The following is a 62,814-nucleotide window of genomic DNA, read 5'->3' as shown; positions in this document are numbered from 1 at the left end:
TATGAACACTGGCGTGCAAATATCTTTTTGGATATGGGTTTTCAAGTCTTTGGGGTAAATACCCAGTAGAGGGATTGCTGGATTGTATGGTAGATCAGTTCTTAGTTTTTTGAGGAACCTCCATACTGTTTTCCATAGTGACTGTATCAATTTGCAGTCCCACCAGCAGTGTATGAGGGTTCTTTTTTCTCCACATCTTCTCCAACATTTGTTATTACTTGTCCTGTTGATTATATCTATTCTAACAGATGTGAGATGATATCTCATTGTGGTTTTGATTTGCATTTCCCTAATAGCTAGTGATGTTGAGCATCTTTTCATACATTTGTTGGCCATTTCTTTGTCCTCTAGGGAGAAGTGTCTGTTCAGGTACTCTGCCCATTTTTTCATTGGATCATTTTTTGTTGTTGTTGTTGTTATTGAGTCATATGAATTCTTTGTATATTTTAGATATTAGTCTCTTATCGGAGGCGTTGCTTGCAAATATATTTTCCCATTCAGATGGCTGTCTCTTTACCTTGTTGACAATTTCTTTTGCGGAGCAGAAGTTTTTCAGTTTGATGTAGTCCCATTCATTTATTTTAGCTTTTACTTCCCTTGCTTTTGAGGTCAAATTCATAAAATTCTCTTTAAGTCCAAGATCCTTGAGTTTAGTTCCTATGTTTTCTTCTACGCATTTTATTGTTTCAGATCTTATGTTCAGGTCCTTAATCCATTTTGAGTTAATTTGGTGTATGGTGATAGACAACAGTCTAGTTTCTTTCTCTTGCAGGTGGCTTTCCACTTTCCCCAGCACCATTTATTGAAGAGGCTTTCCTTTCTCCACTGTATGTTTTTTGCTTTTTTGTCGAAAATTATTTGCCCATATAAATATGGGTTTACTTCTGGACTCTTGATTCTGTTCCACTGGTCCGTGTGTCTGTTTTTCTGCCAATACCATGCCATTTTGATCACTGTATCTTTGTAGTATAATTTGAAGTCGAGCAGAGTGATGCCTCCAGCCTCATTCTTTATTCTCAGGATGGCTTTAGCTTTTCGAGGTCTTTTGTGTTTCCAAACAAATCTCATGGTTTTTTGTTCTATTTCTTTAAAAAATGCCGATGGGATTTTGATGGGGATTGCATTAAATCTGTATAAGTAATATGGTCATTTTAACTATGTTGATTCTTCCAACCCTAGAAAACAGAATATCTTTCCATTTCTTTACATCTTCTTTGATTTCTTTTAATAGGGTCTTAGTTTTCACTATATAGGTTTTTCACATGTTTTGTTAGATTTATTCCTAGGTATTTTTGTTGTTGTTGTTGTTGCAATTACAAAAGGAATATTTTTTACACTTCTTTTTCTGACACTTCATTATTAGAGTTTAGGAATGCTATGGATTTTTGAATGTTGATTTTGTATCCAAAAACTTTACTGTATTTGCTTATTGTTTCTTGTAGTGTTCTTGTGGAGTCTTTAGGGTTTTTATATAGAGAATCATGTCATCCACAAATAGTGACAGTCTGATTTCTTCGTTTCCTATTTGGATGCCTTTTATATCTTTCTCTTGCCTGATTGCACTGGCTAGGACCTCCAGTGTTATATTGAATAACAGTGGCTATAGTGGACAGGCTTGCTTTGTTTCTGATCTTAGAGGGAAGGTTTTTAGTTTGTCACCATTAAGTATAATGTTGTCTGAGGGTTTGTCATTTATGGCCTTTACTACGTTAAGGTACTTTCCTTCTATCAAATCACTTTTGTTAAGTGATTTGATCATAAATGGGTGCTGTATCTTGTTGAAGGCTTTTTCTGCATCTATTGATATGATCATATGATTCTTACGTTTTAATTTGTTTATGTGGTGTATCATATTAATCGATTTGCATATGATGAACTATCCCTATGCTTCTGGGATGAAGCCCACTTGATCGTAGTGTATAACCTTTTTAATATGTTGCTGTATTCGGCTCGCCAGTATCTTATTTAGGATTTTTGCATCTGTGTTCATGAGAGATATTAGTCTGTAGTTTTCTTTTTTTGTGATATCCTTACCAGGTTTTGGTATCAGAATAATATTGGCCTCATAAAATGAGTTGGGAAGTATTGCCTCCTCTTCAATTTTTTGGAAGAGTTTGAGGAGAATAGATATTAAATCTTCTTTGAATGTTTGGTAGAATTTACTGGTGAAGCTGTCTGGTCCTGGACTTTTACTTTTTGGAAGGTTTTTGATGATTGTTTCAATTTCCATACTGCCAATTGGTCTAGTTAGATTTTCCAGTTCTTGATTCAGGTGAGGAAGGTTGTATTTTTCTAAGTACTGGTCCATTTCTTCTAGGTTATTAAATTTGGCATTTTATAATTTTTCATAGTATTCTCATATAACCCTTTGTATTTCTGTGGTGTCTGTCGCAATTTCCCTTCTTTCATCGATTTTATTTTTTTGTGTCTTTTCTCTTTTTTCTTTAGTGAGTCTAGCCGGGGTTCGTCAATTTTATTAACCTCAAAGAACCAACTCTTGTTGCATTTATTTTTTTCTATCATTCTTTTGTTTTCAATTTCATTTATTTCAATTTCATTTATTTCTGCTCTAATTTTGATGATTTCTTTCCTTCTGCTGACTTCAGGCTTCATTCGTTCTTCCTTTTCTAGTTTTTTTTTAAGATGAAGCGTTAGGTTGTTTATTTGGGCTCGTTCTTGTTTTGGGAGGTAGGTGTGTAATGATATAAACTTTCCTCTCATGACCCCTTTTTCCATATCCCAAAAGTTCTGATAAGTTGAACTATCATTATCATTCATTTCTATGTATCTCTTGATCTCTCTTTTTATTTCTTCCCTGACCCAGTTATTCTTCTGTAATATGTTGTTTAATCTCCATGTATTTGTGATTCTTCCTGCTTTCTTTTTTGCAGTTGATCTCTAGTTTGAAAGCATTATGATCAGAGAATATGGTTGGTATGATTTCAACCCTCTTATATTCGTTGAAGTTATCTCTGTGTCCCAGTATGTGGTCAATCCTTGAATATTTCATTCCACTCCTTTCTGGCTTGTAAAGTTTGTGCTGTGAAGTCCGGTGATAATCTTACAGGTTTTCCTTTATAAGTTACTATTTTCTTCTCCCTGCCTGCCCCTAGAATTCTGTCTTTGTGGTTGATTTTTGATAATTTTAATACAATGTGTCTTGGTGAAGGCCTTTTTGGCTTGAGATAATTGGGTGTTCTGTTGACTTCTTGAATTCCAAGGTCTAGCTCATTCTTTAGATTTGGGAAATTCTCACCTACTATTTGTCTGAAAATGCTTTCTACTCCCTGCTCTTTTTCCTTGCCTTCAGTAATGCCCATTATTCTTATGTTCCTCTCCTGACTATATTAGCTAGTTCTTGTATTTCTCTTTCATTATTTTTCACTCTTTAGTTTCTCTCTTCCTCCTTCTGATTTATTTCTAGATTTCTATCTTCGACCTCACTGATCCTTTCCTCCATTTGGTCAACTCTTTTTCCCAAGCTTGCTATTTCATTTTTCAAGTCTCTCAGTGTTTTTATTTGTTTGTTTGTTTGTTTGTTTGTTTGTTTAATGTCTAGAAGGCCTATTCAGTTATTTTTGAGAGTTTCAATCTCCTTGCTCTGCTCATCTAGTTGTTTTTTCAGTTCCTGAAATTCTTGATATGACTAATTTCGGAACTCACTGAGTTTTTTCAGAAGTACCATCTTAGATTCTCTGTCATTTAAGTCGCATATTTCCATGTCTGTAAGCTTATTTTCTGGAGATTTTCCTCTTTCTTTTGGATGCCTTGTCACCTTGGTTGTTCATGGTGTTTAGTGGACTATTTCTGTGCCTGGGCATTAATGGAAGTATATTCTGCTGTTTTTCCAGAAAGAAGTTTTATTATATAAAAGTCTCTCTTTAGCCTGCTGCAAAGAAGATACTTTTCTTTTGATTTCCAGTAGGTGGCGTCTAAGCCTCTTGGAATCTTTATAGAAAGCCTTAATAATGCCTTTTTAATTTCCTTGTAGATTTTAATTATGCTCACCACCCTCAGTTTCAATCCCTTTCAGTGTCTTCGATGGTGTCTGCAGTGTTTGCTCAGATTCCCCTGGGGCTCCCTGGTAATTGGTCTCAGAAGGTATGGGGGGAGTTGCCCTCTATTTGGGAGTTGGGGGCTGCAGCTCAGTTTCAGTTTTGCAACCCCAGCTGGTAAAAATCAACTGTTGTTTCTTTATGGTCCCCTTCCACTTCTCTGCTTTCTGCCCTGATGACTGGGCCCTGCCGCCGACACATAGAGCTCACAGCACTCCCAGTCAAGATTGTTCAGGGAACTTGCCGCACCTTCTCCCCTCCTTCTCCTCCCACAGGGAGCTCTAGAGGCTGTGAGAGGCAGCTTCTTTATTTCTCCCAGTCTACCACCTGACACCCAGGCTCTGACCCATGGTAACTGTTATGTGCAGATCTCACGCTCAGATGTGCTGTTGTGTAGTTTGGGTGTTTCTTGTTGAGTTTTAGATGTTTAGCTTATTGTTGATTCAAGGGGAGAGATCTGGGGACATCTCTCACTCCACCATGTTTCTCCAAACTAACATTAGTATTTTTAAAAAGCTACTCTAGTAACTCTAATATTTATTTAGTCTTGGGAATTTTGGCAGGTGTGGGCTATGCGTAAGCGACCTGGTGGCCACTTTCAAAATGTGATTTTTGATAGCTCTACTTCTTGGTATATAGAGGTATACTTAGTTTACACAGAGATCACTAGGGGGCCAGTATATTTCTACGTCAGTGGTTCTCAATCAGTGGGAAAATTTTTCCCACGAGGGAACATTTGGTAGTCTTGGGAGTCTATTTTGACTGTCATGATCAGAGTAAGGGTTTATGCTACTGGCATCTAGTTTTCAGAGGCCAGGAATTCTGCTGATCATCATACAGTGCATGGGACAGCCCCCATGACAAACAATTATCTGAACCAAAATATCAATGGTATGCAGTTGAGAAACCCTGTTCTAGGTTTGCTTCAGAAGAGAAATGTGGAGAAGTTCAGGGAAAGTGATTACTCTGGCAGTGACAAAAATTAAGCAATCCTTTAAACACAATTCTCTTCTCTCTGTGGAAGGTGGCTCCTGAGTTTGGTGAAGAGGACAGAGAACTAACCCTTGCCCATGCCCCGGGAAAGGGAAACTCACAGTTTATCAAATCAAATCAGCCACTTTCAGTGTTTCATAATTATAGCCATAGAAACACAAGGCCAGAAAAGTGTCTTGCCATACTGCTATGTTATGAATCCTCTAAGTAACACAAGACAGGAGTGCAATTTTCTTGATAGATTATCTGTATTTTATTCATTTTCAGGAGGTAGAAACAAAACCTTCAGGAAGAGAAGTAACTTACTGTAAATCAGTAGTTTCTCAGCCTGCATATGCATGCTTTACCAATCACACCCTGGTTGTGTGACTAGAGTAAATGTCCTCCAAAAGAGGCTTGATACTATGCCCAGTTGTGCTGTAGAACACCAGTCCCTGAAGACTGAAGATGGGTCTGTTCCTCTTGAGTTCTCCAGAATTCAGATATGCTAATTCAAAAGAAAAAGTTGGGGAGGGGGGGCGGGGAAACACGGAGAAACCAGACTCTGAAGTATTAGTTTTACTTTTTTAAGCCTGAAGAAAAGGAACATTTAGCTCACTTACAGTGCCTTTGAACAAAACTAGAGAGTGGGAAGAATATTACATGAGGGGTTCCCTGCTTTCCCACTTGAACCTGGGTCTGGTGGTACACGACGTAAATCAGATGTCATTTGAAGGATGGCACGAAAGTCTCTAAGACATAGCCATCCTATCTAGTGAGGTCTTGAGCTGAGGAGAAGGAATTTTGGGGGATAACCCCTTCTTTCCTCTTTGTTTTTGCCCTTCCATCAGGTAGAATTTAGCCTCAGGAAAAACCCAAGTGTTGGGAACTGAGTTGCTGGAACAATCTGAGTTGTAGTAAAGGAGAGAGTGCTCCTAAGAGACAGCTAATGAGCCTAAAGTTAGACAAGGATGTAGTGGGCATTTTTGTTTTGTTCTGTTTTGTTTTTGTTTTTGCCTGCCCAGGATCGAATTTTACTGCTTATATTTAGGGAATTTTCTAACTCATAGGAAGCAGAACCCACCAACCATTATGAAAGTCAAAAATATCAGATATCCAATTTTCAGCCTCCCTTGGAGTAGAACATGAACTTGTGATCTACGATTGGCCACTCAGTTCCAGACTCTGAATTAGAAACTAAAGATGAAGAGATGAAAAATAGACCCTGGAGAAATCACTTTGGTGCAGATGGTGCAACAGCAATATTGAGTTCTCAAGTCCAGTGAGGTAGGGAGAGAGTGACGGAGTCCAGATCTAGTGCTGGGAGGACAATGGCAGAGCAATTAGTGCTCAGCATCATTATTCTTGGGCTGATTTTGTGACTTGGACTCTGGTCCTAGCCATGACCTATATTTCCTCCTTTCTTGCTCATTTTCAAAGTATTGGTTCATAGTAAATAACCTTTTAGCAGTTATTTATACCAACCAATATATGTTTTCAGTAGATTGCTTTTACGCATAAAAAATCCAGACCAGTTTTTGTTGATTGCAACTAAGCACACTATATCAAAATTGGTACCAAGAAATAGGATACATCAAGCAACAGAACTAAAATGTGAATTGGCTGAACATAGGAGATACAAGGCAATAAGAACCTCAGGGTTTGGAGCTGGAAAGTTGGTGATCCTTGTTATATGGCTGTAATTACATAGTTGGTGATTTCTTAAAGTGTTCACTAATCTTATACAAGAATCCACCAGAAAGAAGGGCTTAAACTGAAGAGGGCCTGTCTAAAAGAAGAAAATAGGAAAAAAATAGGACTTTATGAAAAAAGGCTCTTTCTGTCTGCAGCCTGCAATTTTAAGTTATTAAACATTCAATTACTTGAAGCCGACAGGCTAAAATATGTTAATTTTCTAATGGGGATAAATTTAGTGTGAGGAGTGGTATGAAGGGATTAGGAAGTAGGTAATAGAAACTCCAATGATGTAAGGCTATAAGGCTATAAGAATATAAAATAGATTCAGAATCGGGTTGAAGAGTCTTAGCCGAGGCTCTAGGTTTGCTGTTCAATGGAGTAAACAGAGAATTAAGATTTAAAAATCATTTGGAGAAGTGAAAAATCACCCTGGAACAAATTCCGATGATCTCAAATTCCTTTGTAATGGCGTCACCAAACATTTGCCACTCTTCTTTAAATTACAAATGCCATTTGCACAGAACAATACTTTTAATTTAATTTAAATACTTCATTCTATTATTCAAAGCTCAGAGACCTCAAAGTCATGTTTTCGTTTTATTAACTCTTTAGCTTTTATAGAATAATCTCAAAGTGTTATACATATAATAAGGAATTCATCCCTCATTTCCTAGATCTGTATGGTGATTGGGTTCAGCTCCCAGAATGAAGTACAGACAGCCAAAATGCAAACTGTTCCAGACTTTGTGGCTGGTGGTCAGCTGTCTGAGATAGGTGCTAGATGTCCCGGCTTTCTGACTTTAGCTTTTATTATCCAATCCCCACAAAGAGCAAGACACCTGGAAGTCTGAACTCACTGGACCCACATTATCCATTTCATCTGCTACACCAGAGTTGGAAAACTCTGTTCTGGGCCTGTGCTCTGCACAGCAGTTGAAGTGCTTGGGAGCCTCAGTTCCTTGTCCATTTCACTGGTGTATGTGGAAGCAACATCACCAGAGAGTTGATTCAAGAACAGTACAGATGTGTAGAGTGTCCTGGGGAACTTGAGACCTGGGCCAAGTTCAGTGTTTATTTTGGCTCCTCCATGTTCCTTCAGAAAGTCCCTTAACTGGGCCCGTGGTGTCAGCTCTCCGGAAGTGTCACACTAGCATAGACTGTGACGGAGCTTGGTTCCTAGGGGCAAAGCAGAAGATGTCTGTGAGTGGACTGGCACTAGCTTCAAAGGAACAAATGAAAACAGCACTGCTTAGGAAAAGGAAAATGTCTCAGAAATCATGGATAATAGAGACTTGTTCAGGGTCTGTCACAGTTGGGCATTGCTGGAGGCAGCATCCAGAAGCCTTGCAATTGAGGCCATAGATGCTCCTTGCTACCTGCTTGCTAGGACCTGCCTTTTCCTTTTCAAGACTCTGTTTCATTTTAGTGCTACACAGGTCCTACCCTTTCCCCTCCTCCACCTATTCTCTCTCTACAGATGCCTCACCTGAATAGGCTCTGGGACAGGTTCTGTGGCAGCAACATAAATGGTGGTGCAGGAGTCCTGAGCTGGCAGGGAATCAGGTTTCTTCTGAACAGACTACAAAAGGAGCAAAGAAAGGAGAGTTATTTCCCATCCAACTCTCTTCATGGAGAAGCACAGAAGCAAGAATTTTTGAGTTAGAAATGTCCTTAGTCATTTCGTTCAGCCTTCTCCTGGGTGGAAATTCTCCTTCAAATTTTCTGGAACTCAATTATCTGGGCTTTGCTTGGACTCTCCAAGTGACTTCTTGGAGTTCACAAACTCATGAGTCAGCCTAATTTATTATTGGCGTTTTGTAGATGATTTAAAAGTCTTCCTCACAGTGAGTGGAAATTGGTATGGCTCTTCCTGGGGGCACCTGAAGAGAAGGCAATCTTCACAGTACTTGAGTCTCGCTTATATATCACCTATTACATACAGAGTTCATTCCATCCCTATACTCTAATGTGGTTTCTCATTACTTCTCTTTCCTGCCCAAATATTAAACTTAATAATAACCACACATACGTAAGTGTATTAAAGTTTACAGTCCTAACATGTCTTCTCATTTTTTTCTCACAAGCACTGTATATGTTAAATACTGTCATCACTCACATTTTACAGATGAACAAACTAAAGCCCAGAAAGATTTATTACTTTCCTAATGTATACAATGTAAGAAGTATTAAAGCCAGGAGTCCCACTAGAGTCTTTTAACTTAATGTGCACATGAATTAACTGGGGATTTTGTTAAGAGGTTTGATCTATTTCAGAAGATCTGAGGTGGGGCCTAAGATTCTGCATTTTTAATAAGGTCCCAGGTGATGCTGCCGCTGCTTGGTCACAGACTATATTTTAGTAAAATAGATCTAGTCAACTTTGGAAATAATGTTGTAGAAGATAATTTAAGCAGTAATTGCCTGATTCGAATAGATGACTTTCAAGATCCCAGACAACTTGTAGATACTATAATTTGGAGAAATTTTGAATTTAAGGAAGAATTACTTGCAATAATGATATGAATTAGGAGAATGTGAAACTAATTTAGAGACCTTTATCAACAGAAGCAACCCCTGCCTGTCTTCCTGTCTAGGAAGATTTTAGTATGACTTGACTTAGAGGCTGGAGGAGAAAGTGAATAACTTATGCTTTTAACATTTAAATTAAAAGTTTTAGAAAGAAGAATAAAGTATAAAGGAAATCACCTATAGCCTTATCACTTCAACATAACATGGTTTTCATGTTGTTAGATTTCCCTTCAGCATTTTTGTCTATGCCTAGGGAATTATTTTAAGCATAGTTGTTATAATTTAGTACATTTTTTTTTTATCTTGGTGTCTTCATTTAGGGCAAAACTCCAGGAAGCATACTTTGCAAGAAATTCCAAGGGCATTATTCTCACATATTCTTTATTAATGTTATCCCCTGGAATTGTGCAAGGTAATAGCCCTGATAAGACCTATAAGAGTCCCTAGAAGACAGCAAACATTTAGTAAATAATTTTCTATGTTATTATAGTCCTTCTAATGGTATTGTATAGTCATTAAAACAAGAACAAAGGAAATATTAATTTTGAATAATTGTCCATGTTATCAGTCTTCATATGATATCATACAGGTATTGTGAATAGGAACGAAGATAATTGTAAGGATGTGGGTCGGTCTAAATGCATATTGAAAACAATAATAATTATGTATTGTATGTTTAAAATATATGTGAAATTTAAATAATGACCAAAACTGCACATAAATTAGGAGGTGAAGTTAAAGATGGAGTTAAAGTACTGTCCAGGAAGGGAATAAATATTAGACTTTGATAAGTTAAGGATGCATTAAATAATTTCAGAGTAGCCAATAAAAGAATAGAAAAAAAATTTGTTTAATTACTAATCTAATAGAAAGGAAAATGAGATAATAAAAGTATAATTTAAATCAAAGAAACTCCTAGCTCAGAGAGCTTCACCTGTGAATTCTGCCAAATATTTAAAGGGAAAAATAACATAGATTCTACTCAAACACTTCCATAGAATAACAAAAAGGAAATACACCCTGTAGTGGGTTGAACTGTTGCCCCTCGCCCCAAATAGGTCCTCCCAGAATCTGAAAACGTGACCTTTTTTTTGGAATAGGGTCTTTGTAGATGTAATTACGGTAATAATTTCAAAATGAAGTCATGTGGATTAGAGTGTGTCTTAAAATCAGTGACAAGTGTCCTTATAAGAGACAGAAAAGGAGAAGACCAAGAAACATAGAGAGATGAAAGTTATGTGAAAATGGAGGCAGAAATTGGAGTTCTGTAGCTACAAGCCAACAAATGCCAGAGTTCCTGGAGCCGTAGAAGCTGGAAGAAGCAAAGAAAATTATCCCCTAGAGCCTCAGAGAGAGCATGGCCCTAGTGGCACCTTCGTTTTGGACTTCAGGCTTACAGAACTATTAGAGAATAAGTTTTTGTTGTTTTAAGTCACCAAGTTTGTAGTAATTTGTTACACTAGTAGTAGGAAACTAACATACAACCCAATCTATTTTGTGAGGTTAGCATAATCTTGCTATCAAAATTTTACAAGGTCATTACAAGAAATAAAAATTGCAGACCAGTTTCACTCAGAAACATAAATGGAAAAAAAATTCTTAACAAATAAGATCCAACATTATTTAAAAAGGACCAGAAAAAATTGCTTCTATTCCAGAAATGCAAAGTTGGTTTAATCTTTGCAAATCAATGTAGTTCAGCAGATAAATAAAACAGATAATTTTTGTTAATTATGAGATTATATTAATAGATGCAGAGTGTTGATAAAATTCAATGTCAATTCATGATAAAATGTCTTAGAAAACCTGGATTGGAAGAGAATATTTTTAATCACATAAAAAGGCAGCATCAAAAATCCATCAGCAAAAATCATATTTAATGGTAAGATATTAAAATCCTTTCTTTTGAGGTTGGAACCATACAAGGATGCCATTACTACCACTTTCAAATAATGTTGTTTGAGATATCTCAGGTAGTAAAATAGGGAAAGAAAAAGGAAAAGAAGTTATGCAAATTGAAAATGAAGTAAAACTGTAATATTTTACAGATGATACAATTGTGTACAAAGAAAATTTAAAATCATCTATAGATAAATGACTGAAACTTATATGTTTAGAAATATCACAAATATAAGGTTAATATATAAAAATTAATTTTATTTCTATATATCAATAATAAATAGTAACTAAAAAAGTTTAAGATAATATTGCTGATAGTATCCCAAAATATCAATACTCAAATGCCAAATAATAATTTACAAAGTATGTACAAGTCTTCTTATGGAGAAAACTATAAAATATCACTTAGAGAAATTTTAAAAATATCTAAATAAAGGAAAGCATACATCATTTTGTGAATTGAAAGGCTCAACAATATAAATATGTATGGTCTTCTCAAATTGATCAATGCACTTCTAAATAGAATTCCAGCAGGATTCTTAGGTGGAACTTGACAAACCAAATTGAAAATATATATGAAAATACAAAAGACCAAAAATGGTCAAGAACTCTTGAAGAAGAATAAGAACAAGTGAGAAGATTCATTTTACCAGATAACAAACTTATAATAAATCTGTAATCACAGATTTGTAAAGACAGTATAGTACTGTGCAAATATAAACATATAGACTAATGGAGCAGAATAGAGAATCTCAAAATAGATCCACGCATATTTGAATCCTTGATTTATGATGAAGGTGACACTGTAGTAGGCAAGGAAAATCTTTTCTTTTTTTTTTTAGGACTTAAAACAATGATTTATTATTTCTCATGATTCTGTGGGTTGGTTGAATTCTGCTGGTTTTTCCAGGACTTGCTTGTGCAGCTGCGTTCAGTATTTTGGAGGAATGGCTGAGGGCTGGGTTCAGCTGGGACAGTGGGGATGGCTAAGCCTCCCTTTCCGTATGTTCTTTCAAGGAATAGTCTTTTCAATAAATGAACCATAGGATATCCATGTAGAGAAAAATGAAATGACCTATCTCACACCATTCTCCAAAAGTCATTTTCAGGTACATAACAGACATAAATGAGAAAGATAAACCAAACATCTTTAAGGAGGTAACAAAATATCTTCATTATACTAATCTATTAAAAAAAAAAGGCTGAAACTCAAAAAGAGGGAGACAAGAGATTTATCAGTTTCTTTAAGAAAGAGAATATTTGTATGGTCAATAAACATGGAAAATTGTTCAACTTCCTTAATAATTAGGGGAGTTCAAAATGAAACTATAAAAGCCACATTCAACAAAATGACTAAAATTTAAAAGACTAATAATTAACAGGTTTTGATTAGAATGTGTAGCTACTGAAACTCTTATATGTAGCTGGTAGAAAAGTAAATTGGTAAACATGCTTTGAAAGACAGTTTGGCTTTACCTAGTCGATTTGAGGACATGCATACTCTATGATTTGGCAAATCTACTTCTAGGTATATACCCAACAAAAATATGTGCATGTATCTATCAAGAGAAATACATATGGATGTTCATAGTGCAATTTTCATAATAGCCTCAAACTAGAAATAACCCAAATGTTCATCAATAGTCAACTGGATAAATAAACTCTAGCATATTTATACATTGACATTCTATAAGCAATGAAAATGAATGTATTATATCTAAGCTCAAAGACATGCATGCATCTCATAAAGATAATATTGAGCAACAGAAATCAGACACAAGAGGAAAAATACTCTAGAATTACATTTTCATAAATCAAGAAAAAAAGAGAGAGGAGCTTCTGGTCAAGATGGCAGAGTAGATAAAGGCTATGCTTGCCTCCTCTCACAACCACATCAAAATTACAACTGAATTACAGAACAGCCATAATGGGAGTCGCCTGAAGTCTAGTTGAACAGAAGTCCTCTACAACTGGGGGCACACAAAAGAGGCCATCTTGAGGTTGGTAGGAGGGCAGAGACACAGGATGGGGTGGTCCCACATCCACATGTAATGGTTGAGCATTGGGAGGGATATCTTGGCTGAGATTCCCTCAAAAGAGTGAAGGGTCCCAGCTCCACACTGGGGTCCCCAACCCAGGGTTCCAATGCTGAGAAGAGAGGTCCCTACAACTATTGGCTGTGAAAACCAGCAGAGATTGTGGCTGAGTGAGACAGAGGGCCACTGGAGTTGCATACATTCCTCTTAAGGGATCCGCACACAGACTTACTCATTGACAGACTCACTCATTCTGAGCTCCAGCACTAGGGCAGAAGATCAAAAGTTTCCAGGGACATAAAGGGAGAAACTGAGTTATCTGGCATCAGAGTGAGGGCTGGAGGGGCAGCTTTCTCCCAAACAGAAATACTGGCAGACACCATTGTTCCTTTGTTGAACCCTCCCCGACCTGGCATGCCAACACAGGCAGCTGCCATATCTGAGTCTCCATCAACCTGAATAACACTGGTTGCCCCATTCTGTGATCCTCTGAGACCCTCTCCCACCCAACTTTCAGGACAAACCAAGCCACTTCTAGTGAGTTTTCCATACAAATGATCTGCCTTGGCTCATGCTGTAGACTTTTCTAAAATCTCTCAAAGTTTCACAAAACTCAAACAAGCAGCATCTGGCCTTGTAGTGCCCCGTACCTCTTGCTGAACAGCCTCAAGTCCAGCTTTAGTGGCAGCCAGCCTCAGTTTGTGGCTTGGCTTCTCGAGGCACATCTATGCCAGTGTGGGTGGTGGCCATCTGCCAAGTGGCCCCAGGCAGTGCACAGGCTGTAGTTGAACTTGGCCTGAAGCAGGACCCCTCCCAGGAGGCCCCAGCTTGCACACCTGATAGCTAGCTTTGGTTTGAACTGGAGCACCACCCAGGGCCATATCCAATGACAGCATACACAAAAGGCAGACTGGGCAGGCACCAGAGCCCTGCTAAAATGAATCTTGCTTCATAGGGTCAACCTCTGTATAACAGCTCCTCTACTGTAGTCACTAGCCAGTGCTCACAACCAATCAGCCTGAGGGTCAATCTCTCCCATTTTTGTGCAAAAAGCAACCAAGTCTCAGCTACAATAAAAGGGCACACACAGCCAGTACAAGGGACCCACCATGAGCACCTGACTCAGGTAACCAGGGAAGACTGAGCCACTGGGCCCCACAGGACACCTACATAAAACCACTTTACTAAAACTGGGAGACATAGCAGGCCTACCTAATACATAGAAATAAACACAAAGATGCAACCCAAATGAGGAGATAAAGAAATATGTCCCACATGAAAGAACAGAACAAAGCTCCAGAAAAAGAACTAAACAAAATGGAGACAAGCAATCTACCAGATGCAGAGTTCAAAACACTAGTTAGAAGAATGCTCAAGGAACTTAGAGGAAGAGTAGATGAACTCAGTGAGAACTTTAACAAAGAAACAGAAAATATAAAAATTGGGCTAGAAAACATAAAAAAAGGAACCATTCAGAAATGAAGAATACAATAATTGAAATGAAGAATACATTAGAGGGAATCAACAGATAAGATGAAATGGAGGATCAAATCAGTGATTTAGAAGATAAGGTAGCAGAAAACATCCAATTAGAACAAGAAGAAAAAAGAATCCAAAAAAATGAGGATAGTTTAAGGGGCTCCTGGGACAATATCAAGCATAACAACATTTGCATCATAGGGGTACCAGAAGAAGAAGAGGCGAGAGCAAGAAATTGAAAACCTACTTGAAGAAATAATGACGGAAAGCTTCCCTAACCTGGAGAAGGAAAGACATACAAGCCCAGGAAGTGCTGAGTTCCAAACAAGATGAATCTAAAGAGGCTCACACTAAGACACATCATAATTAAAATGCCAAAGGTTAAAGGCAAAGAGAGAATATTGTAAGCAACAAAAGAAAAGCAGTTAGTTACCTAAAAGGGAGCTCCCATAAAAAGTTTCTCGAAAACTTTACAGGCCAGCAGGGATTGACAGGAAATATTCAAAGTGATGAAAAGAAAGGACCTACGACCAAGATTATTCTACCCAGTAAAGCTATCATTTAGAATCGAAGGACAGATAAAATGTTTCTTGGACAAGAAAAAGCTAAAGGAGTTTATCAACATTAAGCAAGCATTACAGGAGATGTTGGAGGAACTTCTTTAAGAAGAAGAAAAAAAAGATGAAAATACAAACGATAAATATATATCTATCAACAATTACTTAAAATTAAATGGATTAAATTCTCCAATCAAAAGATAGGGTGGTTGGTGGCTCCATAGTGTGTAGTGGTTAGCATGTCTGCTTTACACTCAGAAGGTCCTGGGTTCGCGCCCCAGGTGGAGCCACGGACCATATCTTGGGTGTGCCAGGCCCCAGGTGCGCAGAGCCACCTCAGTGCGCCGGGCCCGGGTGCGCACTGCGGGTGCATGGGAGGAAATGCCTCGCTTCCAGAGATCCAGTTCTTAAAGGGAGATGGCAACGTTTGTAGGTCAAGGGTGAAAGTGGGAGGAGGGGACTGAAGAGGGGGAAAAAAATAGGGTGGCTGAATGGATAAGAAAGCAAGACCCTTACATATGCTGCCTATAAAGAGACTCACCTCAGATTGAAAGACACGCACGGACTGAAAGTAAAAGAATGGAAAAAGATGTTTCATGAAAATGGAAACAAACGAATAAAGCTAGGTCAGCAATACTTAATACCAGGCAAAATAGACTTTAAAATTAAGCTATAACAAGAGACAAGAAAGGACCCTGTTATCCTACTTCTGAGAATTTATCTGAAGAAACCGAAAACATTACTTTGAAGGGACATGAGAATCAATATGTTTATCTCAGAATTAGTTACAATAGTCAAGATATGGAGGCTACCTGGGTGTCCATCAATGGATGAATGAATAAAGAACAGGTGGTACAATATACAATGGATATTATTCAGCTATAAAAAAATAAAATCTTGCCATCTGCAACAACATGGATGAACCTATGGAGTAGCTTGGACAGAGGAAGACAAATGCCATATAATTTCACTTGCATGTGGAATCTAAAGAACAAAATAAACAAACAATACAGAAACAAACTCATAAATACAGACAACATTTTGATGGTTGCCAGATGAGAGTGGGGTCAGGAGAGTGGGTGAAAAAGGGGAAAGGATAAAGAAGTACAAATTGGTAGTTACAAAATAGTCATGGGGATGTAAAGTAGCATAAGGAATGTAGTCGAATATTGTAATAACTATGTATGGTGTCAAATGTGTACTAGATTTATCAGGGTGATCACTTTGTTAGTTATATAAATGTCTAATCACTATGTTGTACACCTGAAAATAATATAATATTGTATGCCAACTATAATTTTTTTAAAAATTATTTTTAAAAAAAGCCTCAGCCCAGAGTATCTGGTTACAGAGTTTCAAAGACCTTCAAAGGCCTTGAATGCCAGGTTAAACAGAATATGTCCCCATCACCTATAGAGGGTGCCAAATGCTCACCCTTTCTTTCTTCTTTCATTAAATCCATATTGAGTAATTTTTAAAAAGAGAGAGAGGAAACTAAAAAATATTTTTAGAGTCAGGATAAGGGTATCTTAGGGGAGGAGAGAGAGGGTAGTGATTGGGAGGGTACGAGAAGGTCTTCTGGGGGTTGCTGGTAATGTTCTGTTCCTTGACCTGAGTGGTAGTTTTATGGTATTAGGAGACTCAATACAGCAAGATGTAATTTCTCCTCAAATACATCTATAGATTCAATGCAACCCTAATAGGATTTTTTTCCTTTTCGTGATACTTGAGAAGCTGATTCTTAAATACATATGACAGTACAAAGGGACAAAAATAGTCAAAAACTCTTGAAGAAAGCAAGACTTGCTTTACTAGATATCAAGATGGGGTAATTCACTGAGCCGATACTTATACATTGTGCGCTTTTGGTATATATGTTATACTTTACAGTAAAAAGAGGGATGCTTGCAGCATGGTATAGAATAGATAGAGAAGGAACCATGGTAAATGCAAGGGTGGAGGTTGCTCTTGGGGACTCTATATTTAAATGGAGCTTGGGTCTCAGTGGTGGTCATGGCCTGTGTAATAAACCCTCCAGGCCACTAGAAGACAGTAGAAATAAGAGCTTTGTCCAAAACTTCATTTCTGGTTATCAGAAATGCATTTATTGTCATCTGATGCAATATTCCAAGGTGATAATCAAAGCTGTCTTTACCTTCACATCCTTTACTCCAGAATTTGCCTTCTCTATACTCTAAATGGACAGATTCTGGCCTATTTATCACCTAGAGTTGTCTTCGAGTCTGAAAAACTATATCTTCATAGCTAACCATAATCCCTTTAGCTTCCTTCTTTCTTCCCTACTCCTCAAGATCCTCTTTCCTTGTCTCTTTGGCACTTTGTAAACTCCTAGACTTGGATCGGACCAACACATTACACAATAGCCTTTTCAAACCTTTCTCTCTCTCCTCAAGCCCTTTCCCTAGAGGAGAGACTTTGATAACTTGGAACTGGAGAGTCCTAGAATGGCAGACCCAGAAGGAGTCACATGTCATGCCTCTCTAGCTTCCTATGAAGAAATAATCAGATTACCCAGTGTTTTTCATTATTTCATTAACAAAGAGTCCCATCTGACACTGAAGTTTAATGCCTATTTTAGTGAGCTCTTGTTCTTGACTTCTGCTTGCCTGATCTTCCCTGCTCCAGAACCCATGTAGAACTGTGAATGTCAGACATGCAAGGTGGACTGGCCAGGAATCCAAGGGAAATGTGACAGGTCCACCCCAGACAAAGTATAAAACTTACACCTGATTTCTGGACTTGGGCATAGATAGTAAGGCTTTTCGCTTCCACTGTTGGCTGGTAATGGTCTGCTTTACCTGGGGAAAAGAAACCATAGAGGTTATCTCCCTCTGATCCCCAGCATGAACTCTCTGCTCAGATCTGATTTTACCCCAGTTGCATACCAACCTTCCCGAAGAGTACTATAGAAACAAAAACACTGAGTTCCAAACCCCTCTGCACATTTGTCATATAATGTTAGGTTAGCCACTTGATCTCTCTGGGTTCATTTTCCTACTTGTGAAATGAGGTTGAAATATCTGCCTCACTGGGCTGTTGCAAGGATTGCATGAGACATTTCTTGTGAAGTATTTAGAATAGTGTCTGGCATATGGTAAATTCTCACTACATGTTAGATGTAATTGGCATGCCATTCGATTATTTTATTCTCTATTTTTTGATGTATGTATCTGATCTTTCAATAGGATTCTAAGTTCTTTAAGGGAAAGGTAAGTTATTTATACCTCTTTTGTACTCTCCAGCTCATAACATTTTTTTTTCATTCAGAGCTTTCTCATCTCCTAGTTTCAGTGGGACTTGGTGTATGTGAAGCAGGGAGAAGGTGTAAGAAGGGTGACTCACTTAAGACTATTTGGAATATCAAGCTATAATATCATTCTTGTGCCTATCATTTGGAAATTATGCTCAGAGCCTAAGGTCTCTGGAAAGTAATAAGTTGCAGAACATTTTATTTTTACCCAATTTTATAATTTTCCTTTTTAAATTATAAAAATAATGCATTCTTGTAACAAAAATTAAGAGTAAAAAATATAGAGTAAAAAATATGTCCTCTCCCCCATTAACCAATGCAATTTCATTCTCAGAAGTAATCACTTGTGACAGTTTGATATATATCCTTCCAGACCAGCTCTATGCAATAGAACTTTCTGTGATAATGGAAATGTTCCATGTCTGTAGTCTCATATGATAGCCACAGGCCACAGATGGCTATTGAGCACTTGAACTGTGGGTAATGCAACTGAGAAACTAAATTTTAAATTTGGCTTCGTTCTAATTAATTTAAAATTTAAAAGCTACAGGTGGCTAGTGACGACCATATGCGACAGTGTTTCCTAGACATTTGTTGTACTTATACAGATTTATTTAATGTAAATAAGGTCATTCTATACACACTTCTTTGTAATTTGACCTTTTCACTTAAAATGTGTTGAAGACGTTTTCTACATATCTCATTCTTTCTAATATTTCATAGTATTCTTTGTGTGCATCATGTAGCAGTAAGAAGGATGGAGGGAAAGTAACAAACTAAAACATGGAGGCCTATTTTGGGACAATTACAAAGTCCAGGCAGAAGCAATGGTGATCCATCCCAGAGGGAATCACATTAAGTCTTTAGGGTACACTTATTTTAACACTAATGAATGTATCCTCTTAAAAAACTAGAAGCATGTCTCTGAGGGAATAGCACTTAGGGGAGGTATAGTTTTCTTTAAAAGTATGTATGTTTGTATGTGGTGAGGGTGGTGAACCATGTAGCATGAGGGTATGATCCTAAGGGTGGAAATGATGGGCAGCCACTAGGGAAACTCTAAGAATTCAAAAAATGTCAAGGTAGGATTTTCTTATGTGGGTGTGGGCATAGAGTACTTGGTGGTTCCAACTTCACTTTTTTGGTCAAGGGTGATGCTGGTTAAGGAGTGTGTGTGTGTGTGTGTGTGTGTAGAGTGGAGGTTAAGGGTTGGGGTGATCAGAAGAGGTAACAGAGGAGGTGTAAGTTAGTTCTGTGAAATACATCCTTTGAGTTCAAATCCACAAGTGTTTGCAAAGTTAGAGTCACCCGCCCAGCACTGGAGGGGAACAAATAGAGAAGAGACCCCAGTCTTTAAGGACTTCCAGTCTTACAGGCCAGCTCAAGGCTGAAATTTAGAATTAGGACAGTCCTAAATGGTCAGACAAATGGAAAAAGTAAGTCTGAACGTTGTTTCTCAAAAAGGCCACTGGATGACGATCATTTAGTATCTTATTTTGTTCCCAGTGCAAGAACAGGTTTTCAGGAGCCAGCTCAATGTAACTGAAAGTCAGTGATGCTTTCCTGTCTAATGAAAATGGTCTTAGAATTAGGGCTTCTACATTCTAGCCCTTATTAACTGTGTGACATTAGACAAACATGGCATCTACATGGGTCTCTTCTATTATAACTGTAAAATGAATATGCAGACTATCTAATGTCTTTTTCAACTCTCACCTAAAGCATAAAATTGTTATGTTACCATGACTTTAAGTATTTTAAATCTTTAAAACTTTAAAATTGGTATTGTTCCCAGATGTTTCTGGTGCTGCCCTCTACTGGCCATTGGACTTAAACACCTACATTAAGAGATTTGTCTACATATGTGCGTACGTATGTTTGTATGTGTGTGTGTGTATGTATGTATGTATATATGTATGTACATATGTATGTATGTACCTACCTACCATCTAGCCACAAAAGCCACTGTGTTCTGTGATTTCTGTGTGTGGACTCATGGATCCGCCCACAACAATACCACAAAGTACATATTATCTTCATTTTGCAGAGGAGAGGTTGAGTCATTTATTTGGTCAGCTTGTCACTGGCAAAGCTTGTAAGTGGCAAAGTCTGCATTTAAAGTATGTTTGTCTAATCACAAAGCCCATGTTCTTAAACAATGTATTCTAGATGTGAAATTGCCAGAGTCCGTTTGAAAGTCTTCAGAGTATGGCTGCATTCTGGAGATGACACCATTAGAAACTGCCAACAAAATCTTTTGAGCAGAGTCCTTGGAGGGTACAGAAACTGAGGGTAGTTTTTTTCCAGAGGTTTGAGGAAAGGTTTTTGTGTTCCTGACTTACAAGGAATATATAGTGACTAGAGACAAGGATGAGTATGTGTGTTGGGGAAGGTGGTATGGAAGTGTAGTGGGATGAGGAGTAGTAGTCCCTTCAGAGCACAACTACATGATGAGCAGAATGTAGCTGAGGAAAGAATGTGGGTCAGGGTCTCAGCACATTCCACTAACTAGGTTAACGTAGGCACATTAATCTCTGTTTTCTTAACTCTGGTGTTTCACTGTTTCCTTATTATCTAAGCCAAATGTGGCTGTCCTGCCCCATCCTCTTAGACTGTCCTCATGATTTCTATCTGAATCACCCAGCCCTCTATCTCCTCCCCAGCCACCTCTTAGATGGAGGAAATGAGACAAAAATAGGCAGCTGTGCTATGATCTAGATTTTCTTATATAAGCAAAACCAACATCTGAGTGCTGAGGTAAGGGCTTTTCTGAGAAGGTCTCATGTGTAGAGAATGAGATTGGCCATCAGCTTGGTGGCATGAGGATCCAGTTCTCTCCTCACCATAGGCAGGCCAGCCCAGGATCTGTCCTGGTCTTGGAGCAGGACTTTCTGACTCTAGTGTGGGCAGATGAGTAAAGTGTACTGAGGGGAGCACGCTGCCCTGAGATATTGAATCACAGAACAATTGGAGGAGAGGCCAGGAGAAACTACTTCTAGGCACTGAAACCTCAAGGGAATAATTGCAGTTTAATTGTTTAAGTCTACTGTGGGTGACTTCCTATACTATTTGGTTGAGCTTTAAGCAACTTTATGAGTTGCACACTTCTCCAAGACGAGTCAGAATTTGTGCTAACATCTTAGTAAAGAGTGTTTCCTCTGCTGTCTTCTGATGACTTGTCAGCTTTCCTAGTGGAACACACCCTGGTAGTCTGGAGACATAGTTACAATTCTGATTCCCTTGCCAACCAGCTGGGCGACTTCACACAATTCACTTAGCTTCTCTTTGCCTCTATTAGGCCATTGCTAAGTCACATAGAAACAACTATTCTGCTTCTCTCAGAGGGATATCATAAGGATAAAGATAAATTATAGAAAGGTTTCAACCCTTAAGTGAAAACATCTTATTATAATGTCCTTTTATTAGTCAGTAATTATAACATTTCTAGGATGAGATCAAAGAGTCTTCTGAATTCTGCTTTTGCTGGATGTTGTCAAGCCTCTTGTCTGGACCTCTTCAACATCCTGTACATACTTCTACTGTGTTGCTTGTCATATTGAATTTAAATTATCTTTGCACTGTCTCTCATGTTAGATACCTATGGCTCATCTCTCCTTTTTATCCCCATAGCCCAATATAGAGGATCAAGGCATTTTGAATTAGGCTCAATTGAACAAGTTTCCAGGATATGTTTATATACTGTTTTTGCAAAGGTGCTCCCTGCAGAAAGCTGAAGTGGAGATAGCAAGTTGGTGCTTGTGGTGAGAGGTCCCCTGCTTACCACAGAGAGTCTGATAAGCATCTCTTTACTGTCAGACACCTACCTCTTCTTCTCAACAGTAGTATTACCACTTGGAGAATCATGATGACACCAATGATGCCCCCTAAGAACAGCCCAGCATACAGTCCCCAAAGTCTTGATACTGAAAAAAAAGTCAAAGGGCAATCTCAAATGTACTGTGAGTGTAAAAACATCCTACTCAGAAATGGGGAAAATAAACTTAAGCCTTGTGTTCTCTTTCTGCATTCTCTTTCAAGGGAGACGTTCATTTTCTGGGGTTTAGAGATCAGCTTTAGACCACTGAAGATTTCCATACCTGTTTTCTTTTCATCATTTCTCTTATTATATTTGACTTTCATATTCTCAATTTCTGTAAAGGTTTTTCTGTTCAAATGTTTCATTTTTATTTCAACTACCACAACACATGTCTAAAATCAAACTTATCTTTATCTCTCCTAAGTTAACCTCTCTGTCCAGTTTCCTATTTTTAAATCTCTAGTGTGTTCTGTATCCACTTTGGTAAAGAGGACATGATGGCTCCATGTGCTGTCCCCCATACTCCTACACTATTCTCATGAGACACTGGAAGGAAGAAAAAATCTACTTTTGTTTTTTTAAAAATAAACGTAATAGTGCTATTATTGTCCGTCCATGCAAATAGATGTATTGAACCCATTAGACCTGAACTGAAAGAAAAGCATGTAGTTTTTCTCTCATTCTCATGTTAATATTTGCTCTAGAACAGGAGTTCCCAAGCCCTGGGATGTAGAATGGTATGGGTCTGTGGCCTGTTAGGAGCTGGGCCACACAGCAGGAGATAAACGGCAGGCAAGCAAGCGAAGCTTCATGTATATTTGCAGCGGCTCCCCAGCGCTAGCATCACTGCCTCAACTCCACCTAGGATCATCAGGCATTAGGTTCTCATAGTAGAACCAGTCCCTCGTGCCAAAAATGTTGGGGACTGCTGCTCTAGAGCACCAATCACCCAGGCTCAAAAATCAGAGAGCCAATTTTTATTGCTTTCTCTTCTTTAACTGCTTTACCAAATCCTTCTGAACCAGAAGCAACACTTTGGAAAAACAATGTTTGGGACCTATTGCCCCAGTAGATAAGACATTTAGCTTAATAAGATAATAACTGATGATTCTGAGCATTTACAATGGGCCAGGCATTTTTTTAGTGCATCACGTGTATTAATGTATTTAATCCTCACAACAAGGTAGGTACTCTCATTACTCTAATTTTGTGAATAAGAAAGCAGGTGTGGAGATCCTCAGGAACTGGAGTTTGGTCCAGGAGTAGAAACATGGCTGAATACTGAAGACAGATTTTTGGAACATCAAAGAGAGTTATAGGCTTGGGGTAAGTTACAACAGGGTAATGAACAGTAGAGGCCAACCTGAAGCACTGGGGTTCTATGTGAAGTAATAGCATTAAGGTTCTAAATAGTACACTACCAGGTGTTGACATTAATGTGTAAGTGTAACTTGTCAGGATGATTGTGGGATAAGCCTACGTTGAAGCTGCGGTGAATTTACTTGAAAGAAGTTGAGAGGAAGGAGTAAATAGGTTACAAAGGAGTACAGTGCTTCCAGGCACAATTCGGATATCTACAGAGTCTGGCCAAAGATACAGACTGCAGTCTCAATGAATTGAATTGATAAAAGGCATTCCACTGAGATCCAGTGGGCCTTCAGCTAACCTGATAGCTAACCAGAAATCATCTCCCGATTTTAAAAAGATTCTTGTTTTATTAGGATTTTCAGACATAGAGTCATACCAAGGAATCTTATTAATCTGGCTTTGCGAACATCTTGATTATAGAGTCTCTTTCCCCAATTAAACGTGTTTTGACCCTTCCAGATACCAACTTCAGCAGACAGTCACATGACCCGATGAAAAAGCTAGGGGACAAACAGATAGTTGCAATAAGACTCCTGAATTTAAATAAAATATGAAATTTGAGCATGAAATCACTGCCAAGTCTCAGAGCAACTCCACTTTGAATGACTTTTCTGAATGGCTTATGGTTGCTGAGAACCTTCTGTGCAGGTGTGTGCATTTGTGCATGCATGTGTCTGAGAGAGAGTGAGTGAAAGATTATTAGGGCTTACGTTTGCAACACTAGGGACCTGTGGTGAGACCTTCCAAATCTAAAGATAAGAAGCGGCGGCAGCAGCCTAAGCACGACCACGTCTCCTCAGCCTACGGAAGTGACAAGCAATTGTTATAGTAGCCCCTCCTCTTTTGAGGCTATTTCCTCTTTCTTTTTCCCTAATATATTTAGGGGACTTCCTAAAACAACAGTTACTTTAAGAACAAACTCTCCAAACATTCAAATCATTTTAAAAGGTAGTATTTCTCTCAAATTTCATTTAAGTTAAAAAATTTTTAAAAAACCAACAACCAAGGTGGTGCCTCTAAAACCGGAAAATAGCGGAAGACAAAACCGCATCAGTAATGCCTGCCAAGTGAACCTTTCTCCTGCCCCCTGGGTCCTGATGCTGACAGCTCTGCCACCCACCTCCTCTCATAAACTAACAATGACTGGGCATATTACTGAGGCCCAGAAGACATAAAATAACTCCAGCCCTCTCTTTTCTAGGGTCTCAGAAAGATGTAAGCCATCTGCTACTTTTGTCCTATGATATAAATGACCAGCTTCTGCCAGTCCAACCAGATCTGAGAAGCAACCTGGACACAGTTCTGAAAGAGATTTCATAAAGTTTCATTGTCCTCCTAGTTCTCAGATATAAAGCAATATGAATCCACTGGAAGATTTAAATTACAGGACAATAGACTTTGTTAACCATAAAGGAACTCTAGCACTTATCTCATCCAACCCACTAACTTTGTGTTACGGAAACTGAGACTCAGAGAAGTGTCCCAGAAGAAAAGATGATGGCAGAGGTGGGTGAAGTGAGAACTGCAGACTTTGCAGTTTGTGATTTAGCCTGAGGAAGAGAGGGCCCCCACAAAGAAAGCAGTGGCAGGCTGGGAGGCCTGGGAGGCCTGGAGAGTCAGAAGCTCTGTGCGGTGCCGACTCATCCTTTTACCAACCTCCATCCAACACCTGCTGATTCCTGCTCCTGTGCTCTATCCCTTGGTCTTCCCCTGCTGCACCTTTAGCTGCCTACCAGGTCTGCCCAGCCTTGACCTTCAAGCCTGTCTTCCTTTCTGTTACTTTTTCTCACCATTCTAGTTTTCTTTTTTCCCTCTCCCTTGGACTCTGCATCTTAGAACTTGAGTTGTGACATTATGTTTGCTGTGGAGACCATTCTCAGTGAAGGCATTTGCAGCCAGACAGATGGATTCAAATTATGGGTCTACCATTTGATAGCTCTCTGACCTCAGATAGGCTGCTCATACCCTCCAGGTCCAGATTCCTCATTTGCAAAATGAACATAACAATATTCAGTTCACAGAGTTGTTCTGATAAACCAATGAAAGAATGTATGGAAAGTGCCTGGATTCAGTATGTAGTGAATAAATGTTAAATCCTTCTGATAGCCACAATTTCTCAACTAGCTGCTAGGTTCTTGGAAGCCAGAGACCATCTCTTTACATCTTTTGCAGCTCTCTTAGTATTTGGCATATATAGGTCCTTGGTAAATTTTTGTTGGTTGATTGAAAGGACAAGGAGATAGGTTTGATGTCAAGTCCAGAGGAGTTCCTTCACTGATGTCCAGAGATACTTCAGTCCCACCCTGTTATTTGCTTATGACTTATTTTCTCCATCTGGTTAGCAGGCCCAACTTTATATGCACTTGGTACTCACTTATTTGGTATTACTTTCTAATTATGATATATATATATGGAAACTACATGTCAGGGACTCTATGCCCTCAGGAATTTGAGTAAATATAGGGGGAAAAAAAAGCTATTTTATGGCTTGTTGAGATCACGCTGCCCAGGATTTCTGTAATTTCTGGCAGTAACTTCCTTGTGATCCTCTGAGTCTTTGCTTCTGCTCTAGTCTGGGCTGTCCTGGGTACAAGGTTCAGTGCCCTCATCACTTTTCACACACACATGCGCACCCCAAAACCCAAAACCCACACTAAGAATTTCATGGGTTTGAATCCTCTACTGTAGATATGAAGGGTCACAGGGAGCAGACTCCATCATAAACAGGCAGCTTTCCACCCACCATTGGACAGGCTCAGAGCTTGTCTTTCTCTTCCTTTATCTACATTAGCAATGTGTTCCTCCTTCCTCATACAGAACCATCTAGCCCACTGCCAGGTTCTTTGTGTGTGTGTGGTGGTGGGGGGCGGGGGGGGAAGGACGTCTCATTTTCTGCCCTCTAACATTTATTAAGGTATTATCCTAAACAAACACTGTTTTCTACCAAAGAGGAATTCTAATAGCAGTTTTAATATGATAATATTTTTCTACCTAGGAAAGTATAGAAGTCCCACCTAGATTGTAAATTCCTGGAAATCAGACCTTATGCTTTATTGGCATCTCCCATTCCATCCAATACAATGTAGGGCAGGGGGGCACTCAATATACACATGAAGAACTAAGTTAGAGGCCATAGAATAAAGCTGGGAGAAGACTGTCATGTACCTTTTTCTTAAGAGTTATCAGAGTGCTAAATATGAGAAGGTCTCAGAAGGAATGCAGCATCACCTTCTGAATGGCCCAGGGCAGCAGTAGAAGGAAATGAGCAGTGACCTACTTGAGATCTGCTTTATAATAACAACATGGAACCAGGAGGAAAGCATGTGTCTTGCTGTCAGCACCACCTGTGTTCTCATTTTCAAACCACTATTTCCTGTGGCAGAAACTCCAGCTCTCCCTCTTTTTGCTCAGAAATGGCGTAAGGCCTCTCGGGATATCTACGCTCAGAAGTCAGACAGAGGCTGTTCTGCTGTTCTAGGGTCCGCAGGCCTCATTCTTCACTCACAAAGAAAGCCCATTTGAACCTTCTTAAACAGCAAGTTTGGTAACTCTCGCCCCTACCACCACGTGCACCCCCAGCTTCTTAGAGATTGCTGAACAGTCTGATTGAGAACTCCTGTGCCCTGATGTACTTATAAAGAGTACTATGCACAAGTCTCCACCTTTTGGTCCTCTACTTCAGGGGTCCCCAACCCCTGGGCCACAGGCTGGTACCAGTTTGTGGTCTGTTAGGAACTGGGCCGCATGCCAGGAGGCGAGCAAGTAAAGCTTCATCTGTATTTGCAGCCGTTCCCTAGCACTAGCATCACCACTTCAGCTCCACCTCAGATCATTAGGCATTAAATTCTCATAGGAGCACTGGCCCCTGGTGCCAAAAGGTCGGGGACCTCCGCTCTACTCTATTGGCTGTGGTTTAAATATGATAACTTGGCATATAGCCAAGCCTCCAAGAAAATGATGGAGGGCCTTTTTCAGTCTCTGAAGTTCTGCTGCCACAGAAACACAAAAGCTCCTCTCTCTCCTCAAGTTCCCAAACCTTAATCTTTAAGGGAGATAAGGAAAAAAACAAAAATGAATCTGAGAAACAAATGTATTTTGCCCCAGGTGATACTAAGATACTAATGTAACGGTCTGAGAATGCTAGATCTCTTTCCTGCCTTTCATGTGGTTCTGTCAGCAAGGCTGCCTGCACCATGTACATCTACTTGAAGAAGTCAACCATCTTAAAGAGATACCTTCTTGGTTGTGGTGGTTTTCACTCAGAATTGGGGGTGGGGAAAGGATGCTTACAAACCATGTACTAATTTAAGATCTGTGACCAGCCAAGTAAAAAATTTTACAGAGTTCACAGCTTCCAGAAAAATCCCTTACACCCGCCTATCCTACCTAGCACTGTGTTGCAGAAGCTACTAGTTGTGCCCTGAGTACCATTTCCCTCATTCCTCCACAGACAAGTCTTGTCCAGTCACATGGCTGCCCAGATAAGGACCACATTTCTCAGTTTCCCTTCTAGCAGGTATGACCATGTGACAAGGCTCTGGCCCATGAGAGCCAGGTTCCATCCTTCCACCAATGTTGTCATGCTTGCTGAATTAGGAGTAACATGGAGAGGGATCAACCCTTGTGCATGAAACATCTAGGTGACTCTGTAACGGTGGAAGCTCCCTGTTTGAAGAAATGGCCTTGATAGAAAGGGAAAGCCCCAGGAGCTCACTGGCAGTGTGTCCGTTTTTTCTTCCACTGAGCTTGCTGAGCCAGCTTTTTGCCAATCTACTGAACAGGGTCCTCTTTTCAAGATGAGCCTCCAGGGGCTTTCCCCTTTCAGTTAACTCATTTAAGGTTTTGTATTATTTATGCTAGCATAGACATAAGTGTTTCAGAACATGATCATGTAGGACTGCAGCAAGTCACACTACCCAGTGTTGACCCACATCAACATGCTTTGCATCACCTAGTGAGAGTACTTTGTAGCACCCCAGGATTTGGACTTTGCAATAAAGATGCTTCATAATGATAGATATTAAGGTGTTTCTTACTGTAAAACACAGAGATGGCAATTAAAATAAGAATGAATATATTACTGAGAGCTTGGACATATGTCATTAGAAAATAAGATTCTAAGGAACATATATGTTCTGTAAGTATAAGTGAGTTCTGTGAAGAGACAGTACTGACATCATATTTGGTTTAACTACATCATTAACCACTTTGAATTTTTCAATAATGAAAGTAAAAAATGTCTTTAAATTATTGTCTTCATTATAGATGGTGAAGTGATCTCTAATAAACCCTCAGACCTCACCATTTCATCCCATGGCTGGAATTTCCCTTGTCTGAAGTCTTTGGTAAAGTACTACTGCCTTGGCTTAGGCCCCATCATCTCTTGACGGATTACTTCAATAATGGCCCCTCCCCATAACTAGTTTCTCTTTCTTTTTCTTCTTTTCTGCCTCAGTCTATTTTCCACACCACTAAATTTCATCTGTGAAATGCAAAGCTGATCATGTTACTCTTCTTAAACTCTACAATAGTTTCCCTTACAGAATAATATAGAACAAGATGCAGCTGTATCTACTTTTCCCTCTGACTGAAATGTCTTTCTTTTATCTGCTTAAGTAATTTCTATTTACTCTTCAAAACCCAGTTTATGTCACGTCTTCTGTGATGTTCTCTCTGATTCCCTGAGACAGTGCTAATCATTCCCCCTTTTTTTGTTACCTTGCACACACCTCTGTTTTTCACTTATTATACTATGCAATTTAGGAAAACTAGTTACTTACAGAACTATCTCCTTCCTTAAGGGTAAAGATCACACATTTTTTTGTTTCTGTGTTCTCATCACTTAACACAATGTTGGAACATAGGAGAAACAGTATTTTTAGAATGAATAGTATTGATTTGCAAACACAAATCAATGAATTAAAACTGTTTTTTGTATTTAGGCAACCTGGTGTATTGGGAATAGCATGCCACAAACCAGCTGTGTGACTGGTTTTGACATGCTGTGGTTCCCCATCTCTGGAGGCAGAGGAGGGGATCTCTACTTGTGTTATGGGTTGAATTGTGTTTCCCCAAAAGTTCATATGTTGAAGTCCTTAGAATGTGGAGACAAGATCTTATAGAAATAATCACGTTAAAATGAAGTCATTAGGGTGGTTTTATGGTTTGAATTTTGTCCCCCAAAATCCATAAGTTAAAAGTTCTCACCCCCAGGATCTCAGAATGTAAACATATTTGGAGGTAGGGTCTTAAAGAAGATGATTAAGTTAAAATGAAGCCATTGGGGTGGGCCCAAACCTAATCTTACTGATGTTATTATAAGAAGAGGAAATCTGGATACACAAAGAGATGCCAGGGATGTGCATGAGCAGAGGAGAGATCACATGAAGACACAGCAAGAAGGCAGCCATCTAGAAGTCAAGAAGAGGAACCTTAGAAAAAACAACCTTACTAACACCTTGATTTTGGACTTCTAGCCTCCTGAATTGTGACAAAATAAATTTACATTATTAAGCTTCCCAGTCTGTGGTATTTTGTATAGGATTCCTAGGAAACTAATTAAAGGTGGGTTCTAATCCAATATGACTGGTGTCCTTAAAAGAAGAAGAATTAGGATAGAGATACACGTGGAGGGAAGACAACGTGAAGAGATATAAGACAGTCATCTATAAGCCAAGGCGAGTTCTGCAACAAATACATCCTCCCAGCCCTCAGAAAAAACAACCCTGCCAGGACCTTGATCTTGGACTTCCAGCCTCCAGAACTGTGAGAATACATTTCCATTGTTTAAGACACCAGTTTGTGATACTTTGTTACAACAGCCCAAGCAAACTAATACACCTTCACCTTGGTAACACGTTATTAGCATTTCTTATTAACGTACGTACCAATTGAATTATAGGATATGGACTCTTTGCTAGCTCACCCTTTCGATTTTACAGATGATAAAGCAGAGCCCCAAGAAAGTGAAATGGCTGCCCCATGTTAAGTAGCTCTCAATGACTGAGCTGAGACCCTGCAAGGGCTTTTCCTATGGCACCATGTTTCTGTTTCTTCTGTCTCTCCACAGCTCCCAGAAGTCTGTTTCATACTCATTAAATCTGGTTCGCACTAATGCATACTTTGTCCTCAAAGTAGCTTAGATAGATAAGAGCATCTTCCTATTTCTTTAGAGAATCCTGAGCCATGTACTAGAGTATAAGCTTTATGGCCTGCCAAGACTTTGGAATACACTGAAAAAATTCTTGTTAAATCACAAGAAGCATGGAGCAAGAAGCATGCTTCATTGATAAGCATGAAGAGAGTTCTCCCTCTTTTTGGAGATAGGCTATGGTAAAATATTTGATGCCCTGCCTTAACTCTAGGAGGACTACTACAACCAGAGGGGACTGTGCTAGGGTAAGGACTATTACTTCCTCAGCCCAAGAAAAACAATGACACATTGTTATCATAATTTATAAGGCATTTTAAGTGTTTTATCTCTTCCACTAGTATCTATAAGAATGCCAGTATCAGACAACTCAGCTCTGTCACTTGCTCTGTGTGTGACCTTTTTATATTTTTATTTCCTCATCTGTAAAGTGGGGATACTAATACTACTTAGTTGCTGTGAGGATTAAGTGAGATACCACCTCACTAGCACATACAAAACAATGAAGACCTGTCAGTTATTATTTTAGAGAAATAACCTGTCTTAGGTTAAGCAACTTATCCTTATAAGTAAAAGGGGCATCATTGGATCTAGGGCCTCTGGGGTCACATTCTATAAACTCTAAACTATGCAACAGCACTTTCTGGGTCCTGCCAGCATGTTCTGAATGACTATGAGCAAGGAGAGAGATCTGAACTGGGGGGTAGCTTCAGAATGTACTTCGTGTGCAAGGTGGGCAAGCAGCCAGGTACATCTAGTAGGCGGACAGATAGTGGACTCTGACATTAATGGCTGGGGGAGGCAACATACAGTGGGTTACATTAATCAAAGAATTCTCAGATGCAGACTGGAGACCAGGTGAGATTTTCCCAGCAGTCTATCTGGGAATACCTCAGGGAAGTCTCTGACTGGAAGTCTTATGCTGATGGGCATAACTTGGCTAGATTCCCCCATCCTGCCATCTCTGGTCATCTGGAAATTCCTCCATATATACACTGAGTCTGCTGTGGGCAGGAGTCTTCTTGGAGACTCCCAGTGGATCCAGAGAGGAGAATGTTAGGGCATGAGTAATGCCTTGCAGGGCCAGCGCACTTGTTCTTCTGTCTCTGAACATAGCTGAGGCATGGACACAAAATCTGTTGGTCTATCTTGTTTCCAACCTCAAGTGGTCGACAGGTTTACTTAATCAGCACTCTATTCCTTTTCATAACAGAATAATGATGCTTTTCTTTCTAGAAAAAGAGCAGTCAAAGATCTAGGTGCTGACTCTACTATTTATAAGTTGAGGAGGTACTTAAATGCCATGAGATTCAAGTTCCTCATCTGTAAAATGAGGATGATAATAACACTTATCTGGTAAGGTTATTGTGAGGATCAAAAGAGATTATATAGTTGAAAGTGCTTTGCCAATAATAAAGTACTATACCATTTATCATTATTCCCAAACTTCCCAGTCTATGTCTTCATCAGAGAGCTGACTCCCTGGGTCCTCTAATTGGCTATGGGATCCATAGTCCATTCTGTAAAATGTGGTTCTCCATTGTATCCTGCTTTTTATTACTGAGCAAATGTTTCATGTCTTATCTTTACAACAGGTTCCCAGAGAGCAGAGATCATATGTCACATCTATCCCCAATTTCCTATAGCCTAGGTGATCGATCCATACTTATTAATGGTGTAGACTGTCTCACCATTAGTGGAGCAGGGATGCGAGAGTCAGGACCTGCTACCCACAACCCCTCACCCAGCCACCCCTGCAGACTGGATCCAAAGCAAGAGGAGAGAAGAAGGATCACAACTTGGAGACCTGGGCTCTGGGTCTGCCTTTATCATTTCTTATTAGTTTCCTCAACTGTGAACTGAGCATAATAATGCCACCCTGGTCGTTATGAGTAGAGAGTACTCCCTGAATGCACGTGGGAAGTTTTTGAAAACTATAGAAAAGATGTAAAGAGTTGTTACCAAGGTGAACGCCATAGCTATGGAAACAGAATGATTGGTCCAGGTTAGTGCATCATTAATGTGATGCACTAGCCACCACCAGGGCACTCACCTGGGGAATGTGACTTGCACTGGGACCATGGAGTGAAGGTCCTGGAGCGGTTGCTGATGGGATTGCTTGCGGTGCAGCTGTAGATACTGTTGGCATGCTGAGGGCCGAGGGTGAGATACAGAATGGCAGAGTCATTTGCTGGGCTCAGCGGGTGGGTATTTGTCTTCTCGAACCAGTTGTAAGCCACTTTGTCCCCTTTCTCTACCATGCAGGCCAACATCAAGCTGCAATTCCCATTCTCTTGAGTCCAGTTCAGCACCTTAATTTCCGGAGTGGAGATCTGCTCTGTCAGGAGGGGGAGGAAGGGAGCCATCACTGAAATGAACCCCTTGAAATTCTGACTTGACAATTTTGTTAGAAGAAAATGTGGCCTAATAGCATTTTTCCTCCTGCTGGATCTGCAGTGTGATTTATTTCTAGTGGGGATCTACTGCTCTGCACCATTTCTCTCTTCCCATATACTCCTTTCCTGGACCACCTTGGAATAAAATAGAAAATAAAAAAATTGGCTTTTTAGTTCTCTCCTACGGATACTGTTGGGGGTCTCCTTGCCTCTCCTGATGTTGCTGATGTGGGTTGCTCACGTATATTCTATCCAAGGAGTTTGCTGTCAGTGTATCCTCCATGGGTTTAATTGGCGTTTGTGAAAGTACTACCTCCTAAAACTAAAAGAATGACTTTTTAGTGGTGTGACTTTATTGTGTGTGTGTGTGTGTGTGTGTGTGTGTGTGTGTGTGTGCACGTGCATGCACATGCTTTAGTGAAGTAGGGATAGCCACAGGCCTCATTAACCTATCTCACGCTAATGCCATGAAATAGGCAAGATAAAGGGAAATGTTTATCTATTGAGCAACTACTATTGGACAGGCACAATGCTGGAACTTTATATCCACCATCTTCCTTAATCTTCTCAAAAATGTTCTCAATGATTACTACCCTAGTTATAATTATTCCCATTTTTTAAATGAGGAAACTACGTCCTAGAGATGTGGAGTATCTTATATAATTTTACTCAGCTTCTAAGTAGCTGAGCTGAGATTTGAACCTAGATCTGTCTGACTCAAAAATACAGCCTCTTTCTTTGACTTGATAAAAATATCATGGTTGCAGAGGCCATATTTTCCAAGGGAAGAATTTGATCACAAAATGTGACAAGATGTCACAAAGGCAGTGAATAGTTCTGGAAAATGCATGATGTGCAGTCTCCATGCTCATGGCAGCCCTGAACCAGGGCCACCAGTGGAGTGATCAGGTACCTGCTGGAGGGCTGGAGGAATTCTGCATACACTCTTTGGAGGGAAGGGAATGCTAGGGGCAGAGAAAGGATGGGAAGGGTATTGCTGTCTCTCCTGTAGGTGCCTGAGGATTTTAAAGTAATGCTGTGTGGGTGGAGCTCCCTGTACCATCCTCAGAGATAGGAAAGCCACTGTAAAGAAGCAGGGCAGCCCTCATGGTGGTCAGGATCCCTGGGAATTCAAGGGAGCCTCTGGGCCTAAGAGACACAAAGTGGATGCATTCGAGAGGGGCTGGCATTAAAAAGGCTCAAAAAAGCACTGGCTTCACCAAAAAAAAATCTAGGATTCAGGTGGACCTAGGTTCTAGTTTAAGTTCTGCAGCTAAGCAACTTTATAACTAGAGCCTTTGTTTCAATGAGAAAAAAGGGCCTTTCCCCCAGGAAGATGTCATGCGATGATAGGGCACAGGGCTTGGTGAGTGGTGTGTGGGCACAGGGCTCGGCGAGTGGTGTGTGGGCTAAGTTTCAGCTCTCCTTCTCTCAGGACCCCTAAATACAGTGAATCACCCACACAGATATGTGGAAGCATGTACAAACCCTTTTTGAATTTCAATGTCATCTATGAAAGAAAGTGGTATTCAAACTCTTAAAAAATCATTAAGAAACTTTTTTTTCAAAAAAAATCTTATTTGCAAATTGAGACTTTTGGGGCTCCAGGTCCTCTAGCCCACAGGCAGCTGGGCACCTTTCCTTTGGGAAATGAGTGACTACTGCTAATCAGCTACCACCAACATGCTATTTGGACAAAAAAGATTTGTGAACCTCTAAAATTTCCTCCTGAAAAACAGTTTAAATACCCCCGGACTAGGTGACCTCTCAAGTTGCTTCCAATACTGGATACTCTCTGCTTATGTGAGAGGCCTAAGTTCTTAGTCAAAGGACAATCTTGACCTTACATTGTGGACTGGGGAAGCCGTCATTATTACCATAGAGGCTCAGCTGCAAGCAAAAGTGCTGGACTGAAACATTTTCCTCCAGGGTCATGAAGTACCAGCCTTCATCTTCCTTCTTGCTTTCCAGAATTCCCAGACTCAGGTTTTCCAGATGAAATTTATAGCCATTTTCTACATAGTGTGGAGAGACCTTTTTTGGCAAATCAAGAGATACAATTTTCTTCTTGATGTTTTCTCCCTGTGATTTTGCCATTGTGACAATGATATGGATGCTCTTGTTCGTGTTCCTTATCCCTTCAGATGTCAGGGGAAGCAGCACACTGCTTCCCAACTGCCCAGGGATCACCGGGCAATCCATCGAGCTCTCACCTGTGGGAGGAAGAAGACAGTTCCTTATTATGGGGCCCTTTGAGAATTGTATCCTGTCTGTGGATCAGGAATGACAGACTGGAGGCTCTTCCTCTTCCTCTTGGGCCATCCCTGGGCTTGCCAGGTCTTGTTGGTCTATAACATTGTCATGAGGATTCTACTGTATTCTCAATATTTCAAAAATCCTAATGGAAATCTTAAAGTTACTTATAGAATTATATATGCTAACTAGGACTCTGGGTTTCTTTAATCTGGGAGAGAATTCTATCAACTGAGATTTATAGTTAAGGCATGTAAGACATAGAGAAGTTAAATGACTTCCCTAAAATTAAATAACTGGTAACTGAAATAGAATTAAAATCTGTTAATTCTTGGACCAGATTTCTTATCACTATATACTATGAAGGATGAAGAGCAACTGAAACTGATTTTGAGCTTATGAGCCTAGGAGACCAAGGTTACAGAAGCATCAATTCAGATAATGAGGAAAGAGAAGTGTGTAATCAGGGAAGTTCTGAACCCAGTATTCAAGCCCTCAAAACAGCTGTAGGAAGTTAATAATGTTGAGAGTGAGAAATTATTTTATTTTTCTTTTTCAAAAATGCTGAGTCAATAACAACAACAACAAAAACCTATCAAACCACTATAAGGGATCCTACTGCTGATTATTTAACACCTCTTCTCTCCTCAAACCCACAACCTCAGATGATGATCCTGCTTCTCATTTCACTGAAGAAGCAGAAGAAACAAGAAGAGAACTTCCATTAATTATCACCACAAAATCAACCTACCTACTTGGATGGATCGTCTATTTGTGCCTCCTCCTTTATGGAGCCCTCACATACTTCAAGGCTTTACTCCTGCACTGGCCCTTGCCTCTTGCATCGTCAGCTTTATTACGGTATGATACATTGTGGGTTGTTTCTATCAACATGCAATATACTAACATGTATTTTCTTTCATCTCAAAAAACCCTCTCTTGATCCCAGGTATATCTCTAGCCACCTCCCCATTTCTCTGTTTTCCTTTATCACAAAGTTTTTTTCAGGTGCATTTATCTTTTCTGTCTCTGTTACCTGATCCATTTTTCCTTGCACCCACTCTGAACAGGAATTTATCCCTACTGCTCACTGGAACCACTCTTGTTAGGGTCATGATGTACTCCATGATATCAAGTCAATTCTCCATCTGCATCTTGCTTTCTCAGAAGATTCTAACATGGTTCATCATTCCCTCTTTGAAACACTTCTTTTGGTCCCTGGAAGACCACACTGTCTTAGTTTTCTTTCTATTTTATTGGCTACTCCTTCTCAGTCTACTTGACTAGAATCTTCTGCTCTTAAAGACATTGAAGCATCTCAGGACTCAGTACTCAGACCTCTTCTCTTTCCTAGCCATATTCATTCAGTTGCATAGTTCAGCATATTTCTGGAATGCTTATAGAGATATATCTCCTACTCAAACCCTTCACTGTACTTACTCCTCAGTATCTGGAGGTCTAAAGGGCATCCCTTAGCAAATGAACTCTTGATCCCATAGCCCTTTCTGCAAACAATATCAAAATTCCCCCAAATTTTCAGGCCAAAGCACTGCAATCATCCTTGACTTTTTTTCGTATGTCACATTCAATCTGTCAGCAAATCCTGTTGCCTCTGCTATCAAAATCCATCTGGTATTCAAAACTCGTTCGTTTCTACCACCATTATCACAGGCCTGGGTACTGCCATTTTCTTCCAACTAATCTCTTGTATCCTCACCATGGATGGGGCTATCTTTTAAAACTGTCCAGTTTTATCTCTCCTGCTTTTAAACTTCCAGGGCTTTCTAGAACCCATAGAATAAAAATCCGTAGTCCTCATTCTAGCTTCAAAGACTGAATAAGTAAGTCCCTGGTACTGCTTCTGTTCCATCTGCTGCCTGCTCTCTGCTCTCTAAACTGTGGTCACACCTGCTCCAACTACTCCATCATTCTTCAAGAGCATTCCATGTTTAGAGCTTTTGTATTTGCTGTTCTCTCTCTCTTTTTCTTTGGAAATCTCTCCCTTTGTATATTTGGATAACTCATTCTCTCACTTTAAGTTTCTGTTAAAAAAATTATCTTCTCTGCGAAACCTGCTCTCACCACTTTTTCTAAAATAGCATCCCCCTTCTTGTTGCATTTACTGTCTGATGTTATATTGTATATTCATTTGTTTTATTTTTGTTTCCCTCACTAGAATGCAAACTCCTCAAGAGTAAGAATTTCATTTTTTTTCACTGTTTTGTCCCTAGGACCTACAACAGTGGTTGACACATAGTAGGCTTTTAATAAATATCTGTACAATTTATGAATGCTGAAAGCTATATTACCTGACTAAAATCTCTATTATTCCGCTTTTCCCAATATATTACAGAATGTAATAAATGAACTTAACCATAAGCTAATGTTCATAAAAGAAGGATTCCATAACTCAGAGAGAGCACAGAATGTTCTTGTTGATAAGAAAGTCAGAAGAGAAAAATAAAACTATCTGCTTAAGTAATGAAGCTACTTAGAAAAGACACAATTAACTTGTAATTAAGATGGGTTGTTGGAAAATTTGGCAATCTGATCAAAATGTTCCTAATACCAAAATACCCTGAAATCGTAAAGCTGTCCTGAAAAGAACCCAGTTAATATCAGACTAGAGATTCGGAGACTGGGAAAAAAATAGTCTCAATCACTCTAATCCTGGGCTAACGTTAGAGTGGTTGAGACTCATAATTATTAAGAAAAAGTGAGAAAGGCAATTAGAAATTTGTTCTTTTAAATATTACTATCAACTCTGAAAACAGAGTGCTCTCTTTGTTGCTTAATTGTTTAGACGATAAATGGTGGTGTTGGTGTTGGTGTTTTACAAAGATAATTTGGTAATCATGTTGGAAATTCTTCCAGCCACACTAATGAATGCCTGACTGTTCAGATAATGTGGTGCGTACAGTATCCAAAGAGTAACCTCTTGTATCCTGAACTTCAACTTCTCTATATAGAGGGATTATAGAAAATTGGAACCATATGTGCAAGTAGAAATGTTCTGTGGTGCATGAGTCCCCTGAAATTCTGTACAAAAAGTTGTTAGATAAGCAGACACACATTTTTCTGAGAGCACATCCATAAAGGTCATTTCTCAAAGGGATCTGAGGTTCAAAACAAGATTATCTGTTAATTTTTATACCAATTTTGATATGGATAAAAAAAGAAACAGAAATGATTCCCACTCTCACACCATAACTCTCCCCTCTCTGATATGTCTTCCATGTGCCCCTTCCCCCACCTAACCCAATCCCCATGTACTATGGTTACTTTCAGAACTTGGAATTGGTGGGAAGTGGGAGAAAGAGGGGATATAGGATGAGAGAGGGAGTAGAAAACAAACAAACAAACAAACAAATAAATAAATAAATAAGTAAGAATATAGGAGGGGTAGAGGAAAAGAAAAGAGGGGGCAGATGAGATAGACAAGCTAAGTGGTTTGTGAACACTCAGTCATGGGAAGTGGAATCAAAACCTGGTTAGGAAGGGTCCCTTACACCCCATAACCATATAAGAATGATGATGTAACAACTGAGTGCGTGTGAGTGGCTGGGAGACTTGAAATCATAGCCACCTAAGCACGAGCGGAAAAATAAGTGGGGACTTTAATGTGGTTCACAAAACCCTTCAAATGGAGTCTCTGCTCCTGAAACAAGCTGCTGCCTGATGAGTGTTTTCCAGTGGGTCTGTGATTCAGTCACCCTTGTTTACTGAAAAGGTTTGGAGGGAACATTGGTAGCCGTTAACACCAACTCACTTTCCTTCAAGGGTAATTCTACTTAGAAAGTAGAGTGAGTCACATGGGCTCATGGATATTTTCCTGAAATCAGTAGCATTTAGCCAACTCTTTCACAAGATGGGATTCTACCTAATGCTAGCAAGCCATCCCCCCACTCCCTGTCCCATACTTTCACATGTGCTTATAGCATGTTTCTACAGCATTTCTTTCAAGTAGAGAAGAGGCAGGACTTTTAGGCCTCACAGCTTTTATGGCAAATCTAGGCTGAAAAGGAAAAGATGACTTGCCTATAGGCTGCTTTTTAAACTATAGTCCCATCAGCCATCTTCCTATTCTCAGTCCTTGAAGCTGCTAGGTTTTGTATTTTAGAATATTTGCACTTACTGTTCCCCAGCCTAAAAGTCTGTTACCACCTTTTACTTGCCTGGCTAATGCCTTCCATCCTGCAGGTCTCTACCTCTGACCACCAGCTGAGATGAGGTTTCCCTGCCATGTGCTTCCAGTGCACTCTGCATCTCTCCTTCATATCACTCATCATGCTTTTTAACTCTGGTTCAGTGCCTGTTGTCCTCATTTAATTATAAGAGTGGAGACCGTGACTGTTGTGTTCACTGCTATAACCCTAACGCTCACTTGGGACAGGAGAAACTGAAAAAATCCTCGTTAGCCAAGAGAATAAAACCACTGAATGAGATAAATGAACAAATGACAACACAGAGTCTAAGTTCTCCTCTCTCCTAAATCAGAATATACTCTGCTTTATCTATATAACATCCCTAAGAGATATAATGTGGAGGGAAATAATGAGGACCCTTCTCTACATTTGGTTCCAGGTACAACAGACCACATACCATTTCCCCTGAACATTCACAACACTTCACCTCTGCATTTGTGCCTTCATCTCGAGTATTCTTTTCAAGTTCTATAAAAACCCAATCTACCAGATGTATATATTTGAAAGGTCATGCAAGAAACTTGTAACAGTAGTTGCCTCCAGCAAGGGGTATGGAAGGGACATTTGTCTCCATTCTATACTCTTTTGTATTGTTGAAGTTTTATAGATGTACATGTGATACTCTTCCAATAAACAAACTAGTTACAAAAAATTAAATGAAAACTTACATGATTAAAGAAGTTTCTATATATTTTCCAAATTCCAGATCAAATACTTCCATATGTCCTGTACTTCCTTCTATGATTTTATCAACTTCTCTCATGTTTTGAAAATTTGTATACTTCAGTTCAACTCAGTTAAAATAAACTCATATGCTTTAACTATAGATAGCATATTCTAAGTTTTACCATGGGACCTGAATACAAATTTTAGTATTTCACCCCTCCCTAAACATAAGATCACCTACTTTTATTCATTGACACCTCTGGAATCAAGTCGTGTGACTATAGATAAATTGCCAAACTACTCTGTGGTTTTCTTTGCTCTTCTATAATATAACAATATAATAATAATTATAATATAACAATAATCAACATACATCATAGAGTTGGCATGAGAATTAAATAATAATACACATAAAGCACTTAGAACAGTGCCTGGTATGTAGTACATACTATTATTACTCATCCAACAAACATTCATGGAAAAGCTCTCATGTACCAGACACTGTGTCACTTGCTGGGCAGAGACCGTGCTTGTTCATTTTGCTTCCTCCACACCTTGCACAGTGCCTGTCACATCATATATCTTTAATACATATTTGCTGCATGAGATTATCCAAGGTCAATCTATGTATAAAACTAAATAGCTCTGATGTTTTGATTTCCAGTCCAGAGTTGGAGACAGTAATGGCGATGGCATTATATCACGCTGTTAAAGCTTTCGAAAAACAGAAGTGCCTAGATCTATACCTTGGGATAAAATGAACCAGTGAACACACAAGTTTGGGCCAAGTCTAGAGCCCACACATTCACTTGTCCCTCGCCTCTCCCCCATGTGTGTAAAAGAGGTGGAGAGGACCTGCATGAAAGAATAAAAAATCCCATTGGGGTAGATTCATCAATTGTAAAAAATGTGCCACTCTGGTGGGGAATGCTGATAATAGGGGAGCCTTTGCGTGTGTGAGGGTAGGGGGAAATCTCTGTACTTTCCACTCAATTTTGTTGTAAACCCAGAACTGTTCTAAAATTAATCCTATTTTTAAAATAATACCATTGGGGAAATGGAGAATTCATTTTATTTAAGGAAAGAACATGTGGACTTTTTTTTTTTGATATTTACAATTCTGACTGGGAATTGGAAGTTGAGCTAAGTAGAGATGGTAAGGGGAAAGGGTACTGATTTTATAAGAACTAGGCATCTTGGTTGGGTAAATCTGTCATGGCTGACCTGTCTCACTTGCAAAGCATTTCTGTCTGAGTTTTATTGGGGTTTCACAAAAGGGTGTGTATTTAGAAATAAAAACACTAAAAAATTTGTGCATATTTCAGAGAAGATAGAATGCAAGGAAGGAAGCTGCTGCAGATTGGGTAGACACGCCCTATAGGGGTGGGCTGTTTTTCACTAAACGGTGACCTCCAAAGCCTTCAGTGAAGCAGCTGTTGGCAGCGCCTGAGACGCCATGGACCAGGAGGTCAGCAAACACAGAGATAGAAAAGTCCAGCCCACTGTTCAACAACATCTTTCCTGAGAGTCACTAAGTAATATTCCAAAAATGGTGGAGTGACAAATAGGTTGCACCCAGGAAGGCTTGGCTCTTCCCCAGATGGCTTAAAGTGGTTTCATTTGGCTTTCTGAGCCCTGAGCTCAAATATTTCTTGCCTAGATATCAAGCAGCAATATCCATGGGCCTGCCTGATTCTGAGGAAAAGTGGGACCAGGAAAGGCCTCTTAATCTGGGAGTCTGGGAAAAAATAGACCTTATGTGCAACTCATCCAACATCCCTAGCACATCTTTGGGCTCTTCCTGGAAAAGTCCATAATGGATTTGCGGTCTTGAAAACCCCAAGCACAAAACACCCGGAGCCTCAGGATTTCCCCCCTTCCCAAATGCCGCTTCTGCTCCAGGCTGCCTCCCACAGTCTAACCAAAGTCCCAAGGCATTTAAGTAGAAAAGAGGTTCCCACTCTACTCCACAGTGAGTCCGAAGTCCACTTTTTGCTTGGCTTTTTCTTTCTCAAATACCTTTTTCACAGCCCTGATACTACTAAACAGAGAACATTAGATCGCCTTCAGAAGAAGAAAGACAGGAGCAGAGACTAGTTCTAAATGCTCTGTTGTGAGGCTGGCCCTACAGCTAAGCTGCCTTGACTCTGAGGGTTCCCCATTTGCATTTCCAACTTACAGTAACCAGCCCTGGGCTCTAGAAATCCTGGCTTTTCCTCTTCTTGCTAGGAACCTTCTCTTCCAAGAAAGTAGCCACCAGTACCACACTGTGGCCACCGTCTGTTCTCAACTGAAAGTCTGGGATTTTCACTTCTACCCTCTCTTCCCCATTGTAGCCCTTGTTATTGGACCATGTTTCTGGTTTGCGGGCTTGTGTGTGTGAGGATTCTCTTCTAGGGCAGGGCTGTGGAAGTCATCTTCTACCATAGCTCCATTCCCCAGCTCAGTCTCTTAGCCTGAGTCTTTGCCAGAAGGATACCCACGCAAAACCAACCACTCAGCCAGAACTAACCAGAGCCTCTTACCCTGAGAGGCTGATTTAGAATGTGACTGATGCCTTTGGCTCAGAGCTCCTGGTTTCCTTGGAAACGAGGATTGGTGGGGCCGTGGCTGGGAATCCAGAAGCCCAGAAGCTCACAATGTTCCTTCCTCTTTGAAAGAGGCAAGTGAAACTCAGAGCCCATCTCTAAGGAAGAGACAGCTGAACCACAGCCCCCAGCCCCTGCATCTTTACTCCATCCACAGGGCTAATCTCTCCTCCATGGCAGGTAATCATGGGACTCAAACCCTCAAAGATATGAACACTCACCTGTTCCGCAGCTCAGTTCAAAAGTCAGGGAGAGAAACAGCAGGAAGTTCAAGAAAGGGAGCTCCTTGGGATCCATCAGACGGTGAGAAGTGGAAAGGGAGCCTGGCGAGGAGCTCGGCAGCTTCTCAAAGACACAATAGCAGAAGCAAACTCTGTATCAGGCAGTGCTGCCTCTGCTGTCTAGTTTATGCATCAGGAACCAGCAGGCTTCCTGTCTTATGGGACTTTTTGCATGTTGAGAATTGCTCATCTCTTTTCAGGGCTTAAATTACTTTGTTATTCCTAAGAAATTCGAGTCAGACAATTAGACTACTAGAGCCAGGAAGGGAGCTGTGTGGTCACCTTGGCTAACCCCAGCTGTGGGCAGAAACGTGCTCCCTTCCCCACTCTGTTAGCTGTCTCCAGGGAAGGGAAACCAAGTTCTATGGGCAGTTCCATCTGGTAACTCATCTTAGAATATAAAAAAAAAAAAAAAAGTTTATCAAACTATCCTCAAATTTGGGTCAGTAGAACTTGGATGACTGAACTGTAATGAACTGATGGACATCTTATTTCTGATTTTTTTCCATAATTTCAGAGTATACCTCTAAATCCAATCAGGTCCTGGTGCCAAAGTCACAGAGAGATGGGTGGGCAAGTGCAGGTCAGTTGTCAGAAAGCCATTTTCCCTGCTGGATCCAATGTGGTGGGGTTTAGTGAGCTCTGTGCTGTGTTTGGGGTAGCTGCCCTTATTTTCAAGCTTGTGTCTAAATTTTTGTTGAGGAGATGAGACTAGAATTAACAGAAGAAAGACCATGTGCTTCTCCATGAGTTATGGTATAAGAAAGAAACACTGGAAAGATGTTATTTCTGGTGCTCACAAAGAGACTTTAAAAGACCAGACTGGTGTTTTTAAAGTCCATTTTAACAGATCAAAGTCACTCTCCAATGAGCCTCCCTAAGGAGATAAGGGTAATAAAAGAAATAGAGACTTTCTTAGAAAAACAAAAATTGAGGGAATTTGCTGCCAGTAGTTCTGCCTTGAAAGAAATGTTAAAAGAAGTTTTTTAGGAAGGAGGAAAAAGGTAAAATAAATTTTTTATTTTTCTTACTCTTAATTGATCTAACAGACAACACAATATTCAAAATAGTAATAGCAATAATGTGTGCTCATGCTTATATATGCTTGTATGTAATGAATGACAGCAATGATACAAGGGACAGGAAGAAGGAATTAGGATTATTTTGTTATAATAAAGTACTCATACTACCTATGAAATAGTACATTGTTATTTGAAATATGCTTGGATTAGTTTTAAAATCTTGGATTAGTTTTAAAATATTGTAAAATTTAGGGTAAAGTAAAAAATTTATATATAATTGATATACTAAGAAAGGAGAAGAAATCAAATTATATAAAATATTAAATTAAAATCATTAAAGGCAGCAAATAGATGGAAGACAATAACAGCAACAAAAAGCAAGAGTAACAAATAGAAAATAATAATAAATATAATAAATATTAATTCAACTATATGAATAACCACGTTAAATGTCTATGGTCTAAATGAACCAATTAAAAGACAGATTGTCAGAGTGAATTAAAAACCAAGACTCAACTATATGTTGTCCACAAGAAACCCATTTAGATTAAAAGTAAAAAGATAGAGAAAGAAAAAAAAAATGCTAACACTAATTGAAAGAAAGCGGAAGTAGCTATATTAATTTCAGACCGAGCAGACATCAAAGGAAGGAAAGTTATCAGAGAAAGAGAGAAATATTACATAATAACTAAGGGGCCAATTCTCCAAGAAGACATAACAGTCCTTAACATGTATATGCCTAACAACAGAGCTTTAAATACGTGAAACAAAACCTGATGGACTGTAAGGAGAAATGATAAATCCACTATTATAATTGGAGACTTCAACACCCCTCTATCAGAACTGGACAAATCCAACAGGCAGAAAATCAGTGAGGACACAGTGGAACTCAGCAACACCTCCGATTAATTGGGTATAATGAACACCTATAGAATACTTTACCCAACAACAGCAGAATACTAACTTTTCTCAAGCTCATATAGAATATTCATCAAGATAGACCACCTTCTAGGCCATAAAATACACCTTAACAGACTTAAAAGAATAGAAATTATACAATGTCAGCTCTCAGATTACAATGAAATTAAACTAGAAATCAATAACAAAAAAAATAACTGGGAACCGCAAAATATATGGAAATTGAACAACACACTTCTAAATAACACATGGGTCAAAGAATAAATCCCAAGAGAAATTTTAAAATATTTTGAACAAAATGAAAATGAAATCACAACTTATCAAAATGTGTGGGATGCAACAAAAGTAGTGCTTAGAGGGAAATTTATAGCATTAAATGCATATATTAGAAAAAAAGAAAGACCTGAAAATCAAAATCTAAGCTTCCACTTTAGAAAACTAGAAGAAGAGCAAATTAAATCCAAAGTAAGCAGGAAAAAAAAATTACTAAAAACTAGAGCAAAAAGCAATGAAATTGAAAACAGAATCAATAGAGAAAATCAATAAAAACAAAAGCCAGTTATTTGAGATCAACACAGTTGATAAGTCTCTAGCCAGGTTAAATTATAAAAAAGACAGAGGACACAAATTACTAATATCAAAAATGAAAGAGGAGGCATCACTACCAAGCCTGTGGACATTCAAAAGATAATTAAGGAATACTATGAGCAATGTTAAGTCCACAAATTTAATAATCTAGATGAAATGGACCAATTCCTTGAGAGGCAAATCTTCCAAAACTCACATAATATGACATACATAATCTGAATAAGCATATATCTATTAAATAAATTGAATCAATAATTAATAAACTTCTGAGTCAGAAAGCATCAGATAGGTTTACGGGTGAATTCTACCAATCATTTAAGGAAGAAATTATACCAATTTTCTACAGTTTCTTTCAGAAGACAAAAGTAGAGAGAATTCTCCCTAACTCCTTCTATTCCATATTTTAATTCATTCTAATATCAGAACCAGACAAAGACATTACAAGAAAAGAAAGCCACCGATCAATATCTCTTAGGAACATAGATTCAAAAATCCTCAATATAATACTAGCAAATTGAATCCAACAATGTATAAAAAGAAGTGTACACTATGGCTAAGTGGGATTTATCTCAATTATGCAAGGGTGGTCCAACATTTGAAAATCAATTAATCCATCGTGTCAACAGGCTAAAGAAAAAGAATCATATGATCATATTAATAGATGTAGAAAAAGCATTTGACAAAATTGAACACTCATTTCTGATTAAAAAAAAAAACCTCTTAGCCAACTATCCTTTACTTGATAAAAAATATCTACAAAAATTTACGGTTATGCAAAGTATGTGGTAATTTGTTATGGCAGCCACAGGAAACTAATATAGGACCTAAGGGGCAAGGTGAGTAACTCCAGGTTTACAGTTATTATATCTGGTACACAAAGCTGCTTCCATCAACTACAAAAAGCAGGCTTTGACAGACGAACAACAAAAGATACACAGGTGATAATGCCTTGTATTTACAGGGTCATTTTCAAAAGCCTTCACATTCACCATCTTATTTGGTCTTTACAACAGCTTTATGAAGGGCCAAAGCTGATGGTGATGTAAGTCAGAGCCTGGACCAGACTTGGGAACCCTGATTCTGTCAAGACCTCTTTCTCTTTTCCTAGAGTGTACTCATTATCCCCATGAATACTCAAGAGGGTAAGGAAGAACAAAATCCCATTAATTGAACTGCCTAGATGCCTACAGCTTCCATATACGTTATTTCATTAATCTTTGTAAGACTAAAAGGCAGGCTTAATTATCACTATTTTACAAATTGAGGTAAAGAGCTGCGAAATCACTTTTTAAATGGCTCGAAGCCAAAAAAATGGAAGGATTGGCTTCAAACCCTGCATTATTTGACTCCATGCTCTATCCACTCACCGTACCACTTCCATTACACTGGGCAAGAACCTTAGTTAATCTTCAGGCTCATGTTGGCCATTAGCCCACTACCCATGAAACATCCCCTCTGGCTCAGATGAAGGCATGGGCAATAGGAGAACTCTGGGTGAGCACTGTTTTCTGCCCTTCACCTCCATCATCTGTAACAAAAACCACTCCCTTCCCTATGGCTATGTGGAGACCCACACCTGAGACTAGGAAGGACATGTTTGTGGAAAACAGCCCTCCCTGAACAATCTCAGTTGGACTGTAAAATAAAACCATCTATGCTTAAACAAGAAGGTGTAACATTTCCCTAAGACTTGCTGCTCTCTTTCCTGACACTTTATGGGAAGGGATAACAAAGTGACTTGCCTGAAGGTGCCTGGCTTTCTGGTCAATGATCATCCTCATCACAGCCTTTGACCAGAGGTCCCTATAATGTGAGCCAGCCCCATAGGGAAGGTTCACTGAGGGGCAGGCCAGACCACCTGGCCACTTAAAGCCCATGATGAGCACAATTATCTGGATAAGTAAACAACAACAACAACAAAACAAAAACAAAGAAAAAACCCACAAAAACAAAATGAAAATGCAAAATTTCCCCAAACTCTGAAACATCTCCTAAGAGACCTGATCACAGAGCCTAAAATTGGTCTGGGGAAAGCACTGGGAAAAACACCCTGGGGTCGGCCCTGCTGGGTGAGAAGAGGAAGTCCACAGGGACAGGTGTCTGACATGGAGGCTGAGCAGACCAGTTGACCAGACAGTCCTGTGTGGGGGTTCAAGGAAGACAGAAGAGGAAGTTAGGCTATGAGGTGGGTCTAGCTCAGACCTCGGACCAGGTTGTATTCAACATCTTTACCCTGAGTATTCATGTTGGCCAGTCACCTTCCTGAACATGTAGATGTGTTGAGTAGCCCAGGCCCAGAGTGGGGAGCAGGGGACATGTCCAAGTGTGGCCTATGAAGATGCTTACTGGCAGTGCCTTTTGGTCCTTACTTAGTCTATGGTACTGAGACTGTTCACTCCAAGGCCTTCACCAAGTTTTCCACCTCAGTGCCTCCTCCAGGGTTCAGATCCAGTCAGAGAACTGGAGTCTCAAGGTTGAGAAGAGATATCCATGACATCTATAATCCAAGGACTTCCTCCCCTAACTCTTGTCAGTTCTGCTGATGTTTCTGCCTTCCTTCCTGACCCCAGAGCCAATGAATGGGCACCTCTCCCCTTCTGAGGCATCTTCCCTAGACTGGTCCTAAACTTCTCATGTCCCTGCAATCACCGCAGCTCTTTGAGAAGCACTTTTGGTAAGATAGGAGGGTGCTTCCTAGTATCCCTCAGGTTACCCTACATGGCAACCATGTGGTCTGCTTGCCTGCTTTCTATTGGTATAAACTGCTGGAGAGAGGGCAATGCTCATGCCATTCAACTCTTTCTAAGAAGGAACAGAGTTTAGGAACCAGTTACAGTGGCTGTTGAATCATCAGCCTTCAACATTTTTTGCACATCAAACATTGCCTCCCAGGGCATCAATTTACCTTCTTAGACAGAGTGATAAATATGACAATAATTTGTGAAGTACCTTAGAAATCCTGGATAACTACTGTTAGTTTGTTCTTCCTTCCAAACAAAACTCAAACTAAAGCCTTCTTTTCAGCAGTTCTAGGAGGCTCTTTGGAAAATCCACCGAGCACTCTTCCTGCAAAGGCTGGTGAAAAGCAGGATTCATTTCTTTATCTCTGAATAGTTCTAGTCCTTAACCAACCATTACTTCCCTGAGAGATAGAGACATCTAGGGAAGTGGGTGCTGCATGCTCCATGAGGTCATTCAGTAATCCTCTGAGATGCTCATGAGCTATGTATGAAGCCAAAGAAAGGGATTCCTGTTTAGTCGAGCCAGTGAGGTGAACTGATTTGAAGTGAGTCCAGTCCAGGGGAAAGGGAAAAGCTAAGACACTTGAGCAGTTTGGAAAACTGAGCTATAGACTAGAAAGCTTCATTGGAAAATTCCAGCTGGGATTACTGGAGAGAGCAGTGAATTTTAGGGGTTGCCCCAGATGAAGCACATGGAGGAAGTCTTCATCCATTTGCCTACCCCAGCACTAACCATGAGAAAACCATTCCATTGGGGTCAAATATGACTCTAAATATCCTTTAATAATGTTATCATACAAGAGCTAATACACTTAATTATCAACTAACCACGTGAATGACTTTTCAGGTATCATTTCTAGTTAAGAGCAGGAAATGAGATTTTTAAATAAGAGTTTTGTCTCCTCTTTTTAAAATTGCAAATGTAATACAGCATTGAAGGAAATTTTTTAAAAATAAGGGAAAAAATATTCCATAGTTTTCTAATCTTGTCACAACTACTTTCAAGTTTACACATCTCCAAATCTTTGTTTTTAAGGCACTAGAGTAGACTGATTCAGAACTCTGGTTCTATGGTCAGAGAGACCTGGGTTCAAGTCTTAGTCTGCTATTTATAAATCATGCAACCCTGCAACCTTGGGCCAGTCATTTATTCTCTCTAAGCTTTTCTTTCCTCAGCAGTAACATAGTTAAGATGAGAAACCATCTTTTAGAGTCGTTGAGAGAACTAAATAACATTAATGCAAACAAGATGTTTAGTGCAGTGCCTGGCATGTGGTAGCCATTTTGCATTTGGTGTCTGTAATTTTTATGGTGTCCTGAAAGTGGGCATGAGTGACTAAATAATGAACTTTATTTAGCTGCATCTAGGGATGCACAGGAAGTACCACCTTGTGGCCAAGATTAAGGACAATCCTAGGAGACCTAGAACAGAATTCTTCAAGTATCCTGGATATGAGCATCATTCCTGGGCTTCTCCATAAGAGGCAACAGTAGCTTTGTAGCACAAATTGGAGACAAAGCACATTATGGGTCATTAAGAACTGTTAGCAATTGAAAACAAGTGAATTTTCTACAATAAGTATTTAAAAGCCTCGTAATAAAGAAATTGAAAATTCTCCGCAGACTATCATATTTTATAAAGAAAAATATCAGTGTATAAAACAGAACAAGAACAATAAAATAAAATACAAATCAAAGCAGAAAATGTGAAACAGAATGTAAATATGAACTGAACCCTTAGCCACACCAGATTCAGTTTCACAGAATCCACGCGTGAAGGGGTATGAGGTTAATATGAAAACCACACAGTATAGCAATTGCAGTGATTATTTATTTTAACTGTAACTGTATAAAATACCTATAAGTTTCTCATTCTGTAGGGTGAGTTTGGTCACCCTACAGTTTAGTCTTTTGCTGTGTTATAAAATTTTAAGTCAAAAAATGCCTCTGTGTATCATAAGTACAGACATGATGATGGGGCTAATTTCAATAATAATTATAGTTACGGTGCTTGTGTCCAAGGGGAGGCTGTGGAAGCAATGCTCCTCATTTCATAAGCACATTTGTAACTAAAATGACTGATGTACACACATTTTCGTGCTCTTTTAAATTTAACATAATGCATAAAAATGTATAATTTATTATATGCTATTGCTTAGTTTTATGAGGAGAAATTTCTTAAAGAATATTGTGTTAATTATCTTGCCTTGAAAATAGAGCAAAGGCAGATCATGAGATAGTTTAAAATGTTAAGTTTTAGAAGGCATTCTATGGAGTAAAACCAGTATAGACCATACCCAGAGACAAAGGCTTCCTCCTTCATTTTACTGTTTCTAAATTTTGCCTTGTTAAGTAAGATAACAGAGCAGGTCCCATCCTAAGAAATTTTTCTAGGAATTAATAAGTCAGTTAAGAGGAGGCCTCTAATTCTGTTATATTGTTTTTAAAAAGGATGGCTCACAGATCCCAGTTCTGATGACAGAACCAGGATAAAGGCCATTAAAATGATAAACCTTGGTCTCATCTGGACCCCGAGTGCCTGGGTTATTAAATCTTGCATGCTCAGATTGCACCCTGATACTTAGCTATCTTTCTCAGCTTTTCTTCCAACTAGAACCTCATCAGGGGCTTCTTCAGAAGTCCTCCCTGAGTCCCAGAGTGTCTACTCTTACAATCTGGGGAAGACTTCTAGACTGGGATAGAGGACTAGGAGAAAGACAGACAATCATGTTGCTTCCTATTTTGCTTAGTAAACTCTTTAAAATCCAAGAATCGACTTTAATAGCCTGGGTTCTAAGTTTGGTTTGCCCACATAGGTATGTTACGTCATGAGTGGAGAAGAATATAAGATTTCTACAACAGAAACAGTAGGTCTTTTCCATGAGTTCTGTACCAGGTCTAGACCTTACTATTATTATCTCCAATTCACAGGTAAAAATATTGAGGCGTAGAGAGTTAAATAATTTGCCAGAGGTCATACAGTAAATAAGTAGCAGAAGCAATACTTGAATATAAGCTCTACCTCCTCCTGCCACACTGGCCTGGGATATATGTGCCTAGCAAAGCCATCATCAGAGCCCTTTATGTCCAGGGGCAAGAAGGAGAGACATGGAGAAGAGAATAGCTGTAGCCCATTGGGCTCATTCTATCCCATTCTTTTTGGGCTCTGTGCCCCATATCTCAGTCTACTTATCATTAAGTATCTATGACTCCTTCCTTCTTTGGTATCCTGTCCTTTTCTTAGGAAGTGTCTCTATTTTGACCTTACCCTTTCTTTCTCTCCCTCCCTCTGTCCCACTCCCATCAGCCCTTTGAGCTCTCTAGCTACCAGGGCAATTCTAACCACTGGCCCAGCCAGGTCTCTGATTGCTATCTTGCTGGCTTTTTCAGCTGCCAGTCTTCTACAAACATTCATCCTGGGCCTTCCATAAGCATGGTCTTGCTCTCCTTGTGTCCTGAATTTCAGATTGAAGTTTCACAGGCCCTGATACTTGCACTGTCTGTTCTCAGAAATCTCTTCTAGGACCTTAAATACTTGGCTGCACTATTGCTCAGCTCTAATTTGTCCTGTAAGTATTAATATGTGTGATAACTTATACTGCCACCCAAATACCTGAAGGTTCAAGTTTGACTTTATGCTAATGAAATTCTTTTCTAATTTCAGATGTACATGTAGCTGAGGGAGCATGGAGTCAGGAAAATATGAATTAGAATGGCAGAGGTTTCACTCACTACTTGTATGACCTAGGATAAGTCAGTTTTGGTGAAACTTAATTTCTTATCTGTAAAATAGTGTACTATAAGTTACCTCATGTAGTGGATGCTATGAGATGCAGCTCAGATCTCAGAGCAGCAAAGCAATCTCTCCTCAGTTGCTGGAAGCATTGCTGGCTGACAGCTCTCAGCTGAGTACTTCAGTAGCTGTCCTCAGCCAGTTCTTTTCGTGAGGTCCACCCACATCTAACAAACAACCGGTCAATTGGTCAATAAAAGGATATAAATTCCAGTCTCCTTGCCTCAACTGGGAGCAACCTTTGAGGGGTATCCCAGCTCCAGAGCTCTTTGTGGAGTTAGCTGAGGCCTTTGTTACAACTATAGTGAGTTCAACTTCTCCCTCTGCTCAGTCCTATGCCCTTCACTTTCCACAGGTGTTGATTTCACAAATACTTCCCAGTGAAATTCCTGCACACACATCTTCATCTCAGAGTCTATTTCAGGGAGAGTCTGACCTAAGAGATCTCATGTATTTTTTGAGTGTTAAAGCAACATAGTGTATATAAAGTACAGTATCTGATAGAGCATGGGCACTACTTACTAGCTCCTTTCGTTTCCTTGTTGTTTTGTCTTTCATTCATTCCTAAGTATATTTGACCTATTGAACCTGGACCTCTAACAGGAGTCCATGTTTCTTCTCCCACCTGATCAAAACTTTTTACATACAAATAGTTAAACACATCCTTGGAAAGTTGTTCATCTTCTTGATGGGAGCCACTCAAATTTTTAAGCAAATGAGTAATCTGATCATATTTCTGTTTTAGAAGAATTGCTTTGGCCATAGTGTTGGAGAGTTTTAGGTAAAAGTAGAGGCTGAGAGATGGTAAGAAAAAATAATAGTCCACACTAAGGAAATGGCAATGAGGTAAGAAAGAAAGAGGTCCATTGGAAATTTATAGGTGAATTTGTCAGGGTTTGATAATGGATTGGATGTGAGTTATGAAGGAGAGGGATTTGTATACAATAGCCTTATGGTATAGTCTCCAGGCATACAGCAATGCCATTCTCTAACAGGAAGAATAGGAGATACAGATAACTTTGAGACAGAATTGGGAACAAGGGTAAATGATTAGTTTGTTGGCATGAGATGTATTCAGTTGACATATTTATGATTCATCCAGAGGGAGACTTCCAAGAGTACTTGAATATAAAGAGTTGAATTTCAGACAAGAACTATAATCTGGAGGGGGAAAAAAAAACAGCAAAAACCCTAGAAGTCACCTCTCTGACTCTCTCATCTCACCCTCAGAAAGCTGAGATTTAGAGATTAACACCTCTGAGGGACTTGCCAGAGGCCATGTGACCAGTTTTTGCAAAGCCATGACCAGAAACCAGGTCTCTTGGGTTTAGGTTAGTGTACCTTTCCTCTGACTGACTTTCATTTTGCTCTATTTATATTCATGTTTCCCCAATGTAACAATGCCTGACATACAGTAGGTGTTAAAAATGTTTATGTCATGAACATACTAATTACAACCATTCTTTGAGGCAGGACTGGCCTCTCCTTTCTACATCATCACTGAAATATCTCAGCTTCATCTTGGAAATCATCTGACTTAGGGAAGTTTTATTTAGCCATCAAATTTGCATTTCCCCAGATATCTTCCACTCTACTTCCTGAGAGCAAAATTTCTTTTTGTGTATGTAACACTCAAGGGCAGGTTTTGTGCTGAGTCTACTGATCCTGAATGAGAAGATTAATTAAAGCAAGAAGAATAGAAAGAAGGTATTGTCTGAGACAAAGGTCACATAATCAATTCCTTCTTATTTTACACTTGGAAAAGCTTAAGCTAAGAGATCTTGTCTTGTCTTTATTCCTGAGCCTGAGAGAGTGGAGGGAACAGTATGAGACAGAAGAAAGCAACTAACACATACCGAGCACTTACTATATGCCAGACCTTGTGCTGAATGATTTACTAAGACTATCTCATTTAATCCTGATGAAAAGATCATCCTTTTTTTTAATGTGGAGAAACTAAGACTAGAAAGTTTAATTTTCCTGAGTTTCTAAAATTGGTCATTGGTGGGTTTGAAATTCAAATCCTAGACTGCCTGGCTCAAAAGGTTATGCTCCTTCCCTTAAAGAATGTAGCCTTCCAGAGGCTCAAATTGTGGTTCCAGGTGTTAGGTATAAGCTTGGAGACCAAATATTCTTGTTTCAGTGCTTTTTCTACCTGCCAATAATCCCTATGATGTTGCCATCTTAGCAGGCCATGCAAAATGTAGTGGTTTGGGGTTTGAGAGAATCTAGGCGACTCTCATGAACATAAGAGGGTAATAGGTAAAGCCTCAGGGAGTGCCCAGTGGCTATTAGCAAATCACAAAAGAAGGAGAAAGCATCTTTGACTTCCAGCTTGAACTCTGCTGGTAACTTGTTACGTGGCCTTTGTCATGTCACTTCCTTCTCTTGGTCTTCCAGGATTGAAGAAAATACGGGAAATGCAAATTTTATGGGCTTTCCTGCTGATGATTTCCAAATATTCTCTGTAATAATCATCTCTATCACGTATGGAATGGAAAGAGGTGATGTGTAGGGAAGGGAGAGAGTTTCATCCCTAAGAAGTGGTTTTGGGGAGTTGGAGAAGCAATAATTGGTTTGATCTTGGCAAATAAGTATGAGTTTGTTAGGCAAACAAGGAGGGGAGGGGAGAGAGATTCCAGGAAGTGTGAAAACTCGATCAAAGGCACTGGGTGAGTTTGGGGAACTGCAAGGAGTAAGCAAGTTCAGCATTTGCTGCAAGGGAGGGGCCGGGCTAGAAATTAAGCACGAGAAATCCACAGAAGCTAAGTCATGTAGGGATCAGTAGTAGACTTTAGGCCTTCTAAAGAGCCTACCCTTGAAGATTCTGAGCATGGAAATGTCACAAACTTGTATTTGAAAAAGACCCTTCTGCTCTGTATTTCTGCCCTCTGCCAGAGAACAGCACAACAGGGAAAGGAGGTGCTCCTGTTGCTTAGGAACTGGAATGGAAAGACATTTGTGGGGCAGAACCCTGCAGAGCCACAGCCAACTTATAACCCCTACTTATCAGTTATTCATGGAAGCTTTCTTGTCTTCTTGATTGATTCAACAGAAAAATAATTTAAAAAAACTGTTATCCACCACCCCAGAAAGCTACCAAGTAAATCAATTGCCTATAATTGTCTTTGGAAAATACCTCCCAAGGAAAAGGCTTTCACACTGTATGATTTCCAGTCAGACTCAATAAAGACAGGCTTGCAAGTGGCAAGTGGGGTTTTTTAAAGAACCACCAGCTAGACAGTTCTCTGAAAATGAGATTTTGAAGACGCTCCAACCCCTTTCTGTCATTCCAGTTTCTGCTAGGTTGTTGGTTTTCACCATGATGGAGAGCTGTTGGTTTTAAGGGCCAGAGAGAGGCTAGAGAAAGTGGAATGGAACTAGAGCAAGATAAAATGCCACAGAGCTCATTGTTCTTACTGGGATTCATACGTTCTTCTTGAATAAACACTCCTGAGCTGCTGTAAGCTTTTGGTTAATTTCTAGAATTCTGGAGAAGTTGATTTTGATTTTGTTTTTTACAGTTTTCTCTTTGTTATTATGGGTAAGAGAATTTTTGGAAGTCCTTACTCTGCCATTTTTGCAAACATCGTGTGTGTGTGTGTGTGTGTGTGTGTGTGTGTGTGCGCGCGTGCGTGTGTGTGTGTGTGTGTGTGTGTGTGTGTGTAATTCTCTGTCAGGGTAAGGGGATTCTTATCTATTAGGCTGATTAAAATAATTGTATAATTTTTTTTTTTACATTTTTCTTCATTTATCGAAGTGATCATATGCTTTACCCCCTTTAAGTAGCCAATATAATTAATTACATAAGTAGATTTTTAAAAGTTAAATGCATTTCTGGGATAAACCCTATGGTATATCTTATTATGTTAATGAATTCGGTTTGGTAATATTTTATTTACAATTTCGATCCTCAAGTGTGATTGGCCTGTAGTACAGGGAACTAAAACAATAAAAGCCATCTTTTAGACAACTGAACTCAGAGGACTGTATTCATGGTATGACTTCTATGTGTAAGAGTTGGCTATAACTTTTAGATGGTACCTATTGGGGAGTAGGTAAATCCATTTGAGGCTACACATGGTAAATCAGTTGGAAAGAGATGAGTTTAAGAGATCTGGAAAAGAGTGCCTTAAACAAGATAGATGTTTATTATTGTCTCAACTAAAAACATGACAAGAAGTAGGCCATTTTGTTTGGTGTGGTGATTCCTCAGATTCTCTATGATATCTGAGATATCTCTAGGATATGGTAGTTCTCTCATTCTTAGTTTGTGGCCTTTGTCCTCATGGTCCAAAATGTCTATTGAAGCTCCATCCATCCATTTTTGTCTCAGGCAGCAGGATAAAGGAAGAAATGGAAAATACCTACCCATTCACTCCCAGAAATCCCACACAATTTCTATTTATTAGCAATGGCTAAAACTTAACTATATGTAAAGGCCTTGGAAATGCAGGCTTTAGATGAAGGATAACACGTCCAACTAAATATCAGGGTTTGTTAATTTGAGAAAAAAGGAACATAAGTATTTATTTACTAAGCAATTAAGAGTCTTTGCAACTCAGAGAATGGTTCGATCATGTAAAAGGGGACATCTTTGTAATCATATGTATGGAGAAAAGGTGAATGTGTATGTATGCTTGCCTGCACATGTGCTTGGCAGTCAAGGAGAATTAAGAGGGCATCTACCAATGTATGTGCTCATTTTCTTTTCTCTGAGAACAATATCACAACAGACCTCATTGCTCATATTTATTAAAAGTTAATAATAAGTTTCTTGATCTGGGTGCTAATTATAGAGGTATGTTTACTTTGTAGAAATTTACCATGCACTTTTCAGTACACATGCAATATTCTAATAAAAAAAAGATAATGACAGAAGTTCCTGTAAAAAGGAGGACTTGGTATGCTACTGCCATTTCCTCAGCTTTGGGTCATTGCTCCTTCTGCTGGGTTTCCAACAGCGCCATGTTGGGACAGAGCATCCGGAGATTCACAAACTTAGTGGTCCGTAGGAGCCACTATGAATGAGGAGGGCCCAGGGAAGAATTTGCCATTTTCAGTGGAAAATAAATGGTGGTTGCTAGCTATAATGACTTTGTATTTTGGATCTGGATTTGATACACCTTTCTTCATAGCAAGACACCAGCTGCTTAAGAAATAAGGATGTTTTAGTTAATCCATGAAACAAATGTGAAGAGCATTTTAAGAGGTGCAGTCCCTTTGAAAAATGGATCAAATTGTTGAACTCAACATACTAGATATGTTTGTAAATAAACTTATGGCATGAATCCTTAATCTCTCTTCTCTGAAATACAAAATGTGATAATTGTGCATGTGTGTAATTTTTATTTGGGTAATATTTCAATATTAGTTTCTTGATCAAAATATGTGTGATTTAGCTTGTTTCTTGGCCTTAAATTCTGAGATGTTATTTAATTTTCAGTTCCTAGGTCACAACTTTGTTGGTAATTTGTATAAAAGAATTCAAAATTGAAAAAAAAAAGAATTATAAAAGGTGGCCGTGATAAAATACCAGCTTTTAAGATTTTGTTTCAAATTCTTCCCTAGTTTTATCTACAACACTTTGAACATGTTTTCTTTCTCCTTTATATAGAAATATGCAATTATTTAATATATAAATATATTTATATTTATCTTACTATCATATATAAACACATAAAATTTATATTAGTATGTATATTTACCAAAATCATTTCTGAGGCCCATGGATCTACATTTAAAGCGTTGATATTGCATTACATTAATTACCTTGTATCTAGAAAAAAATTCATAAAATACAACCAAGTTAATATCCAGAATTTTTCAAAGAGATATTTAAAATTTTATAATTTCCTAACTCATCTCCTTATCCTGCAGAAATTTCACATTGAACCACTTCTGTCGACACCTGTAACTTCCTTGGAAGTTTCCATACAACAGTGAGAGCAATGTTTCACAACACCAACTTGGCCATGTACCTTCCCTGCTGAAGGCCCATCACTGGCTTTGCCAGTGTCCTTAGGATAAAATTCCCAGTACCCTTTATGACATGGCCCCTGAGATCCCAACCAGTCTCATCTCCTGCCATGTTTTCTCTAACTTTTCTAGGCACACAGATCTTCTCTCAGTCTGGATCTCAGGAATGGCAAGCTTTTTCTCCTTTTCCTGAATTAGTGTTTCCTGAATTCAGTTCTGTGTCTTTGGTGCTGGTACAAAGTAGGAGGAGGTGGGTGTGGGAATTGGGGCAGTGTCTCTTTAGGTGCTGACCCAGGGATCTGTGCAATGCTCCCAATAACTATCTTTGACTCTATTTGGAAATTCATAAAAGGCTGGGCTTATTCTCCTCCAGCCTCATCTATCTCTCCAGAGCCCTTACAAGGGATTGGAGAGGGGTTACTGGCCTTTTTCAGAGTAACTCATGCCTTTCCAGTTTTCCTCAGTAAAAGAACACCCAACCCTGCCAAGAATGTGTATAAAGTTTATTACTAAATTGTCCAGTAGATCTCGAAATCCCAGGAGCATCAGCAGTTACAAGAATTTGCATATAAAGTCTCAAGTATGGAAAACAACAAAGGCACTAACAATTTTTAGAGTGTTACAAGTCTAAAGAACAACTGGAGATGATTCCTCCTGATGGAGAAGCCTAACAATTTACCTATTAAATCTTGCTGCCTCGATGCAAATGTTTGGCTTTTTTTTTTTTTATTCCTAAAGTTATTCCCAAACCTTTCAGTGAAATTCTCCCCCACCTTTCCTGTTAGGGGTAACTTGCCTACAACCAACTGATACAAGAGGCAGTTTCCGTCCTTTCAATCCTTTCTCATCTTTTGCAAATACAAATGTCCTGACTCTGGCCCGATGTGATTGGAATTCTCCTTTGCTCAAAGTTGATTTTGGTATGGGGAAAGCTAAACTCTAGTCTAAAGGGTGATAGAGAAAATGGATCCACTCCACTCTAATTGAGTCTCCCTACTAGTGAAATTTTGCTGCTGAATTTCTCACTATTTTCCTAAGAAATAAACAAGACTCAGTCATAGTAGGGAAAAGAGATTTTTTTTAATCATTGCTCTGACCCTGACTCTTGTAAGATTAAAGAATTATAAGAAACATTTGATTCTTTGAGAACTGGTTTATTTTTCAAGAGCTACCACTCAAGATGGCTCTCTATCTGACATCTGAAAATGTTGCAGTCACTTTCTTTAGATACTTTTTAATTTACATCTCTTCAGTAACCAGCTTGTTTTTTCTTCCAGAACATCTCTGCTTCATCCTCCTTTCCTCTTTCTTGAAGGTTCCTCCACATGCATACACTCCCCTGACTTATCTAATCAATCTCTTATTCCAAAAGGAAGTTAGTTCTCTCTGACCTTCAAAACTAGATCAGATCTTCCTGATTTATATTCCCTCAGTCCTCACTAGCTCTTTTATGGAGTAGTTGTCATATTTCACACTTGTAGCATTGTCATGATTGAAATTAAATTGCTTATTTTCTTTAGGGCTAGCTTCCAGACTTCAATACAATCTGCATGAAGGCAAGAACTGTGTTTGTTTTTATCAGTGCTGAATCTAGAATGGTGTTTAACTCATAGCAGCTGCTTAATAAATACATGTAAACAGTTTTTCAAACAGTATGAACTTGTTTGGGTGGGAACTAACATCAAAGAATGCTCTTTTCCCCTCATTCACATCAGGACTATGTCACATCTGCCTTCCATCACTTGAGGATGTTTTGGGAAAATCCCTCAGTTTCATTATTATCACTTCTAGTAATTTGACTGTACAGTTAAATGTAAAACTTCCCTTTAACTCAAGTTTGTCTCATGGCTCTAAAATTTATTATAGGGAGGGAGTTATGGTCTAATCTCCCCTCCTATTTTACCTCATCTAGTTCCAGCTTCTCGAGTGGTTTAGGGCAGAGCAGAGAGGGCCAAACTATTTCTCAGTGACCTGGGTGCTGTTGGTTTTCTCTGCTTCTCTAATACTGATACGCTGTGAATGCCTTCTCTGACAGACATCTGAATGTTCGCTCCTTCATGTGTGTCTTGGGGGCCACAGTAAGGTTGGTGGGAGTGGGGAGCTCTTGACTAAAGAGTGTTGCTGGGATTGGCCTACCTGGTGGCCGGGTGGCAAGACAACTGAAGACTGGCTACTATCCATAGTGTCCTCTGTGAAAACTCCTAAATCCTTGCCATACCAAAAATTTTTATCCTGATGATTTTCTCCTCTCTCCCTGGTCATCTGTTTATATAGAATGGGCGCGAAGAGCGCTGGGGTAGCAAAATCAGTTTGGTCACCCCTTACTAAGCCTAGAGGTAGTACTATCCCTGGTTTATTTGTAGCTCTTTTAGAATACGAAATCTCTTTGTCCTAGATCTAAGTTTGAAGCACTGGGAAAAGTCCCATCAAGACTTTTGCAGACATCTGTTGAGACAATGAACCAATGCGTTTGTTGTGCTGTCTTCTCCATAGGAAGCCTCTGCCCAAGCTAGGCTACCAGGCACAGAGGTCACTGGGCTGGGAAGCATTCATTGAGGGGAACATATTTTCTATTTCACTAAGGAAGGAAAAAACCAACCAACGCACTATCAGGGTCTGTGATACCCTCATAGGTAGATGAAACATCAGCGGCAGAACCAAGCAAGGGCTCAGTGTAAAGGAGGAGTGATGAAAACAATGTATCAGCTGGGTGTGGTGAAACAGACGAAAGAAAGAATAAGATACAAGAAGATGATGGAAACAGAAAATGAGAATGACAGAAATTTGGAAAGAGAGAAGATGGTGAATGAGAGAGGAGGAAAGACTAAGAGGTCAGGGGAAGGAGACTGGGCAGAAGAACTTAGCTATAGCTTGCCATGCTGGAGCACGGGGGGCTGGGCAGAGCAGCTAGTGAAAGAGAACAAGGGCCTGTGGTTACCACATTCCAGCTGGTGCAGGTGGCTCTGGACTAAATCTGTCCCCTCCCCCTCCTCCTGAGAAGGTGGTGAGAGAGAGAGGAGGAGGAGGTCGGGGTAGGGGAGAGCACACCTCTCCATGTTCAGGGTCTGCCACTTCAACAAATGCACTTGAACATAGCCCAAAAGTACTGAAGGTGGTGGATCCTGTTATTCATGGACAAGAAGTGAGTCTAAAAGATCGAACCTTTGTAAGACTTCTTCGGTCTCAGCAAGAATTGTATAGAATAAACACAGTCAAGGAAGCCATTTAAGATTGAAATTCCCAAAGAAGAATTTTGACAAGACTTTCTCTCCCAATACCAGGCCCCACTCTTTAAAGGAGAGCTTTTGGGTAAAGAGCTCAGCGCAGAGCCGGACACATAGACGGGCTCCGTCAATGATAGTTCTCATTAAGTATCTCCTAGCACAGCATGACCAGGCACTCAGTAAATATAGGTAAGGAATGAACTAATTCATTATCTAAGGGTCCAGGTCTAATTTATGTGGGCCCCTACCTGGTCTCGTTCCAGATCTCAATTCAAGCTGTTTCTTTGTGCAGTGCCAGATATGAAGGCTGCAGTCTCTCAGTTCACAGGTGCTCCTGGCCTTGCAAACCTTCCATGTGTCACCTAGTGCTGCTGCCTGTTGACACAAGTTGGTCCCTGGAAATATAGCCAGTACACCTGGGGACCATGGGAACCTGAGAAAGATCACTGGAAATTTTAACTTGAGAAGGGAAGGAGAGTGATATTCAGGAGCCAAGCAGGGGAGGAAGTTGAGGAAAGAACGAAGTCCCGTGGGCAGACCTGGAACTACAAGCTAATGGAACAGCAGGAAGCCTGGAGCGGTCGTGTGCCTTGCTGCTCGAACAGTAGTACGTGGCCAGCTGCATCTGAGTCTCCTGGTAACTCATTAGAAATGCAGAACCTTGGTCCTCACTTAAAATCTTCATTTAACAAGACCCCTAGGTGATTTGCTGCAATTAAAATGAAAGTTTGAGAAGCACTGATTTAATCCAAGGCTTTAAGTTTTACTTAAATGTGCTACAGTGAGAGCCAGCAGAGGGCAGTGCTGCAGGTTGGCCAGACCATGCCAAGGGACCACATGAACAATTTGTCCTCAGACCAGTTCATGGTGAGAACTTTGGGCAAATGCTGGAATATCTTCTTTACAAAGACAAATGGCTTGAGTTCACTGAATTGCCCACTAAGTTTGATGTGCGGGAAAATATATAAGGGGAAGGGGAGCGCATGATACTCAGGCTTGATCTATACTAGAACTCCCAGACAAGTAATTGTCTTGGCTTAGGGTATCAGGTGTCCTTGAGGCAAACTTGAATTCAACAGCATGTGAGCTGTGCTATCAAACAGGGCCCTGTGCTCAGAGGGATGTTGTACTTTGTTTAATACTCTGCTTTCATCATCTTGAAATTCTTAATAATTTTATCTTTTAACTTGTATTTTAAACTCCTCTGAAACAACGGAGCATGCTCATGAGCAAAGATGTGGCAGTATGCATGTCAACTACTGTTCCTTGTTGCTCCATTCACATGTAGCATTCATGATACACCCATGAGTACAGAATCCAGTGAACCCA

General features: G+C 39.5%; 1 protein-coding gene and 1 pseudogene across 2 annotated transcripts; one reads left to right on the top strand and one right to left on the bottom strand.

Annotated features, from left to right (window-relative positions):
* Positions 1 to 7,310: 7,310 nt before the first annotated feature.
* SLAMF1 (signaling lymphocytic activation molecule family member 1) lies at positions 7,311 to 43,332 on the bottom strand. Of its 2 annotated transcripts, XM_011373055.2 has the most exons (7): positions 43,161 to 43,332; positions 35,105 to 35,440; positions 32,885 to 33,169; positions 22,321 to 22,419; positions 17,971 to 18,044; positions 8,212 to 8,304; positions 7,311 to 7,901 (listed from the first exon to the last, which is right to left on the bottom strand). In XM_011373055.2, the coding sequence occupies exons 1-7, from the start codon at positions 43,234 to 43,236 to the stop codon at positions 7,851 to 7,853; spliced, it is 1,014 nt and encodes a 337-aa protein (XP_011371357.1). In that variant the 5' UTR covers positions 43,237 to 43,332; the 3' UTR covers positions 7,311 to 7,850. The 2 variants fall into 2 exon arrangements, with proteins under 2 accessions (XP_011371357.1, XP_011371358.1); XM_011373056.2 differs by lacking the exon at positions 22,321 to 22,419.
* A 13,911-nt stretch (positions 43,333 to 57,243) lies between these two features.
* On the top strand, positions 57,244 to 57,521 carry LOC105300699 (annotated as a pseudogene).
* The last annotated feature ends 5,293 nt before the right edge of the window (positions 57,522 to 62,814 follow it).

Source organism: Pteropus vampyrus, unplaced genomic scaffold (genome assembly GCF_000151845.1).
Source record: "Pteropus vampyrus isolate Shadow unplaced genomic scaffold, Pvam_2.0 Scaffold217, whole genome shotgun sequence".
Classification (NCBI taxonomy): Eukaryota; Metazoa; Chordata; class Mammalia; order Chiroptera; family Pteropodidae; genus Pteropus; species Pteropus vampyrus.
This window is presented reverse-complemented; position numbering and strand designations above follow the sequence as displayed.

Excerpts from the sequence above, each read along its gene's own strand:
- SLAMF1 (XM_011373055.2), bottom strand. The coding sequence starts at position 43,236 with ATGGATCCCAAGGAGCTCCCTTTCTTGAACTTCCTGCTGTTTCTCTCC. Across the intron at positions 33,170-35,104 it reads CTTGCAGCTGAGCCTCTATG|AGCAGATCTCCACTCCGGAA; the intron begins GTAATAATGACG and ends CCCTCCTGACAG. Across the intron at positions 8,305-17,970 it reads CCCAAGTCCAGAAATCAGGT|TCTGTTCAGAAGAAACCTGA; the intron begins GTAAGTTTTATA and ends CTCCTTTTGTAG.